The sequence below is a fragment of the Haemaphysalis longicornis genome, unplaced genomic scaffold (assembly GCF_048455015.1).
Source record: "Haemaphysalis longicornis isolate Haplotype H1 unplaced genomic scaffold, Haemaphysalis longicornis Haplotype H1 scaffold_6, whole genome shotgun sequence".
NCBI classification, from domain to species: Eukaryota; Metazoa; Arthropoda; class Arachnida; order Ixodida; family Ixodidae; genus Haemaphysalis; species Haemaphysalis longicornis.
Genome location: NW_027526407.1, coordinates 187884660 through 187956748, shown reverse-complemented (window position 1 = coordinate 187956748; position 72089 = coordinate 187884660).

Here is a 72089-nt window from a genome sequence, read left to right as displayed (position 1 = left end):
TCATCCAAGTTTTGAAGCATGCGCCATGTAATTCCATCTTTACCGGGCGCGCTCCTCACGTTGATCGCCCCCAGAGCTATTGCCATTTCCTGTGGAGTGAACGGCGCATTTTGGGCCACATCATTCTCTGGTGGTTGCCATTGATACGTAGTCGGTGCCGGGGGAACGCTCGGTTGCGGGAAAAATGTGCGAGCGGCCTCCTCCTCAAATTCTGCAGCGGAAAGGCTGGTTGCCAGACAAATATTGCGGCCCGTATGCGCGGCTTTGGCCTTCCCTATCAGGGTACGAAATGTGTGCCATAGCTTGGTACATAGCTTGTTTTTCTGCTTTCTGATAAAAGCAGGAAACCAAAACGCCAGTGTGTCTTGATTTCGGCGCATGTTAAAGGTCCTGTAGTGCCGAAATTCTTCCAGTGGCTTCTACCACGGCATTCCTCGTAGCCCACAGTAGCCCCGGGGCATGGATTACCGGAAGTTTATAGTTTTGATCTTCTGTTGTAACCTGGTTTGGTGCGATGACGTAAGTTAGGGACACTGCTAGAGACTGTGTCGGCCGAACATGCTATCATTGACTGGTCGTAGAACAACCTTCACAGCGCAGGCGCGGCACCTGGTGAAAACGCGTTCTTTCTTTGGTATCCAACATTGTGTCATTGTCCTCCTTTCCAAGCTTCTGTCGCCGTAGCGCCGCATTACAGGTTCACCGGAGCCCTCGAATCTTGCTGCGGCAGTAGTAGCTTCCGGGTGGCAGTGGTGACGTATTTCCATGGACGCCTGATAAGCATGGCTGATATCGGACGGATAGAAGCCATGGGGGAATCGAAAAATGAGCCTAATAATGCTATCGCATTATTACATAAGTACTCTCCATTAGTTAGGGTGGGGGGAGAGAAATCAGTTGCGTCCTGCACGTGTGTCTGGAAGCGGGGCTGATCCCAGAATATGTCCGCAATATAAATTTGCGCACATGAAGTATGTCCCTCTGGGAGAGTGCCTTTATAACAGAGAAGCTCTCGGGCAAACCATGGCTTCCGGTGTCCGAAAACTGCCGACAAATTAAAACTACCAAGCGCACATGAGCGCGTGCTTTGTGGCGACACCACTACCGTTAAAAAAAACAAATATGCCAAGCACTCTCGAGCGCGTTCCTCGCGGCGACCGCCCAGCTTCCCCGGCTCACGCTTATCAAGCCGAGCATTGGCCAAGAATGGCTAAGATTGGCTAAGATTGGCAAAAAACTCCAGTGTTCACCGTAATCGGGGCAACACTTCCAAGAAACTGAAGGAAGCTCACACTTATAGCAACAAGAATGGAGTAAAGGTCGTTGCAGCAGCGAAGGAGAAGCAGATCCGCTGCAATCGTAGACTTCAACCATCCTGATGGTCCTGAAAGTTTCCTTTCACTTATTTATACTGTCAGCCCTTAGGCCGTTACAGGGTGGACGAAGTAGTACATAGTGCATTCTACAGGATGGGTTAAGAAGTTGTTTTTATTTTCACAGTACAACTCACTGGAAACGCATTACATAAAAACAAATAACACATATATCCATGCAAATACAGGCCTATAGTAATGCCAAGAATCCAGATGTGGACACTGTTTCGACACAGGATTGCCAAAATCGACGCAATCGACGCAATCGACACAATCCTGTGCCAATCGACACAGGATTGCCACAGGATTGCCAAGTTTCGCACAGCTGCGCTATCTTTAAATCTTACGCGTTAGTGTGCCCTTCATTGATTTTTTGGTGCATGGATTTCGTTTCTCCGCGACATTGGAAACAAAGCCCTGACTGGAAAGTGCCAGAAAGAATAGGTTACGGTGAAATCGCGTCAACAAGAACCAAGTCAACCCTTGTGGCCCTCAGCGGAGCCCCAGTCAACACGCTGCGCAATATTACCCGAAACATCCGCTTCTGATTTGACGTGTTAACCGAGAGCAATAAACAGCTTCGTTAATTTCACACTCAACTTGTTTACTGCGTCATCTGCACCATTATTTCTTAATTTTTCTGTCATAAAATAAAAACTTGAATAAAAAATAATTTCAATATAACTAATAACGTGTGACGGTAAATTCACACTAACTTCCTACGTCGCACGATATCCATACTCGCCTATACCTTTTTTATAAAGGCGGTCGCCGGCGCAAACAATGTTTTAACTATCGAAAACAAGCTCCTAATGAGAGTTTTCCGTGTGCTGAAAATTCCCGAAACACAAGTATTCCTCGTGCGAAATGCCCTACGAGACGCTGGCATTCCCGACCAGTTTACCTATGACGAGTTGGCCTAGGACGAGTGGGGCAACACCCATGTTCATCGTATATCCGGCATCGTGTGTACACAATAGTAAATTTTCGGACTTTTACTCCTCTATGAACACGCCGCCGTGTCTGGTGTCATCGTGAGGGACGTGGAAAACTGTGATGTACACTTTATGTCCACGAATATATGCAGCATATATACAAGACAATTGAGGCAGCGCGTTGTGGTTCTTAGAATGTGCTTGCCGTGGTCTAACCGAAGCCCCGGGACTGTGCCCGCGACATGTAGCATGTTCGACAGCAAAAACCGTCTGCTCGAAAAGGGCCAAACGTCATGCTTAGCCCATCGAGAGCAAGAGGGAACAGCCCAATTCAACTAGGTCCAACCTAGTATCCGGCACGCTGGGACCCTTTAATGTTTGGCTACATTTTCTATGCGAGGTTGCCTCTAGTATGCTCGCTTGCTTTAACTCGGGGAAAAAAAGCATGGAAAAATTTCGAATACCAAAGAAACCGTGTTCGTCCGGCCAACAATTCATCTCTACCCACGCTTCGCTATCAACATGCCGCGTAACGGCTACTATTTGGCAGTGCTGCGCTACAGCTGCCGTATCATTTGCAGTCGGCTGAGCGGGGCTCGACCATCGCGTTGCTACGAAGTCGGCACTTTTCTTTCTACATTTATGCTTGATAAAAAAACGGTGAAGCTGAAGCCGGCAATTTTAAAAACTGAAGGCAATGCGCCACGTGGTGGCCAAAGCCAGTACTACTGGCCATGAGCCGGAACGCTGGACATAGGCTGTTACCGCTTTTCTGCGTTATTTGTCCATCACACTTGTTTTGTGTGTTTACTTTTACAAGCCGGTTTTTCTGACATAGTCCTATCACTACAGAACCGTTGTGATCTGTGTATCCATCCAAATCATGTATGTCGGCCTCTATATCTCAAACTAATATTATTTCACCAGAATCTTTGAACTCGTTTATATCTGTTCTCAAACACTTCACCATTTTTTTCATTTTCCCCCTAGCTCTGCTTCCGGTCCATAGATCCATGCATTTTCCCCGTTATGGTGTCTCTAAACAATATCTCATCTTTACAGCTATCATGCACTCGCTGCCAGTCAGTCCCTTGTTTAATAACCTTGCCCACGCCTCACCCTCTCTTCATTCCTGTGGTCTTGTTGCATCCTTCCCAGACATAATTGTCTATGACAGGTGGGCCTTCTAGGTCTAGGAGGTGATTCTTGTTTCCCAGCCTGGGGCTGAAGTTAATCTCCTCCCACTGAAAAGATTGCCTATGTCCAGTGGTGCCCACTACCCTGTTCACGTCTATCACTTCACGACCAAGCTCCCTGCTGTGCCTCACGTTGTGGCTTTTAGCAGCGAGTACTGCCCGTTCGGTGTGTACGCCGCCATGCTTTGTCACCTCCGGCACGGTGCAGACTGCAATGAGCACATTTGGGGCCGTCACCTGCAGGTCGTTTACTTCCTTCGCTATCTCCTGGCCAAGTTTTCCCTCCTCCTCCTCCTTTGGAACAGTTAAGCCCCGCGGATATCGCCACAACGTTTCTAAGCTTCACTGGACAAGGCCAGCTGCCCCATCGCTTGTGTCACCACAGTCGGCATCATTTGACCGGAAACACCCCACCTTCACACACTTATCCCTTTCTACCATTTCCATTTTGACACCGCCGCTCCTACGGCGGCTGCTATTACCTCCCTTGCCTTTCCTCCCCACGCACGCACCACGATGGCTGAAGAGACGGCCACAGCTTCCTCCGGCTACGTGGCAATGCTCAAGGACTGACAGCAGGTGTGCCAAACAATTGTGTAGACCACATATCATCTTCAGCGCTCACGATTCGGACCCTAATCAAAGATCCCCCGGCCGTTCTTTGACGACCTTTGCGCACCATCCACCTATCTCCCAGTCCCTTCCCAATAAACTGAAATCTCGCATTGCCAACTCCGATATCAATACCCTTCTCCTCACACATCCCTCAGCTCGCACGTTGTTCGCAATTGCCACCAACTACAGACCAACACACATTCCTACTCCGCAATACTCCAACGCCAGGCCGCCTTAGCTCTACAACTGCACCTCTTGCTGCGTCCCGAATTCCACGTACCACACTGTCCGGTATGTTGTCTGGGAATGCCCCCGCGCACCAAAACCGTTCCCTTCCCATGTGCAGTGGGAGCGCGATCTGGTCGGCTGATGACGCGAGAACCACGGGCTGAATTCTGAATTTTGTCTCTTTCGAACACGCCCGTCTCGCGTGCGTTTAAGTCCTGAAGTAGTTGCGCTTGCGAAGCCTCTAGCCAGTAACGTTCGCAGAAACCGACGAACGCCTTGCTTGCACTGCGCCACACGTCATCGTCTGCTCTCAGCCCCGTCGGGGCTCGCTCGAAATGGACGCTTTGAAACGCACATGAAATGGACAAGACCGGGAATTCTCTCCTGTGAAGGCATCATGGCTCGCACCCAGGTTGCTGTGCTGGCTCGTGGCTTTTTGTGGACTAAATCACTCACATTGACGATAAATAGGCGTTTTTCAATTTATCGATTCGCGCGCAGAATGCAGCTTCTTCCAGCCTCGGGCACCCTCTACCGTATTATGTGGGGCTGTGATAAGAACCCCCAACTACAGCCACTGCCTTTCCTCTGCCGTGAGCACTGGGACAGAGCACTGCCCAGATCGGACCCTGATGACCAGCTTTCGCCGGTGAGGAGAGTCTCGGGTGGTCCTGGAATAAGGACTCTTCCTCACGGATGAATGCTCTACACAGGCAGTGCCTATTCAGTGCACCATACCGCCGGATAAGGTGGAGCTGCGGGCATTGCCTACTGCGTGGACCAGACTACAGGGTCTACTGCTGTATTCTGTGGACTCTTTCAAGATATAGTTGAGCCTCTTCCTTGTAGATGGCCCTAAATGATACCAAACCATCCGTATGTACAAACGTAATGTGTAGAAATAACTTAACAGAACATGTCGCAGTACAAAGTCAATTTTAAAGAGATGTTAGATATACTGGTGCTCGAACCTCGTCGATTAGCTTCAAAATCCGAGAATCTATCCCTGCGCAATGCAGACTGATGGGTTTGGCCCTTTTAAACGTAGCTCAATGCGAACAGTACCTTGCGGTCTGGTGCACAGAATGAAGTTGAACATAATTCTGTAGTCCGGTCCACAGAAGAGGCAGTGCATTTTCTATTTATTTATTTATTTATTTATTTATTCTGTTACCCTTAGAGCCCACAGGTCGTTACAGGGGCGAGCGGGTTACGTGGCCATGTACGAGAAAAATAAAAGGAGCAGCACAAATACAAGGTGAAAATAACAACGTAAACAGTGATGTTCGCCACAATAGCTTTCCTACAGCAGATCGAAAAGCAGTTTCATCCTTAATCAAAGCAACAGGTGGAGGAAGGCGGGTCCAATAAACGCTAGGGCAGCAAGTAATCAACTCTGGAGCAATAACTCCTGAATTTTCCCAATTACTGGCCAGCCGTCCACATGGGTATGTGCCGCGAAGCAAGGCATAACAAAATTAATCATCGATAAAGGCTGTTGGAGAGTCTTCTGTTACGCGTAGGACTGCCATTGTCTCTTCCATTGCTTATGTCTTTTGGGGACACAAAAAAGCTGGTCAACTGCCATTGGGATGTCTTCCACGCCGTCCCCTCATTCGTTGCAGAGAGGGCTCGTATGCCGTGCTAGAACTATTCCAGACAGATTGACTTCTATTTCGTTTTCCCGTTCCTCTTTCTTTATTCTCTCTTTCGAACCCACTGACTAAATCATTCCTTCCGCTTTCCCATTTCGTCTTACCTAATTGGTCTTAACGAAAACATATTTTTTTGGCCACTCCCCCAAATGGGTATGCTCATTTTGTAGGCCACTACTACCACAACCACTGCCAGGAATGACATTGGGCGGTCCAGTAGTGGAGGTTCTGGCGCCCATTTCCCTTATAACTAAGGCTCGCTTTCGTAGGCTGTGCTTACTTCAAAGTATGCTTGATTTGGTTTACGAAGACTTGGAGCTCGAACACCTCCGGTACTCATGGACGTGCAGCATAGGCCAGTCGCGAGCTTGAGAAGTCACCCTCACTAGCTTTCGCTGTCGCGTGCCAAGTTTAAATTATTACTTGCACCGCTCTAATCTGGCCGAGTCGCCGCTATGCGCTTTCTACAAAGAACCAGAAACAATCGACCATTTCTTCTTCTCCTGCCGACGGTTCTCCTCTATTAGACGAAGATACTTAGAAAGCACATGCAGCCGGTTAAGCCTACCGCTGCCTGCTACACTTATTTTTTCATTCGGGGCAAAGGATCTTGGATTCTCCCACGGGGATCTTTGCCGTGCGTTGCACTCATTCATCCTGGAATCACGCCTTATGCCGTGTTAGACATCTTTGGCCCTGCTGGATTTGCCTGTCAAGTATATGCGCGCCTAGCTTACTACTTCGTCTGTACCACATTCTTTCTTCGTGTTTCTTACTTACAATTTCCATTCAATGGTGTTCATTTTTACTTTTTTATTTCTTTACCTTTATTTTTCTAGTCATCAACTGCTAATCCATTGTAATATTTAAATATTTTTCTTTCCCTACAAAAATTACATAATTTCTTTCGGTAAGGCATACATTTCCTGGCCGATCCCCCTGAGTGGGTACGTGCCATTTCACTAGAACCACCACTACTACCAACAGCATTGGAGGCAATGCCGCTTCCACAACCGCCAACAGCAATGGAGGCAGAATCGGGTGTACCACATCCATCAACAGGAACGCAGTCAACGTCTGGGCAAGGTTACTACATCATCGAACACCCGCTCGCTATCCCGCTCCAGAAGTTACCCAGCGAGTCCGAGGACAAAACCGAGGATCAAGGAAGCAGTAATTCGACCATATTCCTCGTAGTGGCCTGCATTGTCCTAGCCGTGCTCGCGGCGGGAGTGGTGGCCGCCCTCTTGCTGAGTGGGGTAGGCGAAGATTCCGCCACCAACGGGACCACCAGCGACGAACTGGCTGGTCCTATTACCATTCCAAGTGACGCAGTCATGGAGAAGAAAAAAATTGACTCACCCAAGAAATGGAACGGTAAGCGAAATTGTTCTTGTTCTCCGCTGTCTTCAGCTCCGTCTGTTTACTCTCAAGAAGTAAGCCCTGTTACATCGTCTTCACCACATCGCTCCAATATGGTCAATTGAAAGACGAAGTGTGCGAATTTGGCGAAGGCCGCAGCCCAACGTACGATTTCATTTTTAAAATGCGCGTGTGCGCAGGGACCACACGCAAGAGGTGAATGACATTTCGCATTGCGCAATGACCCAGTGCAGATGCGTTTTTTCACTTAATTTGAATTCTCGAATAATACAGTGGGCAATTTTGCACACTAGGCCACTTCGATTGGTCATTCTAGAGAATTATGGTGAAGATGCCGTACGGGAATTTCTTAGAGTGTAGAGGCGTCGGGTGTCGCTTTAGCTCAGCGCTGCAGCCGTGGCTACAGTGCCGTCCGACGACATTCGAATATTTAAAACTAGGCTGGAACGGGAAACAGCGTCTGTCGTCGTAGCGAAGAGGTTGATGACTATGAAGTTTAACGCACCGAAGCTGCATTTGGGCCGTGAGATGCCATGCTGGAGGGCTCCGCATCAGTTTTGACCACCTGGGAATCTTTGACGTGCTCCGAAATCTCGAACAAACGTGCGTTTTCGCTTTTAGCCCCCATCTTAAAGACAGCCACCATGGCTGGGATTGAATCTTCTTGCTTGGCTCAGCTGCAGAACGCCTTGGCCACTGAGCTGGCGTGGAGTTAGTGCCTTATTTTCCTTAGGAAGGTCGGCGTGACGACTCCGGCTCTTGCGTTCTTAATTTTTTCCATTTTGTAATTTCTGCGTCCTAATTGGTTTTTGACTTTCTAATAATTGCATCCCGTTTTTTACGCTGTGTTACAATAGAATGCATATACCGCGAAGTCGTCACTTAACCAACCTCCATCATGCAGTGGTTGCGCGGTGGACGAGCTGCTTGCACGAGAGTTGCCTGTGTTCCGAACGACGTATAGCCGAGAGCAAAACATTACTTGTTTAATGCGTAGCGCGAAGGGAGCAGTTATGATACGGGAAGCAGCACGCCGGCGTGCTTACAATATGGCAGGGAGAAACGCTCTCAATAGGAGCCCGGGGCGCACTGCTGGACGCCCATTGAAAGCGCCTATTTATAACCAAAAGTCTCAACGGTGTGCAGTCGTTTCGCGTGTTGCGCACGGCACGAGACAGAACCAACACACAAAAACACCCCCCACGAGTACCGCGATAGAGGACGGTGTACGCTGTGCCGGAGAGAGGGGGAAAAAGAGGAGTTCAACGGGCACCCGTCCTTTGCTGAGACAGGCCTGAACCTGCCACGGCTAGAACCAGTTTGTTCCCAATTGCGAAGCTGCTGCAAACGTGAATCATCGGCAACGAGGTACCGCGCGACAGCTGCACCCTGACTTAACGGAGCTTGTTCGATTTGTGGAGGGAGCTTGCTTCACCGCCACACACAGAACTTACCCGAAGTGGCCAGAACTTGTATCACGCTCGCACAGGGCAACGGCCAAGCACAAAACGCTGATGGTAACAATCAATTGAGAGCATTAGCATTGCGGCTATGCTCGGGAACAAGTTACCAACGGCAATAACTCATGTACGGTATCACTCCGCCTAAACGACGGGCCCGAGTGCCAACAGGTGCACGTGTTTTCAAAGGAGGTTGCTAGGAATGCGTGACAGCGTCTGCCTTTTCTCACGTAGCTTGTTAGTCGTCGCTGTTGTAGTTTATAAGCATATTAAGTCCAAGAAAACAGAACGTGTTTTGTCAATTATATCCCCTGTAACGCACTACTTGTACCGCGCGGAGTAACATCCAGCTGCGGTGATGAGGCACAGCGGCAACTTCCGTTGCTGTTGTAACCGAGTAACCTAGTGGCGGACGCTAGCCACTGTTGGCACGTGAGTCGAGCCTTTTCGCGTTGCTTGCTACACAATATGAAGTTACGTTACGTTCCCGTAGGGAGAGCGAAGTAGTCCCACACGTGGCATTAATTAAACGCTGATGGACGTTGCTCTGGTGGAGTGCAACGTCCTTGCAAAACGCGAGCGCTCGTTGGCATCCGGGTCCTTCGCAAAGGCGGAGTGATACCGTGCATTAGCTATTGTCGTTCTTAAGTTGTCCCCGAGTATAGAGCGTCGCCAGACGGTACTATCCCGACGGTACCATCGACCTTATGCAAAAGTACCGCCATCTACCGGAAGAAAAACGAAACGAGCACGCGACGCCGAGTTGGTGGATGGCGGTAGCGAGGTTGCTTGGCACGGAGCGTGTGACCGGCTTTCTCGGCTTGGCGATCCTTTTATATTCAGATTTAAGCGCAGCAAAATAAGCGACGAGTGATATGTGGACCTTTCTCTGTTGCCCACATTTGCGGGCGACTTCGTAAATGCGCATTATGCTTCGAAAAAGCCGTCAGGGAGGCAGCCGCAGGCAAGCTGTTAGAGGCTGTCGCATTGCTTCTCCTTTTTTCTTTTTTTGGCTTTGAGAAGGCAAACATTGAAAGTACATTCGTGTTGGTCCGCATCCTGCGGGTTTCTCAGGAGGTCATTTCAGAAACGCTTCGAAACTTGCGGGCTGTCCTGAGGTTGAATTGTTGGATGGGGGCACTCCGCGATGTAGATATATACGCTGAGGATAATCTGGGACGCAGAGGAAACCTGCAAAAAAAAAAAACACTAAACAATATAAATTGCATCCATGGCATTTTTCCATGGTGGACGTAATGTGTAGCGCGTAACGTGTGTGGCGTGTAACGCGTTAAGCATAGCAGATAAATTACCAATAAATTGCCAATGAATAATTAAATTACCACTGATTGCCGAGCGCTGCGGAGCACGTGCCTCGCGGCGGCCGCCGATCGTACTTTCCTCGTGCCGTTGACAACAAAACTGGGTGCACACTACCGCTTTGAAAATTCCGCTCGAAAATTATGATTTTGGGAAAATAGGCTACGGTCGAACCGGAGGCGACAAGCGGTAAATGACCGATACACGGAGTTACTACGTACGTTACTTGCGCTACTCATGGCGCTACGTGAAGGTTGCAACTCTCGCGGATTCCTTATTTCCTGTAACGTTTGTAAAACGAAAGAATGCGTCGTACTTCCATAAAAGCCTACCGAACGTCCAGAATGAAAAGAAAACGCGGGCGCGCAAAGCACGAACGGCAGACTTAAAACTCTACCCGCACTAGAAAGTACGAGCTGACCGATGCAGTGCGCCTTAACTCCCAGCAGGCAGGAGTGCTCGGCGGCAAATACAGGACTACAAAATAGCTCACTTTGGCACCCTTTTAGTCCTGCACATATTCTTTGTTTCGTGACTATGCATGCGATCTAGCTATTAATATTACTGTGCGAAGGGAAGTCGACACCCGCAGGCGACTTCACCCAGGGCTCGAGTCATGGTTCCGTTGAGAAATAGAAAAATGTCTACGCTATTTCCGTGGTCGTCCTAAGTATCATCTTTGTGCACAGCCAGTTACGCGGCAGTATTTGGGCACCTTGGATAACGATAAATGCCGACGGTATGGTCACTAACACCGGGCTATAAATTTGTACACAGCAGTATCCGGAGATCCGGGAATCCCCCAACATGGCGGAAGCGCACGTAAGAGGGCGCCAGTTTTTGCATAAGGTCTATAGTACCATCTCACGGTACTCTATAATATGGAACTACTTAGGAACGGCAATAGCTCATGTACGGTAGCATTCCGCCTAAGCGAGGGAGCCGGAAGTCAACGGGCGCGCACGTTTCGAAAGAACATTGCTATGAATGCGTGACATCGTCTGCCTTTTCTCACGTAGTGTGTTGGTGCTCGCTGCAGTCGTTTATAAGCAGATTAGGTCAACAAAATCAAGGAAACGGCTCGTGCAGTGTTCAAAATATTACCAGTAACGCACTACTTGCGCCGCGCGGAGTAACATCCGGCTGCGGAGATGAGGTACAGCGGCAACTTCCGTTGCCGACCTTGCGCGCGGGTATAGACACAGCCTTTCTTTAAATCCCTCAAACTCCTCTACAGGCTCTGTATATTTTCGCCTTTCTCCTCATTTCAGGCCGGCATACAAATTCCCCAATTCCTTCTGCCCCAAGTTCTACTGAGAACGATGGCATCGAGTACCCAGGTCCTTTGGACCCAAGTTCTCCTGAGGACGATGGCATCAAGTCTCCAAGTCCTCCCCCGGTCCCTACTACCGAGTCTTCGACAGTTCCGCCAACATTACCACCCTTACCCCCCGAAGTATACCTGCCCGATGTTACTTTCCCTCGTGCCGCTGTTGCCAGGGAGGCCGACAGCAAGACTGGTGAGTAGAGAGAGGGAAAAGCTTTGCTTCGAACCAATAGCTTTTCAGATCACCCGACTACAGGTCAGCTCCACTGAAGGCTTGCGTCTCCTCTAGTGCATTTTCGATGTACCGCACTAGAACTAGCGGGCTGTCTGTGCTCGGCCGTCAGTCCAAGCACAGACAGCCCAAACGCTGTGTAATCTCAAGCTAGCTTTCGCAAAACACTGAGTGCATACACCTGAAGCATTGTATTTAGGGCTGCTCCACGAAAGACGAGGCGAGAGTCAGCCAGGTTGGGTAAGCGGGATGTGACAGCTTCATTGATGTTCGTAAGTGAGATGCGCTTTGAGAATTGTAAGGACAATCCCATTGGACAGGTTGGTGATTGGGACATCGAACGTGCACAGTTGCTGCAGGCTGGTGGTTTTTCTGCCTTCCTTTGGAGAGAAGAAGGTTTTAAAAGTTTACCAAACTCCGTTTTCTCGACGGACGTTTTACTGAATTCGTTTTATCGAACATGTACTGTTCGGCCTTTTTATTTAAAAATTTGCAGTGCGTAGTTTAGTTTCCTGCATGCTGCGTAATTAGTGAAGCTTGCCTCCAAAGCGGGTCTTTATTATTTACAAAAATTAGCAGTATTGGTACTGTAGTATTTATAGTATATATAATGCACTGCTGTTATTTTTAGTACTATTTTTTGTATGTATAGCAGTTGCCCTTTATTTTCGGCGTGCTTTTTGTTTTTCTGATGCGTAAGGATTGCCTCCACCGATTTCTTGCTCGATTCATTGTGCAGGTGGAACATGCTATAACGAATCTCCCCCTTTCTCTAGTTCTGCAGCTAATCCGCAGCACATCACGGCGTCGCAGCGTATACATAGGCTAGACTATCGTAATATGCTTCGTATCTTTTTATACTTCGTTTTTGTGTCGGAACATAATTGTAATCATTTTGCAGCGAATGCTGTACATAAGTAAGCTACTTCTTTGCGCTTGTGGGTTGATTGTTCGAAATCCAACTGGAAAGCTTGAAAAGGTCTCCTCGGATTTCTGCACTCTTAATTCTTCATCGCCACGGAGTTTAATTGTTAAGACGTTACCAAGCCTTGTCCTACTGTTCTCAACGCCTTGCTTAGAAATAATAAAAAAGTCGGTCACAAAGTTAGTCACTATACTGCAGGTTGCTGCGTTGTCACCCCTCCTTCTCTCTACACCTTAGATTTCACCGTTTTTCTGACCGCAGGATTCCATGTTTTCTTTTAATATTATTTTTATTTGCTAAATACAAATGTTTTTACAACAAAGCTGCATACCCCTACCCACAAATGGTCGCATGGCCGCGTGCAAAATTGACCTCTGAAGGAAAAAATGACAACCAAGGCATAAGGCGCTGAGCGCATGCGTTAGGGTAATCAGGCAAGAGCATGGAGTTCAGAATTCGTTTAAGGAATGAAAAAAAACAAGCACCGAAACCGCATCTTGAATGATATGCGCCTGTGAAGAATGGGACAGCCAAGATGTGTCCCTGGTAAAGATCATGTATGCAGATTATCTTTGAAGGCTATAGTGGGGACTAGTGTCACTGAACAGAGCAGCTCTTGCCAAAGACGCCGAGCGCATGCCTCAATTTAGGCAGGGCCCAGCATTTGTCGCCAGAGAAGCCGAGCGAAGTGTCAGTAGATAAGGTATTAGAGTACGGCCACCGAGGCATGCAAGTCAGCAATGGCGGCCGTTTTATCGTTCATCAGTGTTGAGAGATTGCCTCATCTACTGCCCCGCGGTTAAATTTGACCATTAATTTGTTAACAATACTATCGAAGATACAACAAAAACGCATATTTGGACACACTGCTACTGCTGAAATGGTGTTACACGCGTTATATCTTATTCGCATTCCAAACCACGTCAGTAACGCGCCGCCGCCGAGCAGAGAGGGCAAGTTAAGCCTGCCAGAGTTGACCGATTATTGATTCAGTGTAGGCCTTGGTACGCGATGACGCAACGCAGGCAATGAGGCGCGCCGTAGGAGAGGGCTCAGGATTTCTGTTGACCACCTGGGGATCGTTAACGTGGGCCAAAATCTCGTACACACCGACGTTTTTGCTTTTTGCCTCCATCAGAAAAGCCGCCGCCCCGGCCGGTAATCGAACCCGGGACCTCGGAGTTGACCGACGAAAACGCCTAAACGAAATGGCGGCTCCCATGAACCGCCGCAGTGGGAAAAAGTCACATGATGCGAAGTGACCAAAACTCATGGCGGCGGCACGGAACAATGAGAAAGAAGAGTAGTGACACTTTGCACCCTTCACGCGTCGTTAATTCCCTGTAATGGCGTCGTCTTTCCCATTTCGTGCAAACGTCTGTGAACAGTTTTAAATTTCCAAGACACAAGTCGTTGCAGTGGGTTCTCTACATGCTGCAATGGGAGGAAATATCGACGCTTCTTATAAGAAATGCGCCTAGTGTTAATCGAGCGGTGGGTAATGGCAAGGAACGGCAAAGCGCGATGGACAAACGCCTATCGGTGAGGTGATTTTGATACGCTGTGTTGCATACGATTCAAAAACCATAAAACGAGGCATCGCGGTGTCATGTCTGGCACAGGCCATCAAGAAGTCATGTTGTGACAACGTGCACAAGAGCATCACCCTGCAGAAAAAAAACAGACTGAAGGGCGCAGGGTACCCGGACCAAGTCATTGAATAAGTCGCAGAAAAAGTGTTGAAAATGGCGAGGAGGGGCTGAACGCCGAAAAAGATGGCAAAGAAAAAGAAAAGCAAGAAAAGCCCGTGGTTTTACCATACGTCCATGCTATATCACACAGACTAAAAAAGGTAGCCGGCACACACGACGTGCGCGTTGTCTTTCCAGCACCCAACAAATTAAGAGGCCTTTGTACGAAAGTTAACAGGGAGGGACATGACGACACTACCGAACCGAGCTGTGGTGTTAAGCACCCGCAGAAGTTTGTTAAATGTGAGCAAGGTGTTGTGTACAAAATTCCCCTTCCGGGCGGCAAGTCATACATCGGCCAGACTGATCGCTGCCTCAATGAACGGCTTCGGAAGAACAAGTACGCGTGCTCGTTGATAAATGCGCCGAGCAACTTGGCAAAGCATTGTCCAAGGTCCGGATGCACGCCTGAGTACCATAAAACGTCAGTGCTCCTGAGGTCCAGAAACAAGATGCAGCGCGAGATATGGGAACCATACAGCATGTTGTCCGGAAAAGAAGGGGAATACGTCAGCGCACCATCTATCACATTACCAAAAAGAGAAATAGACTGCTTGTCGCGCTAAGAACTGAGCATGCACTCCTTGTAAGGGCATGTGTAGTTGTAATCTTTTTGTATCTTTTTTGTATCTCTTTTCCATATAAGCACGTGTATATATATGTTCACCCACGTTAATAAATTAATTGTTAGTTTGCGCTTCGTCCTGTGTTGTGTCTTTCTCGTCCTTGTTTACTTGTCAAAGTTGAATCGCTCTCCATTCAAGCAAAGCTAACCTAACCTAGCCTAACCCAACACAAGCGAACCCGACCCAATCCACAAAGGCAGGTCTCGAATGAACAATAGAGACTTACTGCAGCCACAGAACAAAGCGGATCTCTATTACCTAGTACCGAGTTTCTGAACAAAAAAACACCGTGGATATGACGAATAAAAGTACAAGGAGCAAAGGTAATGATTCTATGAATTTATTTAGAGGGAAGAGATCGAATGCCTCGTACAGGGCAAGGGGGCGAACAGCATGGGGATCGACGGATGGGGTTCAATCATTACGCGTGTCCGCCCCATGACACGGGCCACTTGATTTAGGCCATTTTTACAATATCGGTGCACCCGGCATACTTCGACAGGGTCGTTATATTGACTTCACTTCACTAGAAGCCATTATCCATGCTTGAAAGGACGTGAGATGGGGATGTCGACACCTACGAAGTTCCTCTGAATATGCGCCACAGTCCCCGAGAAGGTGTTAATAAAAATAAAAAAGGAAGACTGAAGCAGGCGGGATTGCGAGTGACTGTGCCATCCTCACACGCAAAAGTACCAGTCCCAATGAAGTATGCCTGTACAACTAATCAGGAGACAGTGGTGACAAAGTATCCGTGCCAGCTAAGTTGCCAGCTGCCGGCAATATCATCATCATCATCATCATCAGCCTATCTACTCTCACTGCAGGGAAAAGGCCTCTACCATTATTCTCCAATTACCTCGGTTCTGTGCCAACTGTGACCAATTTATCCCCCGCAAACTTCTTGATTTCATCTGCCCATCTAACTTTCTGCCGCCCCCTGAAACGCTTGCCTTCTCTAGGGATCCACTCTGTTACCCTTAATGACGAGCGGTTATCTTGCCTCGGATTACATGCCCTGCCCACGTCCATTTCTTTTTCTTAATCTCTACTAATATGTCCTTAACACGTATTTGTTCCCTGACCTACTCCGCTCTCTTCTTGTCCCTTAATGTTACACCTATCATTTTCCGGTCCATTGCACGCTAAGCCGTTCTCAATTTAAGCTGCACCCTCTTAGTGAGCCTCCAGGTTTCTGCCCCGTAGGTGAGTACCGGTAAAATGCAGCTGTCATACACTTTCTTCTTCAGCGGCAATGGTAGGCTGCTATTCATTATCTGAGAATGTCTGCCATATGCACCCCACCCCATTCTTATCCTTCTAATTATCTCTGCCTCATGGTTGGGATGTGGGTTCACAACTTGGCCTAAGTAGATATATTCGCTTACCACTTCCACTGCTTCGCCACCTATCTCAAACCGCTGTGCTGTCTCGAGGTTATTGATCATTACTTTAGTTTTCTGCATATTAATTTTCAGGCCCACTGTTCTACTCTGTTCGTCCACTGTGGAAAGCATGCTTTGCAATTCGTCCCCCGATTTACTTAGCATAGCAACGTCATCAGCAAATCTGGGGTTACTGAGGTATTCTCCATTAACCCTTTCTCCCACCTGTTCCCAATCCAACGTTCTGAATACTTCTTGTAAACATGCTGTGAATAACATTGGAGAGATTGTGTCTCCTTGTCTGACATCCTTCCTTATAGGTATTTTACTGCTCTCCTTATGGAGGATGATGGTAGCTGTGGACCCATTGTAGATATCCTCTAGTATTCTTACATAATGCTCATCTACCCCCTGTTTCCGTAATGCCTGAATGACTGCTAGGGTTTCGACCGAGTCAAATGCTTCCTCATAATCTATGAAGGCTATACAGTCAAACCCGTTTATAGCGAACTGCAATATGCACTACGATTAGTTCGATATATCCATAGGTTCGATATAGCTGAACCCACCTATAACGAGCTGATTGTTACGAGTTCGCAATTCACGGGAGCCCTGTCCCCTACCTAACTCCACCATCCCCGCATGTAGAAACGAACACAGTAAAGTAGCCATTTCCACATCCAAAATAATCCATCTATTGCAAGTAATAAAGCTACTTTCTGCCCCAATTGCCTACTTTGCAAAAAAAAAAGCGGTGATTTTTGTTTTCACTTTCGTTTTGGCGGCTTCAACTAGCATAGCATTCTCTACACGAAACATTGTTTGCACCAGTTCGAGTCCGCGTCCTCCAAAATCGAAAAAGCAATGGCGGAGCACATCGACTGCCGGAAGCGCTTCATTACAAGCGTCGGACGGCTTTCACTGGCGACATCATCGGGAACATTGGCGAGCTCTTCCCATAGTTCACCAATGCTGCTGTCTTGGTCCGGACTCGCTGACTGGGCGGGTTCTGTCGTGAGTCCCGCGCGTCGGAAACAGTTACGGAAAGTGTCGGGCGTCACGTCGCTCCGTGCGAGGCGCAATGTCTCAGTCGCGGCTCTTGCTCCGTGGTCGCGGCCAATCCACATCTCAAGCGCCGCTTTGAGACCATGCATTTCGGCAGCCATTTTAGGCGCACAGAGTTCGATATATCCGATGTGAACTTCGTTATAAGGAATATGTTTCCCATGTGTTTCCGTGACTGAAATATTTTTGTTCGATATATAGCATAATTCGCTCTATCCGGGTTCGTTAAAGCCGGGTTTGACTGTATATAGGGTTTCAGTATACTCAGCGCACTTCTCTATCACCTGATTGATCGTGTGAATATGGTCCATTGTTGAATAACCTTTACGGAACCCTGCTTGTTCTTTAGGTTGATTAAAATCTAAGGTTGCAGAAATTCTGCTAGCGATTACCTTGGTAAGTACCTTCTAGATGACTGACAGTAAGCTGATCGGCCTGTAATTTTTCAAGTGCTTCATGTCGCCTTTCTTATGGATTAGGATGATGTTCGCGTTCTTCCAAGATTCCGGTACACTTGCGGTCATTAGGCATTCCGTATACAGGTTTGCGAGTTTTTCAAGTATGATTGAGGTCCGCTGTTATCTGATCCTCACCAGGTGTTTTGCCCCCTTTCATTTCTTTCAAAGCCTTCCTTACTTCTTCGGTCGTTACTGGTGGGATGTCTGTCTCCTCTGAACTACTGTCTCGTTCGGGATTATCCTGGATGTCCCGGCTACTTTACAGATCCCTATAGCACTCCTCAGTCACTGTGACTATTTTATCCCTATTTGGGATGACATTGCCTTGCTTATCTTTAAGTGCATACATCTGATTTTTCCCCGCGCCAAGACGCCTCTTCACTGCTTTCAGGCTACCTCCGTTCTTTACAGCGTATTCGATCCTCTCCATATTATACTTCCGTATGTCACCTGTTTTACGCTTATTGATAAACTTCGAAAGCTCCGCTAGTTGTATTCCGTCAGCTGCGGTCCTTTTAAGTGCAGAGCACTTTGTGGGCTCGCCTCATCGTCTTTGCTCACTAACGATCAATGCGACTGCCGTAATCAGGCGGTGCAGAAAATAGGTGGTTTAAATAGTCATACCCGTTCAAATCTCGTGAACTACTGGCGCTTGTCATACATCTCCCCGTTATTTAGCGCAAACAAAACTGCAGGTAGATTTCAGGCAAAATCTGTGTATACAGCCGGCAGCCCCCGCCTTCATTTAGTTAGGAAAGCTCGTCGGGTTGGTTTTAACGATAGTGGGAGAAAAAAGCGTCAGCGCAAGAAAGAATTGGCGCGTTTGAAATGACGCAGAAAGGCTCCAGTGGCACAAGAACACAATGGCGCGTTCGAAATGCCGTAGAAAGTCTCCAGCTGCGCAAGAAAATAATGGCGCGTTCGAAATAACGCAGAAAGGCTGCAGCCGCGCAGGAAGAAAATGGTGAGTTCGAAAAGACGCAGAAAGGCTCCAGCCGTGGAAGAAAAAGATGGCGCGTTCGAAATGACGCACAAAGGTTCTACCCGCGCAAGAAAAAACTGGCGCGTTCGAAATAACGCAGAAATGCTCTAACCACGCAAAAAAAATTACGCATTCCAAATGACGCGAAACAGCTCCAGCATACGTAATTAATGCAAGCGGAAAATTAACAGAACTCCCGCTGGCGCAGCCTAATGCAGGGGGCGCGCGAGCACTGCGAAGGCGGGAGATTTGAATTGCAGCAGTTAGCTGATAACGGCGCTGCAGCCCCTAATGGCAAATCACTGCTCTGCACTTGCGACAGCTTTCCCATAGAGTGGAACGGCTTTAATTTTGTTCATCTAGCTCATGCTCACTTGCTCTTTTGCAGATGACGACAAGGATGGAGAAAGCAATGATGTCCACCAGAATCTCGGCCGGAAAACTGAACGCACTGCGCGTGGCATCCGGGCAGGCGGCCGTCCGCTTAACAGCAGGGCAGCAGCCGCTGGAAAGCGCAGCAGAAGCCGCACACGGCGAGGCTGAGCCCCGCGGTTACTGCACGCTGGCAGTTGTGCTCGGTGGTAGCCCACGAGTGAACTGTACGCTGCGTACTGCGACGCGGAAGGTGCGCTGTAAGCAGTCGGGACTCCCTTGTGTCACAAGTAAAGAGAAGAATTGGCTTGAGGGGCTTTTCGGGTGTTTCACTTTTAATATACGGAGCTACTGCCCAAGGTACACCAAAACATGGGCTCCGCTTTACATACATGCGTCTCTGTACACACTATTTCCGCTGACAATTCTATTTTCGGAAACCATTCACGTAGTTGAGACCTGAACTTCAGGATTTGCCGACATACATGCTGTGGTTTACACACAAGTTGTCCACTGGAGTTGGGCCTTGTTGCATCATCTCAACGCGTCACGGTCTCCTTGAGTGCTACAGATGTTCGGCTGTGCATTAAATTGTGTACAAGACAGAGCAATTCAGGCAGAGATGCGGCGCAACATAGCGTGAACTTTATAGTGTCTATTTCGACAAGTTATGCGCACCATTTCACTGCGCTTATCAAATAGCCCCCTAGAAAGCTTCCTCTAGCAAGGTCCGATCTCGGCTTTTGACGTCCTTTATGACAGTATTCAAGTGGACACATTGTAAGACAGCGAAGGTCTGCAGCGTTGCACGATGTAGTGGCGCATCGGATTACATTAAAAAATCGTCTATACGCTGCCACTGTCATATCGTAGGCTGTACTTTGGCAAAACGGGTCGCTGTATTAAAGGGGCCAGAAGAGAAAATACAACTTTGTTCAAATCGAAAGAACTAGCTTTCGGTAATTCACTCAGCTCCATCGCAGCCCCAAAAGGCTTTTTTTAACCTAGAAAACACAAGAAAGGCTGAAGAACTTTTAAAATTCGCGTTACAGCAATGCGTTGTTGGCAGGAGTGACGTAATAGAGGTAAGCAATAAAAACATTGTCGTCAGCGTGTTACTGCACATCAGCACGGAGGTGATATACATTGAAATTGCGATAGAGGCCCCACTCCCGTAGACTGGTTATGTTTCTCGGCGGTGGCTTGAGTCGGCTGCCGTCAATCGCACAAACAAGATCCTGTGACGTCATAGATAAGTGGGCAGAAATGGCTGTTGAATCGCCCCTGCTTTATTTTTTTGTTTTTTTATGGATCTATCATTTGTTTGGAGTTCGATCAATTGAATATCATTGTTACTGCGACAATGCAGTCTTACCAATGAACCGAACGTGTATAGTGTCTTCATGATCCGTTTAAAGGAACCCTGCAGCACTTACAATGTACTACTGGGAATATATTTTGGTGTAAAGTCTATTGTCCCAGCGATCTCCTCCGGCAAGGATTACAAAAATCCTTTCACTGTCACCTAAACTACGCGCGATGAGAAATCGCGCATAATTGTTCCCTCTCAACTCGACCGCAAACAAGGTGGCGAAAGCTGTGTTCTCTCTCCCCGAGAGGGGGGCGGCTCGCGGCGTTCTCTTCGGCTGCCTTCGATGCATCACAGGCCGGAGGTCTTCTCCTTTTCTCCGCAAAGTGCGGGGGTCTACTTCCGGTCTGGTGCCACAAAAAAGCAGGCATGGCTGTCTGCTCGCAAGCTGGCGCTCAGACTGGTATGGTACTTTTGAAGCCATGAGCGTTTGTCAATTGCTGTGGTTGAAAGGGGAGTATTGACTTCGTCACTCAAACTCTGCGCGCACTCAAAGCACAAAAGTAACCCCAAAACTGTGCGTACATGTTCAGGCATATAAGAGGTTGGTACACAGCGCCGGCGGATCTCACAGGGAATGCAAGCAATAATCCGCGAAGTTGACTAGCGACAGCCAATAGAACAGCCGTGGCCGCAATGAAGTCGTTTAAGCCACGCCAGGGGTGCATAATGAGGAAAATTGAAGAGAGCGCGGTTGCTTTTTCCCTGTATTTCACCGTTATTTGCTCGCTCCCCGGTTCACGTGCATGCAATATTGGGCTCGGGCATTCCTGGCAGTGTAATCTAAACATCCCGCAGGTTTGCTTGCACTGCTCACACAGTGTTGCAGGGTGCCTTTGACTAAACATGCCAATCGAGTGGAAAGGGCACAGATGAGAACATGACCACTCATTGCCAGGACTGCGAGTATACACACAGCTGTTTGAACAATAAAATGCAGGGTATCGTGACGCTGATCAGTGCACACGGGGAACTGTGTAAGCAGCTGAAATGCAGCGCGAGGGCGACGATTGCGTCAGCATGATCTTAGTATCTTTGACCGCGAAGAGAGAGAGAGAGAGAGTTGGCTCTTTATTGAAAAAGCAGAGAGTTTAGCCGGCGTTTGTGATCACCTACATGCTTCTCTGCTAGGGGTCGGGGATGTAGGGAGAACAGGCCCTAGAGAGAGGTGGGCAGAAAAGAAAAAACAGAGAGAGAAAAGAAAACGAAGAAGCAAACAAAAAAAAACACTGGCGTGGTTTGGCGGGCTTGGCGGACTATTTTTTAGATTTTGTTACAGAATTTACAATTTTGAAATGTGGCCAATGTCCTCCAAATATGAAAACAAACTTTTTATGTCCTGACGCTGCTTCGATGGGCTAGTCCATGGTCCTAAGATGGTCTTCAAAGTTACCGGCCCTTGATCTAGGCGTTCAATATCTTCAAAAAAACGGGATCTTGGTGCCAAGTAGGCCACACATTCTAATAAGATATGTTCGACGGTTTCTACGGAAGAACAGTTATCGCAGTACGGGTTGGTCGTTAGTCCGAGGCGAAAGAGGTAACTGTTGGTGTTGGCCGAGTTCAGTCGTAGGCGATGATATAATGTCTCCAGCCTACGAGGGAGCTCTCTAGGAAGTTTTGATGTCAAATCAGGGTCAATCGCGCGCAAAAATACTTCATTATTGGGTTCGTTGCTGCGCCATAGCCGGTTTCTTTCACTTACTGCAAAGCGATGGGCCATGGTGGAAGCGTCTGTTTTTGTAAAGTACACTTTGCGGTATTTGCGGTGGTTAAGGCCCATACGGGCCGCTTCATCGGCTTTTTGGTTTCCAATAATACCACTGTGGCCAGGTGTCCATTGCCATTTTATAGTGTGTCCAGCAATGCAAGCGAGGTGGTGAAGGTAGGAGATATCGTCGGCTGCGGTATGGTGAGCGGAAGACCTGCTCCTCCTTGACAGAGTTTGCAGAGCTGCCTTGGACTCTGTAAAGATACTCCACTGACGCGGCTGGTGGCGTAAGACGTAAACAATCGCTTCTTTAAGGGCACATAGCTCAGCCGCTGTAAGAGCTGGCCTTCCGGAGAGCGGGCCATGACACAGGGTATCAGGAACGAGTGCGTGCCTGTATCCCGCACAGCTACATTGTTTAACTTTGACCCACATGTTCACAAATCCATAGAAATACAATGGTCTAGTTTGCTTTTTTTATAAATATTCCACTTCTTTAAATCAATAAAAAATAAACAAGAAACACATTCTGCTTTCTCTAGTTTTCACTAGATGCAGCAAGTGAGAGTTTTGTAAATTAAGTTCAGTACAAAAGTCACATATTTCAGAAATAAGGAAACTAGGCCATTTTGACCATTTGTATGTAGTTGTAAAACTTTTCGTATTCGTGCAAGATGGTTTTCTAAGCCCCTGGGTCAAGAAGTAGTAAGTGCTTAGGAATGTTAGGAGGTGAGTCCCGCTTAAGACGATCTCCGCATAACTACAAAGATGTTCATCAGCTATTCTGCTAGCGCTTTTTTAATCGCAGCATTTATTGCGCATTACTTCGAAAGAGTAGGAACACTATTTTAGCAAAGGTGCAGACAACTCTTGAGGGCTCTCGCCAAGCCAGTGCTGTTAACCTCTTAAACTGCCACCATAGCGCTAAGTTTTTCCAAAGCGACCAGTTTATTCACTGCAACGCATCTAGGACTGCGTGGTGCGAGGTCACAGGGACTTGCCAGGTATGCGACAGTAAATGTTTCGATTTATTGCACAGCATTTATTTTTCTTGTTGCAAAATATTTCCTGGGGACGTGATTGGAAAGATTTGCAATACCGTGCGGGGCTTTTGTGAAGCGAAGGTGCGCGAAATGCCCAGCCAATGTTCGTTTCCACGTGGACGCCCAATTAGGTAACTAAACGAATTCCCATTCAAGCCTCAGTCAACATAGATTGCGTGAAAGGACATCATGGCATCAGTGTTAAAGAGCGAGCAAACGTGCTAAACCTGCAACTGCAACACGCACAGGGAACTTCCACGAAGGAGCCAGAAGACCACGACCTCAGACTCGCCCGGGTAACGAGAGCAGTGCACTAGAACCACAAACAGGCCTGCAACAAAAACTTGTAACAGCCGCCCGACATGAACACGGTCATACAGTGTTCATGTGTTCCTGGCAGTGCAGCGTAGTCTATGTCATCCCATTGGTTTGTGGCAAGAGCTATATTGGCCAGACTGGGTGTTGCCTCAGATCGATTGCGTGAGCATGCCAACAACGTCCGTAATGGCACAACTGGCCATTTGGCCACCCGCTGTCGTGACCATGGTTGTACGCCTTTGTTTAAAAAGAGCAGCCTTATCGCCAAACACAGGAGTCAACGAACTCGCGATAATACTGAGACACATGATATCACACGCCCCGGTGATAATTGTAAGAGTGTGCCCCCCTCACACTCACCGAGAAAGAAGTGTACTTTTTAAGACTAGGTGATGCTTTAGAATGATTGAACAGTCTGAACACGTTTCCCAGCAGTGTCGTGTGGAAGATTGTGTAAGGTGACGTGATTATTTAGTGTTTGTATAACCGCGTTTCTTCCTAATAAACTTAGTTCCAAGTTTGCACATTGTCTCGTCCTCTTTCTTCGTTTTCGTCTAGTTTGCGCATTAAACGTTGAAGTGACACACATGTTTCAGAAACATTTAGCCACGGTAACCGGCCGGCATAGAAAAACCACTTCCATGCGACCCATACGTGTCCCACACAATGCAACATCGGGCAGATTCAGAGGTCGAGTCTACGGAGAACATCGCACTGCCAAACACACAAACTTGGAACGCCACAGAGCCAAAAGCTTCTAATTAATAAAACTTCGAAATAGTGGACTAAGACGCATAGAGCTTCTCACTGGCTTAGCTATAGAATGGAACCTCGCGCTAGTGCTACGTGATTCTGTGAAAGGGCCAATTGTCTCCATGGGTGCCGCCATACCCGGTAGTTCGGCCGGAAGGCCGGCCATGACTTTGAGGCTACGGAAATCAAGTTTTTTCTAACAAAATGCTGCCAAAAGTGCCATGATCAAGTTTACTTTGTCGAGAATTGCCGTGTTAAAGTGCTTAGCTTGAGAAATAATACTCGGGGTAAAAAGAAAAAAATAAGTCTTGCATTTTGCTCCCACCGCCAGATGCAGGGGGCAATCCTGTATATATTTATAAAGTATTGCATATTCCAAACCAGATGTTGTATTCGTTTTTTTTGTATTTAGCTGAAAATTATTTATTTAGATTGTCTTAAAGGGGGCCTGAGAATGATTTCAAAGTGTTTATGTTTGTGTCAGAAATCTACTCTATAGTTCTTGTAGAAACAAGTCCAAAAATACTGAGCATATTCGCTCACGCTAACAAAAGTTATTACCCCGAAGAGACAGAACTATTTGTTGGCTCGGCGGCTTGCGACGACGACATAGTCCGACCTCGTCCGAGGTGAAGCACTCATTTCATGGTTGGCCGCCGGAATGTCCGCGATTTTTGACGGCGGCGGTTTGGTTTAGAGCGTCGTCGTTACCATGGTTACTTCAGCGAGTGGGTCGCACATGAGACGACGACGTCCTTTTTTTTTTTATTAAGTGCGAATGCACTTTATAAGCGACCCCAAACCATCCACCGCCGGCGGCGGCGGCGGCGTCCGCAGTGCTCCTCTATATTTAAAAAAGAAACAGCATCCGGCGCCAGGTTTCGATCCGAGGACTTTGCGGCCGCAGCGCGACGCTCTACCGACCAAGCCACGGACGCGACGGTGATATCAGTGTTAGTGACGCGCCTTATATCTTTAACGCATTCAAACTACGTCGTCAGCGGCGTGCGTTGGCGACTCAGCGGCGTTATAGCGGCTTGATAACTGCGTGGTGTACACGTGATACTACAAACCCGATGGAAGAGATGGAAGAGAAGGCGGCGAGGCGGTGGGCTGCGGGGGCCGAGCGCAAGCGCCGCAAGCGGGCCGACAACCGTGCATTCGCACTTTCACATTCTCCCCCTCGGGGAAATGCGGGGGAATTTTTGAGCTACGTTTTCAGTCTTTACGGACTTTGAGCAGGAGATACTGGTGATTGCGGAAGTCTACCTTGCATGCGCGAGAGTTTCCGTGAACGGTAACTTATTTTTACCGTCGCTACATAGCGATACAGAGGCTAGAATTTCTACCGACTGTAGTAGCGAGCCCCCTGCGCCGGCGAAATGTACGCTCGCGTTTTGATTAGATTACCGGAAAGTTCCGAGTGAACGCCCTCCCCCGAAACATCGCCGACCCCCTTTTACGGGTGAAATATTCAATTTACTGAAAGACACGCGCCCACCCCGTAAAATCCATGGCTTTAGCGCCGATGAGTGAACAAAACAAACCCGAATCATCTCTTCATGTGTAGATGCGGTCACTTATTCGTCCTTTCCGCGCTTGACCCGAAATTTCGCCCATCTCGTATTTTTCACTTGATATCACTATACTTAAATTTGGGTGGGCGTTCTTCCGGAACTTTAGGGCACAGCAAATGCGCTGTGCTCTGCGCTTCATGCAAGCAATCTTAGTTGATGTTGTTTACTACATTCTTGCTAAATGATGATCAGGAGCACGAAGAGCGAGCAAAATTTCCGCCCCTACTCCAGCTTCCCACGCTTACAATGGTTCAGATGCCTTTATGAACTAGCATAGCTCCTTTATGCTTTCAAAATCGTCTTAGGCTAGGTAATATAGGTAACTGCGGAATCATTACAATATATCTTACTCATTTTATATCTAAATATTTAGCGGTGGCGTGAATTCTGGTTAATGCAATACTTGGTCCTAATTCTTCCCACTAGATGGCGGCGTCAACGTCATGTTTTCGATTTTTTAAGCTCTACACTAGAAGTATACGGCTCTTTTAAAAAAAATTATTGTATTGTGAGAGTTCAATCTAAGACGTCTAAGATTCAAGCCATTTCAAGCGTAAGCGAACAGTTCTGGGCAACAAACGTTTGTGTCATTTGCTTTGCGACAAATTCGCCAGATGTCGCTACTCGGCAGAGCCGGTAAGCCGGAATGCAGAAACCGCAGAGTGCAATCCTTTCGTTTTCAGCGGCGAACGGCTACTCTTGCTTCATTTAACACGGTAAACGGTAAAGCGCGCTAAGGACACTAGGCAACAGGTTCATTCAGAAGGCCGGTGCAGCAAACCACACTTTCCTGCGATCATGACTTAATGGGAAGCAATGAAATGAAACTCTTTGGCAGTTGTCGTTACGGGATGAGCATGCTCTTGCCCTTGTCGCGACCGCCGCAGAGAATCAGCTGCGACAGCGTTTGGGCTTGAACTGATTTATTCAGCCCGCGTGAGCGCACTTGAGTGTGCGCCTCGTGATCACGAGCAGTGCCCGGCGTCGTCCAAGCGCTGCGTGCGGAGCTCCTCCTTCGTCGTCGGCGCGGCGCTCCCTTGGCGCGCCGTTCGTTACCACCTCTGAAACAACGTCGAGGCTACGCTCGAAACACAGATGGTGCAAAGAATCCTTTCGGGTACAGCGTCCAAGAAAGCAAATGCAAAGAAAACTGATGATACTCTAACACCAGACACATGCTGGCTGCAAGCGTCGTTGCTCCTGCGCTCACTGTATCCTTCCGCCGAGAACGGAGGAGCGTCAAGCCCGGTTTGGCCCGGTGTGTAAGTGCTTTACACTCCGGTATAAAACAAATATGTGTGACTGTGTTAAAGCACCCACACACAAAAGATGTTTTTTGCAGCTTTCTGATGTTTTTACGCTCGTAAAAAATTGATTAAATTAAGAGCGCACAAACACGTCACGATTAGTTCAAGAAATAGCCGTTGCGCTCCGATACCATCGACCCCCCAAAAACCCCCATCTCAGGGGCCCTTTAAACTGAGCTCATGCTTCCTCTGAATACGGTATTTTTATACTGCGCTTCGCTTTTGCCAGGAGAAGCAGATGCTACAGTTAGAGATGCAAAGATGATGTCGCGTTGTATTTATTTGCTTTACCCAACCAGATATAAATAGAGCTCTACGCGAAGCCTATTACCGCAAGTAAGTCTTCAAGCACGCGCGCAAAGCATTATGAAATTACAATTATGCTTCAAATGGCAAATAAAAACCGGCTTACCGAGTCGCCGTGTACGTTGCCTCACTGGGCCTGTCAGTGCACTCTTCAAGGGGTAACCACACGCAGCGGCGGCGACGAGCGAAGCAAAAATTGTAACACAATAGGTACAGTGAACGGATAGGGTGGGCGACAGAGGCAGGCCGCATACGCAGGCCGCCGTGACCCTCGCTCGCTTTTTGCCTGGCCAGAAGCAGCCCACAAGCGGGCGGTAACGACGATGCAGTGGACGTAGCGACGAGCGATGACGGCGGATGTGGACTTTGCGTTCTCTGCGTCGCTTGTCGCCGTCGCTGCATGAGGTCACCCTTTCATCTTGAGACCTTCCCCGCGAACGCCAGCACATGCGCTAAGTGCTAATCACGTTGTTATTCGACATACCTATGATAGCCATTGAATGCCAGAAAGTGGCATGCCAAAAACGAAAAAAACATGCAGAAAACAGAACTAAAACAAACAATTCAGAAACGACAAGTTCAATCCGCAGCCCTTTGAACTAGCCACTTGCTGCCAATCCGACTCTCCGGGTACCGACAATTCGCACGGCAACGTGAGATTGAAGCGACAGTTATCACGCTAGGTAATAATGAGAAAGTCTATGCACTAAAAGTAAATGGTTTCTCTCTCCTTTCAACTAATTAGCGGGCTCCAGACGCATTGCACGTTAACAGGAGATGAACATTTTCATAGGGCGAAATTGCCATTGTTAAATCGCAGGGGGACGTACGAGGCTTCGTTTATTCAATGCTTTTGACATTTTGTGACCACGAATGCAGAACAATTAAATGACTAACTCAGCAGAAGTGCTGCCGTCCGGCGTCTGAATAGCAGCGAAACGGCACACAGGGTTGCCGTACGCGACAATATTCAAAGCAAGGCTGCAGATGTACGTACGACCTCGTGCAATCCTACCTGCATGCCTATACACAACACGCCATCGTTTCCCGAAATATAAACGTAGTTTTTATGCGCGCTCCTGAGGTACCTCCCCAGCACAATCTCTCAAAAATACCGCAATTAAGAGTCGTCAATTATTTGCTTGCTTGAAAAATCAAGTTGCCACAGTGCACACCAGTGCTTTATGTGACGTGTGCAGAAAGCCGCCTAGAAACGTACCGTTCCTCTCTAGCTTAAAAAATAGGGCCGATCAATGCAACAATTTGATTGCTTGCTCCAGAAAAATGTAGCCACAGTAAAGAAAGATAAAAATTCTGAAAAAGATTGTTGTAAAAAACAATCACTAAACCTGGAAGAGTAGTGGATTCAAAGTCATACTCGGCATTGTAGACTTCCACCAGCTCAAATGGCGATACTTGCATTAAGAAGCTGCAGGAGTTTTAGATGCAAAGCATCTCTTGCTCTCGGCTCCGTCGTCCGTCGTCCATCCATCCGCCGGCCCAGAAAGACACATGCAACACTGCCGCTCCAGGAGACCTCTAAGGGGAAGCGTGCTCGTCTCCTGCCGGCCCAGGAAGACACCGGCAACACTGTCGCTCCAGCACCTCATGGTCGGGGCTATGTCCCTCCCTTGTTGTGGCTCCGTCCACACCCCCACTGAGCATGCTCGGCTCATCTCGGGCCGGTCCAGGAAGACACCGGTAACACGGTCGCTCCAGGAGCCATTAAAGGGTAAGACACCACCGGGCGTTCAGCAAGCCGATCAAGCGCAGTGGGGGTGTGGACGGCGCGTCAACGACAAGGGAGGGACATAGCCCTGTCGCATCTAATAAAATTACACCATCTTCCCGTAGGGGAAGCCTGAGTAGTATGCGAAACAGCCATGGGCTCAACGCAATTTCCCATTTCGTAGTTCTGGTGAGTGAAAAGTGGGGTAGTTACCATGGAAACCAAACTGTAAATATAACGGTAGCAAGGTACCTCAACCTAACGGAAATGACGAACTGAAAACTAATGGGCACTTGATACGACCCCATGGCTGCTTTGCATACTACTCAGGGTTCCCCTACGGGAAGATGGTGTAATTTTTTCTAGCTCAGTAGGTCTTAGTATGCGTCTTCCCTCATGATGTTGAGAGCATTCCGGGATATTGGACGGACAAGAATTGTGGTCCTTAGTTCAGGCGGGATGTCCACTGCGTTTTCCGTTATGTGCGGCGCCGTGTTACCAAGCGTAGCTAACGTTTCCCTACCCGTTCAGCTTGCTCCGAGTCTTAGTTTCTGCGCCATTAGGTGGGTCTCTATGAGCTCTTCGATGGTGTTGTGCAGTCCAAAGCCGTTAGTCGTACCATAGAAGTACTCGCAGGAAGTTCCGGGACTTGTTTGTATGACTTTCTCGGAAGAACGTCTAGTTTTGCGCGCTCCGATGCCCCCAAAACCACATAAGGAGCCACGTAAACGATTCTGCAGGCGACGAAGGCCTACACAAGACGGACCATGTCGTTTACTTTTAGACCATGGCTCCTGCTCGCTACCCTATGCAGCAGCCGAACAATTTGAGCCTTGGTTTCCTGAAGCGTGGTGAGAAGAAGGGTGTTTTTTGCAGTTTTCCTGATATGGTTTTATTTATTATTAGCATTCTCACTTTCTTACGTACAGCAAACTAAAATATCTTGATTGAAGATTTCGATTTGATGAGTATGCCGTCGAGCCAAATTTTGATGCTGTCTGAAGGTTCCCGGCGGCATTTTTGTACTACTGTAAGTTCTGACTTCTGCGGGGCACAAATTAAACCACATCGGCTGGCGTAGGTGCGGACGACGTCCGCTGCCCTTTGTAGGCTGTCTTTCATAACGCCGGGAGAACCTTTGGCAATCCACATCGTTATATCATCCGCATACAGGGCATGCTTAATGTTGGGTATTTTCTCTAATTGTCGAGGAAGGCCTATCATGGCTCTGTTGAAAAGTAGAGGCGATAAAACTGCCCCTTGTGGTGTACCACGACTGCCGCAATTTATGGGGGAAGACTGGATGTCGCCAATTTAAATTATCGCAGTTCTATCGAACAGAAAATTCTTGATGAAGGAGTAGGTTTTTTCCCCGCAACCCACGTTGTAAATATTTGTGAGGATTGCTTCGTGTGTTACATTGCCAAAAGCACCCTTCAAGTCTAAAGCCAGGATCTCTTTTGGTGTGGTGCGCCTGGCTGCCTCAAATATGTACTTCTTCAGCTGCAGCAGTAAGTCCTGATCTGAGAGGTGCCGGCGGAACCCGAGCATCGAGTGAGGCATTTAGGCCGTCGTTTCAAGAAACCATTGTACACGGTTAAGAACGACGTGTTCCATAAGCTTTATGATGCACGAAGTGAGCGAGATGGGGTAAAGGTTATCCGTGCAAGGTGTTTCGACTGGTTTTGGAAGGAGACGAATGTCTGCTTCTTTCCAGGCCGGTGGCACAAGCCCCTTCTCCCAACACTCGTTCATGTAGGTTGTCAAAGCTTCCACGGAGCCGTCGTCCGGGATTGTTAGGGCGTTGTTCGACACGTGGTCCATGCCAGGGGACGTGTTCCGGTGGATCATAAGCAAAGCCGCTCTGACTTCTGCTGATGTTATTGGGCTATCCAGGTCTGCATTGGGACGTTCCCCGTGCTCTGGCAACTGCAACCTGGGTGTAGGCGGAAAATATCTTGCCGGTAGCTCCCGTAAGATGTCTTCTTGCGAGCCAGGAAATTGGGGAATGATGGATTGCGTCGTCTTGTTTTACTCCGACTTTTAGTACGGTCTATTAGGTAGCGGAGGATGTTCCACATCTTGGATGTACCTAGTCTTCCTTGAAGAGCATCGCACATCTGAAGGCTGTTTTGCCTACAGAGTTCGGCCGCTTACGCTGACGCCTCTTTGTTGAGCAAAGCTATTCGTTTTCAGAGTCTTTTGTTGTGCATTTGCCCCTTCCATCTGCAAAGAAGGCTGCGCATTGCCTCCCATAAATGAAGCATGTGTGGGTCGACCACTGGAATGTCATCGGAGAGGCTGAGTTTCGTCGTGTAGTGCGTGATTTCTTCCATGAGTGTCTTCGCCCAGTGACTGATGCATTCTATCTTTTCTTCTGTTTTACCTCTTCTACGGGAACTTAGTGCTTGCCAATCGTTTCCCTACCCCGATGACCCTACGGAACTGAGGCCCTGGGATTTTCGTCCGTAGTATCATATGATCACTCCCGAGGTTGTCCCCCGTATTCCTCCGGGTGGCATTAGGGGCGTGTGCAACGAGCGTAAGGTCAGGGCTAGTATCCCGGACTATACTCGTGCCTATACGAAATGGAGGACCTGTTCCGTGATGACAGTGAAGTTTTCCTCATCTATTATTTTCGACAGTTGTTTCCTCCTTTGGTGACGTACGTGCATCCCAGTTGAGATTGAGCAGCGTTAAAGGCATCCACAACAATGAATGGGTTGGAACCTCCCAGGCGCTTTGCTTCTCGGATCATGTCTGCCCATCCGAGCGCTTTGTTTTTGGGGCGACAGTAAATCTTCGGGATGCACAGACTGCTCGTACATTTGAGTTTTTGCGAAACCAGCTCTGTACGGACGCAATCAGATAGCAGGTGGTGGATGGCAGTAATGTTATCCTTAATAAAGTGCACACGTCTCTGCCTTCTTGCTTTGTTTGTGCAATATAGCCCGGGATTTTGGCAACCACCGTTGATTCTTGAATTTCTATTACGCTCGGGGGTTCTTGTTGATGAGAAATATGCTGTTGAAGGTCACCTATGTTATTTTTGAATCCCCTGCAATTCCACTGCCAAAGGACAGTGGGACAGCACGTATTATAGTTTCGACTAGTGGTCTTATGGTTTATGGGGAGGTCGGTAGTCGTGGCAGAGATCCTAGAGCAAATATTGACTAAGCACAACCCAAGGGTGGTGGGGGCCAGCGTATCGGCACGACGATGACGGTCATCATCACCTTCGAAAGCCAAATCGTACCAAGGTACGTGAGGTAGCGGTCAACGCTTACCAGTGTAGCCTGTACAGGAAACAAATCGAGGTGTGCAGACGCTGCTGAGAGGTCGGCCATCGCAGTGACGTATGTCCAACGCCGAACACAGGAGTCTGCCTAGCGTGCGGGGCATGTAACCCAAGAGATGACCGCAAATCCGTCTCCAAGCTCAAGGTATGCTGTGAGGGCCACCCCGCGGGAGACAAGACCTGTAGAGCGACATTCAAGATCCCGTTTGTGGTTCCAAGACGAAGATGGGAGAGAAGAAACGCTGAGGAACAAGGGAGGCTGCGCGTGCTTTCGCCATTCCCCCAGTTGGGCGACGTGACATCACGTGGAACTGGCGGATCACGCCACGCGTCGCGGAGTGCATCCCGCCGCCGTGCGTCACGAAATGCGTCATTACAACCGACGTTACAGCCAAGTTCCTCCTCCCGCAGGTCCTCGAACGGCGGTCAACAACCGCGAGGAGGGGTGAGCTGGGCTGACGCCACGATGGGAGAGAACAAAATGAGGACGAACGGGTACAAGTATGGCGGCTACCAATGCTGCGAGCACCTGGGAATGGCTTGCAGAAATAGAAACAAGGCTGTGGATCCAACAAACGCAGTTACGGAAGTAACAGCAGAGGCAACACTGTTGTATCCGCCGCCCACCGAGTCACCATACGTGGCAAAGAGATGCAGACGCTAACTCCTGCCCACGAAAAAGACAGTCTTTATTCTTGTTACATGCTATTTATAACCGGGCTACGGTTACTGATGATCATAGTGGCAATTGGCCATCTTAGTACCGTGCGCCACCTGGTGGCATGAACAGAACTACATTACACAACACAACATCCCCTCCTCCCAAAAAGGGCAGCACACCATCACACAACACATCCCCTCTTCCCAAAACCGTCACACAACACTACATTCCCTCCTCCCGAAAAGGGGCACGCACAGTCACTGCAATGTCTCATAAGTCATATTGGGCAAGCCACACAGGCTTGTGTCGGTCTCTGGTGGGTCGCCGTGGAGCTTCACTTTCAGCACTTGTCTCAGTACCACCCAACACGTTCATTGGTACACTCATGTCCATGACATCAACACTCGGCACACCAGGACTTTCAGGTGAAGTTGCAACTGCCGTTCTGTCGGTGCTAGCAGGGGTAGTAAGTGGCTGGAACATCTGGGCACATGGGGACTGTGCTGCTGTGGAGCCGGGAATCCCAGGGGAAACGCAGGTTGCATCTGTCGCAGGATTCCAGGCTGCAGTGTATGGAATCTGCCGCTCCCGAATGCAAACACGACCATCGCTTAGCTCGCACGTGTCCTCATGTTGGCGCTGAACCACGGTGAAAGGAGGTGAATATTATGGGGAACCCTTGGCCCGGTAGCTTAATCCGAACTGATTGTCCTGCGCTCAATGACGAATGTTTGGCTGCACGACGTCGATCCGTATAGTCCTTGCTTGCAAGCTGTTTCCGAGTTACCCTTCTCTTGACGGCTTGAAGCTCCACGCCTTCAACCTCGGGAATACGTCCAGTCGGTCCTGCAGAGAGATCGAGTCCGGTCGTTGGGTGACGGCCGTGTAGGAGAAAAGAAGGTTTCTGACCCGTAGTTGGAAGCCGGGTGCAGCGGTAGATCCCAAGGTACTCTGTGACAGCCTCTTTTAGTGGGCGGTGTTCCTCCAGACACACCTGAACGTAGTCCTTTTACACACCATTAAACCGTTCCACTTGTCCATTTGATTCTGGATGATAGACTGCAGAGAATTTGTGGTGGATCCCTCTGATGCGCAAGAATTCTTCAAACTCGACGGATGTAAATTGTGGCCCATGGTCGCTCACTATCTCCTTCGGATAGCCTTCACGGCTTACTATACTCCGAAAAAAGGACATGGCCGTCGCTGAAGTGACGTTAGAGTTGAACCCTACTTCTGGCCACTTACTGAAGTAGTTTACTAAAGTAATGGCGAAACGACAGTCCTGAGGAGCCCTTGCGAAAGGACCAACGATGTCGATGCCTATCTTCTCTCACGGTGCTGAAGGAAATGGTACCGGCTGCATAAGCGGCACAACTCGCTTTGCTGACTGGCCAACAGACCGACAAACAGCACAAGACTTGATCAACTGTTCGAAGTGCTTGCTAATGCCAGGCCACCAGTATTTTTCTCGGAGCCGTTGCTTTGTACGCGTGATGGCTGGGTGTGATTCATGGGCGATATCGAGAAGTCTGCTCACCAACGAAGAAGGTACCACGAACTGTCCCCTCGGAGCAGCAGGTCATTCATCACTCACCTCATTCATCACTCACCCGAACTCTGCAGAAAGGCACTGCTTCTTGAGCCAGGGTCTTGACTGATAGCCATCTGGACGTTGTCCACTGCATCACTTGGCAAAGTACAGAATCCTGCGCAGTTGCGGTTACCAATTCTTCGTGAGTTAAGCATGAAGAAACAAAGCAAACAGCATCTTCTGGCTCTGGACAGGCTCCATACTTTTCCTGCGGTAACCGGGAAAGGCCATCTGCAACAGTGTTTTCAGTGCCCTTTTGGTATTCTATTGTGTAGTTGTATGCCAGCAGTCTGGCAATCCTGAAAGGATGACGGCCGGCTCCATTTGCACCGAGCAGCGTCACCAGTGTCTGATGGTCTGTACGTAATGTGAAGTGCCTGCCCCAAAGGTACCTTTTCCGATGCTCACATGCAGGTTAGTGTTTCCAGTTCGCCTACCGAATACTTGCCTTCAGCCGGAGTTAGGCGCCTTGATGCAAAAGCGATGGTGTGCAAGTCGTCACGCTTCTGTTGCTGGAGTGCAGCTCCTATGCCAATGCCAGAAGCATCTGTTGTAACCACTGTTTCCAGAACAGGGTCAAAAAGCTGTAAGCAGCTGCTTGCCAACAAGAGCTTAAGTTGGTTAAAACAGGCTTGCCTTTCCGGCGTCCAAGTGAAACCTACTCCCTCCGTGAGAGCTGTCGTAGAGGCTCAAGGACTTCAGCATAGTGCGGTATAAATTTTGCATAATACCCAACCATGCCAAGGAAAGAGCGCAACGTTGCTACATTTGTGGGGGCTGGAACTGTCTGGATGGCCTCTACATTGCTCACAAGTGGGCGAACCCCTTCTTCAGTCACTCTGTGACCCAAAATGTCAAGCTCCTTCACTCCAAAAATGCACTTGTCATTCCGTTTTAGCCTAGCATGGGCAATGCACTTCAAAACCTGCCGAACGCAAGCGTCATGCTCTTCTTTTGTGCACCCAAACACAACAATATCGTCAATGTAGCAGAGAGTATTTCTGCAGTCTTGCACGATTGTAGTCATCATTCTCTGGAAAGCAACTGGTGCCGAAGCGACCCTAAAACAGACACGCTTGTACCTGTACAGCCCATGCTCTGTGATGAAAGCAGGCAGGTCCCTGCTGACTGGGCTAAGAGTCAATTGATGATAGGCCGAGGCCAAATCCAGTCTTTGAAAAGAACTTTGCACCAGCAGCTTGTGTAGCAACTTTTCAGTGCGTGGAAGGGGAAAGGAGCCCACAATGACTGCTTTGCTAGGCTCTCGCAGGTCTACACATATCCTAATTTTCCCGTTCTTTTTCTCCGTTACAACTATTGGGGAGACCCAAGGGGAACTGTCAATTTTGTCAATCACACCTGCCTCTTCTAGCCGATTCAGTTCAGCTTTCACAGATTTATTCACCGCAAACGGCAAGCGTCGTAGTTTAGTGCTTACAGGAAAAACATCCTTGCGTATCTTGACTTTATGCACGAAGCCCTTTGCAAGACCCAAATTCCCGTCAAACACACGAGAGAACTAGGAGAGCACATCATGACAGAGCCCTTCCGGTTTACAAGAAGTGTGGAAGCAGCTCAGTGACGTACCATTTATGTGTAGTTGCAGTGTGCTGATAGTTTCGATGCCCAGGAGATTTGTGCCTTGGGGTACCATGTATAAAAGGAGTTGCGCATTGCAGTTCCGATACTGGACTGGAGTGGCGAAGCATCCTTGAATATAGAAAAACAGCGCTAAAACGGGACAAAAGAACGTGACAAGACTGGGCGCTGACTAACAACAACGAGTTTTATTTCGCCGTGGCGGAATATATACCCTCGGAAACCACGACAAGAAAGAAAGGGAGACAAACATTCAACGAATACACAAGGCGCATGTGCGAAAATAACATTCAGTGATCAAGATAACTAAGTTCTTTTTCCAACAATTCAATGGATGCCTTACTGACAGATGAAACCCCCTGCTTGTGGATGACATGTGCTTCGTAGATTTCTCTAGCACTTTTTCCTTTATACTTTTTTAGCACACATGTCTGCTCGAGAAGAGGGGTACATTTACGAACCGCACATTCCGCACAGTGAAGAGCCAAATTACTGCCAGTTTTATTTTTCACTGTGTTTGCGTATTCTCGCAGCCTATCGTTCAGACACCGCCCTGTTTGACCCGTGTATGATTTACCACAGGACAACGGAATGTCATAGACTACACCGGACGAGCATTCACGAAACGCTGGGCGTGGTTCTTCAAGCAGATCTTGGTGCCAGTTCCTTCCCCGTTAACTCTGGCGCACAACCCACTTAGTTTGTTCGGTGCACTAAACACAACGGTCACTCCGGCTCGTGCTGCAGCCTTTTTTAGCCGGTGGGAAACACCATGAACGTAGGGGATCACTGTCAACTTCTTCCGGTCGATCACTTGGCGTTCTTTTGTAGGGTTTTGGCTGCGCATTTCCTTCAGGAGTCTCACACATATTGATCAACAAATGTTCAGGGAAACCACCCTTATCAACCTCTCAGCTTGCGCGGCAAAGCTGACCCCCATTTGATGAGAGCACGACCTAGTGAGGGCGTTCCTGAGTGCCAAGGTGGCAACACACTTTTTCATCCTTGAATGTTAATTTTTCTGCGTGAAAAATCGAGCAATGTAGCCGATGTTGGCTGGAGTGTTGGTGGAAGCCTCCGTTTGCTGCACGTGTCAGCAGCAAGAATTGAAACTGCAGAACCCGTGTCCAACAGGAAATCGACGGGAGATTCTTGAACCTGTACTTGTATGCGCACTCCGGTGCTCTGTTCCCCGTTAAGTTGCAGTATGCTTCGAGCTGTTGGATGGCGGTGCTGGACTTCTTGAACAGCGAGTGACTTCTTGCTAAGCTTCTCGCTACGACAGACTCTCTCGAAATGGCCTACCTTGCCACAGTTGTTGCAGGTCTTGTTCCTTGCTTTGCAAGTACTAGAATTGGCTACGTGTTTCGCAGAGCCGAAGCGAAAGCAAGTCCTACTATTTTGTCCCGACGAGGCACGTTCGGCTCGCCCTGGCGCCAAACGCTTATCCACTTTTTGCAAGTATCCTGCCGGGCTAGCTGATGACAACTCCTTGGAATATTTTGCGGCTTCTTCGATACTTCGAGCAATTGTGAGGACCCTGTCCAACGTCAATGAGGAGCCTTCAAAAGTAGCCGCTCCCGAAGTACGGGGTTGCTTCTCTTGGCGACGAGTTGGTCGCGTATGGACTCATCGGCCCTGTCATTAAATTCGCAGGAAAGTGAAAGTTCTCGCAGCGACGAAACGAACATATCCGCGGTCTCACCCGAAAACTGAACGCGTTGACCAAACCGCTGGCATTCAATGATAACGTTAGTGCTTGCTGCGTGGTAGGCCTCGAGTATCTGTACAGCAGTCTTGAATTCGTCGTCGTCCTCCGTAGGTTGCTTCTCTGGTAGCGTGTAGTAGATTCGTTGTCACAGGCGGATGCGATGTAGAAAGAGCGCCTTGCGGCGTGCTGGCACGTACGCGTCGCTTGCCGACGCTACGAGGTAGTTCTCGAACATCCGACGCCATTGCGTCCATGGTATGGCGGGCTTTCCTGGTGTCGGTAGAAATGGCGGCGGCGGCGTCAGTGTCATTGAAGAAGATTGCAGTAAGCCGTACTTGAGTACTTATGTGGCGTTCCGCCCGCAGCCGAAAAGGGTTATCTCGTCACCATCACGTTGTATCCGCTGCCCACCGAGTCACCATACGTGGCAGAGAGATGCCGACGCTACCTCGTACCCACGAAAAAAAGATCCTCTATTCTTGTTACATGCTATTTATGACTGGGCTGCGGTTATTGATGCTTATACTAGAAATGGGGCACCTTAGTACTGTTCGCCACCTGGTGGCATGAACAGAACTACATTACACAACACAACAAACAACAGCAGAATAATCAAATGGTTTCAACGTCCGTGACGGTAGAAACCACTTCGGCAGTGAAGCAGCCACCGACGCAGCAGCAGCAACTAAGTGAGAAGCAGCAACAGCAGCAATAACAAGTAGAGCAGCAACCAAAGAAAGAAGCAACGGCAATGGAGATCGCAAGAGAGGAAGAAGAAGATGCAGAAACACCAAAGAAGCGAGTATGACAATCAACGAAGAAAAACTGCGACGCCCAAATTGAGAAGCTCACAGCCATGATCAACAACCCCTCGGCCACGGTCAGCAACCTAACGGTCACAGTAAACAACCTAGGGTCGGCAACAGAGGAACGGTTCGCAAGACTAGACGAGATTATCTCCACGTTGGTGGTGTCCCATAGCAACCTGAGTGAGCCTTTCCAGCTCGTAGAGCACACGCAGAAAATCATGGTTCGCAGTCCGATATTCGCGGCACAGTTCTCCAGCCATCCGTACCTCCAAGAACAAGCGGAACAACCAGAAGCACAACAACCATGCCTGGGCAGACTCATCGTGCAATAAGGTCAGGAGCGGAGTCGCTCCCGATGGAGTCAATAGAGCAACAAATTAACAACGGAAAGAAGACTCAATACGAACACGTCGGCGTCCAGATCGCACCGGGCAAGAACTGAAAGCAGGGGTTGTACAGGCGGGGACTTAATTTTGCAGACCATGCGAGCGCGTGGCAAAAGCCACCGATGCGCGCTCTGGAGGCCCGGCGCCTGTTGTCGAGACCGGCGCGGCGCGCATGCGCGTCCTGTTTTACTAGCAGGCACGCCTATTTCCTCGCTCCCTGCAGCGGTGCTGAGATGGTCACCGAAGCACCGCCGAGCGACGCCTTTGTAGCATTCCTTTCATCCCGATGGCACATTTCGGGCCTAATGTGACGATTGCGCGGGCTTTGGCGCAAGTGCTCCTCGCGCCCTGATAAACACTTGCGGGTATTTTTATTTGTTTGTTCTGATCTTTATCTTTTATGGACGATGAGGCTCGCGGCTTGCGAACGGCGTCCCCGAATGAAGCGTGTACGAAGCACAATCACACGGGGCCGCGCTACGTACGATGGAATGCCAGCGATATGAATAGCGAACCCTTATTAATGTTTTTTTTATTTTGGAAACTATTTGCCCACTGGACTTATCGTTCACCTCGCTCTCCGCTGCCGATAAAGTAGGCGATTTGCACGTTTCATAAGAGAAATCCTCTGTTTTATTTTTAATGTCTACTTCCTTACTTAAAAATGGTTGAAAGACATACCCATATACATTGTCTGTTCGTTATACGCGTCGGCATCATTCAAAACGGCACCTCGGGCTCCCATCGAAGAACGCCATAACATTATTCGATACTTTTCTCCTTCAAGACGACTGCGTCGTCCTTGGCTTCGTGGCAATTTTAATCGCGACTTCGGGCCTTCCGAATGTTTTTGTCACTAATGAACGGGTGCTCAACGAATGAGAAACAATCAGCTTGTCCTCCTGTTTTGTTGTTGACCTTGTCCTTCCGCTCCGTTGGGCATATGCAAGGTGGCCCATTTCTGATGGCGGCGAAAAGCGAAAATGCTGAAGCGTGTTCGGGATTTCGGCGTATGCTAAACATCCCCAGTTAATCAAAATTGATCCGGAGCTTTCAACTACGGCGCGCTTAATTGCCTGTGTAGTGTCGGTGCGTTAAAACCTCATAATCAATCAATGCAAGACGATTTTGAAGAATTGTTCCGGCCTTGGAGCACTTCATCCCCGTAGGCAAGAATTTTTCGGCTAACAGCATCTAGTGGCCTATTAGTAAGCTGGCAAATATCCCTTTGAAAAAACGGGTTCTCAAAAGTAGCCAATAATTTTACGGTGTTCAATGGGAACCCGAAGTGCCATTTTTACGAATGCGACGGACACAGCGAACAGACAATTTATGTGAGTACGTATTTCGATCGTTTTTAAGCAAGGAAGTAGGCAGCAAAAACGCCGAAATAATTTCTTGTATAAAACTTGCAAATCGCCTACTTTATGGGCAGCGGAGAGCGAGCTGAAATATATGTTCAGTAGCCAAATAAAAAAAAATAAACAAGGTGAATAAAGGTTAGCTATTCATATCGCTGGCATTCCGTCGTACGTAGCGCGGCCCCGTGTGATTGTGCTTCGTACACGCTTCATTCGGGGACGCCGTTCGCAAGCCGCGAGCCTCATCGTCCATAAAAGATAAAGATCAGAATAAACAAATAAAAAATGCCACGCAAGTGTTTATCATGGCGCGAGGAGCACTTGCGCCAAAGCCCGCGCAATCGTCACATTAGGCCCGAAATGTGCCATCGGGATGAAAGGAATGCTACAAAGGCGTCGCTCGGCGGTGCTTCGGTGACCATCTCAGCACCGCTGCAGGGAGCGAGGAAATTGGCCTGCCTGCTAGTAAAACAGGGCGCGCATGCGCGCCACACCGGTCTCGACAACAGGCGCCGGGCCTCCAGAGCGCGCATCGGTGGCTTTTGCCACGCGCTCGCATGGTCTGCAAAATTAAGTCCCCGCCTGTACGTGGTGAACCTCTACAGCAACCCGAAAGACTAGAGCGAGAAATTCAAGACTTTACTGAGGCCAGCGAGTACACGGGCAAGAGAACCACGCTGGTGGTGGGGGGTGACTTCCACGTACTGAACCACTTGTGGGGTACAAGACCGTACGACAGAGACACCGCCAAGGGTAAACACCTGATGTACGAAGCAATGGAACAAGGATAAACCCTGATCACGAACTCCAAGCAGCCTACGCGAACGGGCTTCACGTCGACTCAACGGGACACCACGCCGGACCTAACCTTCATCAAGAACGGAGGAAAGGTTACGTGCCGCAACACTGGAGAAGATCTGGGGAGCGATCATTACATACTAGAGATCGAATTGGCAGGCACAGGCGGATGCAACAGTGAGCACAAATGGACTGACTAGGACGCCTTCTGCCAGCAAAGGAGAGGCGACCCTGGAGTGCTCCATATCGAAGACATTGAAGCGCTGACGATGAAGTTGAAGGAGAAATTCCAAGAAACGACCAAGAAGTTCGAGACCAGCGACAACATTACATGCATAGACAGCCTACTGGCGCACCTGGTCCAAGTGAAGGGGTCCATGAAGGAGCGCTGGAAGAAACAGCGATGGAACAGGCAGCTACTAAAGAAGGTTGCGGAGCTAAATCAAGCGATCCAGAAACACAGCGCGTTCCCCAGCAGACAGCTGTGGGACGAGGTGAGCAACCGCACCGATGGCAGCCTCCAACAGGGCAAGGTCTGGTCTCTGATCAGGCACTTGCTCGATGTGACCAAAACCAAGTCATTCCAGCAGAACCGCATGGCGCAGGTCATGCGCGATGCCGAGAAGTTCCTAGGCAGAGCACCGCTGGTCAAGAAGCTGAGCGCCAGGTACCTGCTACAGACGACGCGCGCACAAAACTCAGGATACACAGGGACACCCAACGGCAGGCTTAACCAGGACATCTCGACGGCCGAGATTTCAAAGGCACAGCGGAAGCTGAACACCAGATCGTGAGCGGGACCCTGAGACCCTGAGAAACCTCGACGACTCGTCGATCGAAGTGCTGACAGGATATTGCCACATATGCTGGCGATGCGGCCGACTACTGAAACAGCGGAAGACAGCTCAAATGGTTCTCATTTCAAAACGGGCAAACCACTGAGCATCGAGAACCTGCGGCCCATCTCGCTAGCATCGTGCGTGGGGAAGGTCCTCGACCACGTGCTGGCGAACAGGTGGGAGGACTACCTCAAAGAAGAGGGGCTGGATCCGGACGGAAGTATCGGGTTCAGGAGAGGCTTGAGCACCCAAGACGCGATGCCACAGCTGAAGAAAGAAATCATCGAGGACGATACAAGGGACTCTGGGAAGGCACAAGGGAAGGCACTCTGCAGGTCTAGGCCCAGTAGGGCCTAGACCTGCAGAGTGCCTTCAACTGAGGGAGACACTCGACATGCTGGCACAAGTGTCAAGGCTCAACACGGGAGAGCGGAGTTACCAGTACATCTAGGACTTCTGTCGGGCCGCAGGCCGCAAGATCTAGCTATACGCAGAAGAGATCAATTTACCAGAACAAGACGTAGGCAGCGTGGGCACGCCTCAAAGGTCGGTTATCTAGCCGCTGCTGTTAACATTGTCATGATACGAGTCGCCGCAGCGGTGTCGAGTGTCGAAGGCATTTGACACGCCATTTATGCAGACATCACCCTATGCACGGCCAGCCGCACAGACGCGGGCTTCGTGAGAAGGTTGCAGAAGGCTATCTCGGGCATCGAAGATCGGTTGGACGGAACGCGTCTGCATAGCTCGCCGTTCGAGTCAGAGCTCCTGGTAACTCGCCTCGCAAGCTGGGTCGGCAGCCGCTGCCCCCGAGGGGGTCGGCAGCCGCTGCCCCCGAGGGAGCTGATCACAAAGACGGGGCAGTGAATACCCGAAGTGCCGGAGATCAGGGTGCTGGGCATGCTGATCAACGGAAACGGTAACAAGGAGAACCTGACGAAGAAACTGGTGACCAAAACGGCTAGTACACTACGGGTGCTCTAGCGCGTATCGACCAAAAAAGACTGGCATGCGCGAATAGGGGTTCGCGAGAGTGGTGCAGCCTTTCGCAATCAGCTACGTGCCATACAAGGCCACGTGCCAAAAGTGGATGTAGACCGCCAAGCCCAAAATCGACATCATGGTCCGAAGAATGCATAAACAGGAACTAGGGCAGAACGAATCGACGAACACGGAACGATGTCTGCAACTGGGCGTCCACAACACGCCAGATGAGCTCGTGGAGGCCCGGCTAGACGCACCACAACAACTACTGGCTGCGACCACAACGCGTAGAGCCATCCTCGAGACCCTGGGCTGCGGCTACCAGATCACGGGAAGACAACTCCGAGACCTAGACGAGAAGGTGCGGAAGAACGTGCGGGTGAGTCCCATCCCGAAGAGCATGCACGCAGAACGACGTCAAGAACGAAGACGCGCAAGGGCCAAATACATACATCATCCAGCAGCACAGTAACGTACCCGTGAACACTGTACGTCGATGCGGCAGACTGTGGCCAAGGCCGGTATGTCATGGTAGCCATAAACGCAGGAAAGGGAAGGGTGGCCAAGTCAGCGAGAGCGAAGTGTAAGAACACCACCGAGACAGAAGAGAATGCCATAGCCCCGGCGATGTCCGAAGCTCGTTGCGACACGATCCTGAGCGACTCGCAAGGGGCCGTCCGCAACCTGGCGAACGGCCGAGTGAGCGGCAAGGCAGCCAGTATCATCGAGAAAACGGATGTCGAGAAAAAAGAAGCGTAGATATTAAATTCATCCCGGCGCACGTGGGCGAATGCTCCCCGTACGCACCGAACCACCGAGAGACGGCCCACAGGGAGGGGGGCGCAGTAACACCCCGCGCCACCAGTGTGGGGAGTCGTCTCGAGTGGCCATGGTGGGCGAAGACCAAAGGAAGAACGAGGGGTTATTGCGAAGCACTGAAGAACATGCGGCTGACGACAAGAGCGTATTTGCCGCCCCACCGGGCACTGGGCTGCGAAGACGCAGCGTATCACAGAAGACTACAGAAGGCGTCGGTCACGTCACCGTCAGCTCTACACCCCATGTGCTGCGCCGAATATCTATGCTGCGTATGTAAGAAAGGGCCGGCCAGACTGTGGCCCTTCATGTGGGACTGTGGACCCAGACGGCTCAAGTTTCGAAGAAGACCCGGCGGAACTCCAAAGAGCCATCGAGTCAACTAACAAGACGGATCAAGCATGGGTCGTACAGCGGGTCTTTATTGTGTTCGAAAGTCACGGACTCCACTAAGGATTTAGTGCTTAGTAGGGCCGCACAGAAGATACGACGGCGTATCATGTCGGGGCGGGGTCGTAACAGACTCCAGCCCACTGCAGGTTTTATTTCCAGTCCTGGCCTAGCCCGAGCTGAAACCGAAGGCAACTAGTTGCGCAAACTCGGCGTCTGTGCTCTCCTCTTAAGGAGAGAACGCACGTGAACTGGCGAGTAGAGCACGTGAGACATCACGTCCTCAACTCTGGACAGAAAGTTCTCGAAGGGGGAGCTGGCCGACGCGGGGCGCGCCTCACGAGGCGCACGCGCACTCGGCTGATGTATGTATGTATGTATTTTTCTTGTAACGCTCAATGACGGAACTAAAAGCTTGAACAGCTGTACTGTTAAAAATCACTGACGGGTACAATACCCCCTACTGAAACGCTTGCGCGCTTCTGCGAACGTGTTAGGACTCGGTGCTATACATACACAGGCAAATCAATCGAGAGGGACATGCATGTATGGGCAGTTGCAGATTCCTCTATTGCTCACGCATATCATTCAAGCAATACTAACCTCCCAGTACTTAAATTTCGCCATGAAAGTGCGTTGGTAGGACCGAGGGAGAGATGCATGTTCTACTTTAGGTGCCTTTTAAAGACGATAGTCTTTCTTGGGGTACTTTCTGTCTGTCTGTCTGTCTGTCTGTCTGTCTGTCTGTCTGTCTGTCTGTCTGTCTGTCTGTCTGTGACTCGATTCAGCCACCCGCAAAAGTGAAACGAAGCTGCGCAAGAGTCTTATACGGGATCATCATCACCAGCCTATCTGCGCCCACTGCGGGCAAAGGCCTCTCCCATTGATCTCCAATAACCCCGGCCCTGTGCTAACTGCGACCAATTTATCCCCGCAAACTTCTTGATCTCATCTGCCCATCTAACTTACTGCCGCCCTCTGCCACGCTGGCCTTCTCTAGGGATCCACTCTGTTACCCTGAATAACCAACGGTTATCTTGCCTTCGCATACACTTACAGTCTTCGCATGCAGTCTTATACACTCACAGCCAAATCTAAACGTCTACTTAAGGTGTCAGTGTTCGGATTTGTCAACACTGCTGAACAAGGAGGACAGATTACGTAAATATAAGGGAGCATATCAATACATGAGTGATATGTGCAGTGCTCCTGTATTAAGAAATTAATGGATGCTTGGTGTTTGCGGTAGTAAATGAAATACCACATCAACGGCAGGAAACCGTCACCTGCTGTTGCCAGCGACACGTCCTGGCGGCATTTAAGATTTCAAACGTCAATAGCCACAAAACGTTCCACTAGATGGGATCCATGTTCCGCTCGGAACGCTCGTGCAGTAGGGCATCGTGATTCTATAAATGTTGTATAGTGCCTCAACTCACGCGCGTCGCCGCCGTACGGCAGTGCTGGCGTCGAGAACCCCGACTTGGAGCAGTGGAACGCGATCAATTTAAATTGACTTGAGCAAACCTCTAGCGTGTTATCTTCAGAGGAACGAGACTTAAGAGGAACAGTATGAGAGGTGAGCGGGAAATAGAAGGGAGGCATTACTTGGCAGGGGCGCCAGTCGAATATCTTCTTTCGGCGAGATTTGCTACGAAAGGAGCATATACGCGGCCATATTTTGTTCTGTGCTGCACGAACCATATAGTTTCATACTAATATATACTAGAGGGAAATCTGGCGCCACTGTCTAGGGGAGCCGTGCTTCGGCGAGTGTTCTGTCAAGTACCGGGCAGACCCGTTCCACTTGTCCTCGGAACGGTTCAAGAACAGTCTGAAAAATTGGTTCTTGCTGCAAAAAAGCAACAATATTACTGCAGAAGGTTCATCAAATTTGTTTTGTTATAAAATAGAACCTCCAAAAATATTAATTTGTCAGTGATTATGTAGAAGATTCAGCCACAATGAGCAAGAAAAAATGTTACCCTTTTTTGTTGATTTTGGCTTCGACACAAATAAGAAGCCAAATGGCTAGCTAAGCCAATTAAGTGAGGAATATGGCTAGCGGCAATGACGCCGCCCACGGTGGCCTGCGACTGCAGCGACAGATTTCCCTTTAGTATATATTAGCATGAAACTCTATGGCAGGAACTAGGGGTCCCACATCATGATGCATTTAATTCCCGGACCTGTTTGCATGCTGACAAAAACTATTTCTGCAGTTTCTGTATATAGTCGCCTTCTAAACATGACCGCTCTTATTCCCAGCATTAAATTTTCATCGCAGACTTTCGATGGAAGTTTTACAAGCACGCAACCCCAGTTCGTAAATCTAGAATATGACGTGTTCGCCACTTGTGCTACTACAGCTCTTCTGGACAAGAGCGGCCAATCCCCTGACTAAGCACGTGCAATTCGCCAAGAAACAGCCTCTTCATCATCTTCATCATCGCCATCAAGAAGAAGGCGATTCCTGTACGAAGTGCTTCCCAGATGCTGTCAGGGGAGAACATCACCCGTCGCCGAGATGCAGCAGAGCGCCGAGAAAAACGATGGCGAAGCTTCAAGGAGCGGCAGCCCGATGAGCAGCAAGGAAAAAGCGCCAGGCCAGGGAAGTGCTGCCGACAACCAGGGAGAGGCTGCCCAACCCTGAGGCCCGAAAAAGGCTTCGACCACCGACAACCCTCCCAGTGAGTAAATGCGCACGTCGCAGGAGCGAACTGTGGGAGGGAGTGCCCTTGCAACACTCCTGAACAACACTTGCAGTCTTTCCGACGTGCCTGGAAGTACTGCTAAAGTTATGCTTATCGCTTGCACAGAGAGGGACTGCGTGGTTTGGTCGTCGCAGCAGATAACCTACAGTTTCGCCTTGCTCTTGTGTCGATTTTTCCTAAATGGCTGTCGAATGTGTCAAGTGTTTCAACCGAAAGGAGGCAGGCAAGCGGCCGCGATATGCTGCCAGTGAGCTGAGTCACTGGCACTCTGGCACACCAAGAATAGCCAGTTCGATATCAGTACGGGCTCCAATCTAGCGAGAAAATCGGGAAAGAAAGTATTTCATCCTTCTCTAACTTTTCAGAGGTGTGAATTTTTTTAAAAACCGGGACATACTATGCCTGATAAAAATGTAATCTCGAAACATAAAGCCTCTAGTCCCAGCACTTTGGCTGGGGGCTGATATTACGCCCAGCCAAATCATTAGGCATTTTTATTCCGTAGGGGTGTCATTCGAAAGAATGCCTCTTGCTTTGAAGCGTCGAATTTAACGCGAAATTCTTATAATAGCTGTGTATTTGAATGAGTAATATTTATCTGTAGAACAAACATTAAGAAGCTGTGAGAACAGGAATACATACCGAAATGCATACTCACCCAGTCGGGGAAAAAATCCTTGAAGCTTCATTTCAAAACTTTTTCCGTGGTACCCGCATCAGTCCAAACCAGCTCAATATCTAAGCGGACAAGTGAGATCAGAACAGATTTGAGAGAAAAGAATTGTTTTCATTTTTCTCATCACGGGTACCATTTCCTGAATTCCAGCCTTAGTTTGGCCATACGCCATGATAGAAATGTGGTAAAAACCGTTCACAACAAGAAACAAGCGGATGCTAGTCTACGTACGTGCACCGACCGCGGCAGGTTACGATTGCCACGGGCGCATCTTAGGCAACTGATAACTTCCAGGGCATGCGTACAACCGCCCTCACAACCCAGCGCGCTATGCGAGTTGCCACTCAGTGCATAGACCGATAGCACGATCTTTGCTGTTTGTAAACCTTTAGAGGGCTATACTTCTGACATTTCAAGTCTGTAGGTTCAGAAGTGCGCGCTGGGCTATGATTGGTCGGTGCATTGGTCAGTTGGTCACTTCTGTTCGTAAATATGGACTGCCGGCACAGACTGGGGCACCGGCAGGCGAACCGGGCCCGCTGCTACGCTTTACCAGTGATGCAAGCTTAGAGGAAAAGCCATCGGAAAATATGGGCGTGGAGCGAAAGTGGGGTTGCGCGTCTTCTCTAATAACAAAGATAGAATAACATGAGGTCGGCTCCGCACGCTTGACGGAGCATGAATTGGCCCACCATTAGATCAAGCTGAGACGGAAGGGAGTTGCATCACGAATCTCTCCAGCAGGCTGCTGGAACGTAGCGTTTTTTTTTTATGAAGTGTTCAAGTGTCCTGCATTGGTCAAAAATACATCGTACCTTCTGCGCTCTTGCACCCCTTTGACAGTTTATAGGTTTGAACTTTAGAATATTTGAAGGAATTTGCTCGCTAGAAAGCTACATATTTTGTCAACGAACTAACGGAACATGAAAGTAGCGTAAACGAGTACTGCTCTGTAAAGCCATGCTGAAAGAGTGTTACTTTGGCACCCCAATGGTCTGGGAGGGGTCCTGCAGCGTCGGCTCGTTTGCTTCAACTCCGGTTAGCAGTCCCTTAACGGTTGCTGCAGTACCGCCTAAGCAAACCCGAAGTGTCAAGGCTCACAGCAAACTTTTCTTCATTTTGTGGAGAGTCTTAGAGTGTGTTAGCTGGCACAATGCTGAAGCATACCTGACGAGGAATGAGGAGTAAAAGCTACTGACAGTTCCTGGAATTGTAAGATACAGTTCGGTGGGTGACATCGTGTGAGACCCTAAATGTTCGATCCACGCCCCCAATGTCTTTTCTCATTGGCAGATGGCCAACGAGGACGCCTGCTTTGCATTAATGTAAATTTCTCCGTACAATTACAAATCGGGTGATCCATTCACTATGACTGCTTTCTGGCCCCAGTCTCGACACCGTCGAGGCAGTCATCACCCAAGAAGGACGAGCAGGGCCAGCCAGAGTCCCCTTCGAAGGATGACGACATAATCCGGGAACCACCTCCTGCAGCGCCGGCAGACCTCGAAGTGGTTCAGCCTGCCCGCCGCTCTTCCTCGACCACCAGCTCAAAGGCGAGGCAGGAGGAACAGCAGCAGCCGGCCGAGGTAACTCATATCATGACATATGCAATGCTTCAATTGGCCTGAGACTGCGGGTAACAGGTTTTTCGGATGGTATTTCCAGAGATGGTCCCTCCTTCGCTCAACCTCCCGTTTGCTCTTTCAGGTAGCCAACCGTATGGCTGAGTTTTAGTCATGCTGCTATGGCCCACCATAATTAATTAATTGACATGAAATTGGAGACTTCACGACTTCTGTAGAATTAGGGTCTGTGTAGGCAGCAGCGCACTCGGTAGTGTACCGCGTGAGATATGGAAACAAGGCTGGTTACTTTGTCTGAAAACATCGGCCATCAAAAGAACTTTGGCTATCAACAATAGACAAAAACTACGCAATACATGTGCTTGTATTCTTTCCTCGTCATGTCATATGGCGTGACTAAATCAGTTGCGCTGAAAATCTGGCCCACACGTATACGTTTATAATAACAGTACGGTGCACACAGAACGGACAACCAAAAACGACCGGACATGCGCTGTCCGGGCGATCGTCCAGCCAGTTTTCCAATTTATGTCCAGCCTGGGCTGGACGCAAAATAAAAAAATGGCCGAAAAATGGCTGGTCGTCGGGACGTGAATAATGTTGTAATGGCCGATGGAACTGCTACCCAATGCTGGTGATAGTAGCGGAAGCTGCAACAATCCACCTCTTCTCCGTCTGTAATATTATGTAATATTTTCAACATTCTCTCGCCCACGCGAAAAATGGAGGAAGTGGCTGAAGGTAACGTAAAGAGTTAAGCGTTTTCAGTGGTTATCCAGTGCCCTGAGTTCGTCGTAACCTCCTGGAAAACACTTTTATTCGAGGAAGTGTGAGCTGTCCTTTCTATCCATGACCGATTCCTTGTCGGTGCTACCCGTGCCAGAGTAGTCGATACTACTTCTTCGATGCTTCTGGTGTTTGAACATGTGGTTTTTAGAATGGCACCAGGGTAACCGGCTCGTCCTGACCAACGCCTGGGCCATCGTTAGCACAATCTTATTTCTTGAACCAGGACATCTCAGTATTCGGGTCGCTTGCCGTTACTTGAATGGTTCTTGCGTTTACTGATCCTTGTACACGTGAGGCTGTCCCTTGCTTGATCGATTTTTTCGATCAGTCGGCCTTTGTTCATGCTTTTTGGTGTAGTCTGGTTTACAATACTTGTCACAGCGTGCCACTGGGCCGTACGACATCACGTTTTTCAACGTCTTCGTTTTCGCGTCGGGGTTATAAAATCTTCATGCTTTACGCTACGCAATTCAATCCACCCGAAGTCGTGCTCACGCGATGGTGAGGTCTATCTGAAGGCTCCGTGGGTGAGGTATTGTCGGTTAAGGAGTCGAAGTACCCCGAAGTACGCTGAATCTTCTCCCTGATATTCTGGATCTCATACGATGTCGTAGCTGAAAAAAAGTACCTGAAATTATGAAAGAAAAATTGTTGAGGCAAATAAAAATTACCGGTGACAACAGCGGTTAGCGCTCTGATTTTTGTCACTGTCCAGTGCCAGCGAGGTCTGTGCATTGAGATTTTTTGTTTCTTGTTTTGTTTGTATCGATATCAGATGTGTGTTCATATTTTGTTTTGGTATGATTACACCAGTGTGCACCTTTTGCTTTGGCAAAGGTATGTAACTCGCTTTTTGCATTTTTTTCTTTTTTTGTTTATTTTGTTATTTTCTTTTTCTAGTTGTTCATCCTTGTGATCGCGCTGCTGCCCTGATGGTTACGGGTGGCAGGGCCCGTCAGGCAGTTTTGCTTGCCTTTAGCCATGCCATCCAAGGCAGTTTGTAAATTGTCTAAAATAAACGGATACAACAAAAACAACACGTTTCTGCAGTCGTGCTTGTAGTCCTTTATGAACTCGTTCCGTGCACATTGAGCTCTTTTAGTGTCATCAAAATCATGCGAACCGGACGTCCCTTTAGGTACCTTTAATGTGTTGTGGTCGCTCTGATGACTCGTCATATCTGTTGGGCGCAATCGATTCACTTCATTGTTTCGAGCGTTTGAGCTTTTCCGAATTCGTTGTCTGAGCACAGAGCAAGCAGTTGCCTCCTCCGCGTTTTTTATTGGATTCAATTTTTGTTTAAAGAAAGCAGCTCGTTGAGTGACCTGTGGTTTTGACGATCATGGGAAGGTGCCAACAGATCACTGTTTCCGTTGTGAGGGTCACTGCTATGCACTGCCGAGTCATTGTTATTTACGATACCATCCCGATTTTTCGGGCCTATTATTACACTGTCGTTGAAAGAATGCTTTTAGAAATCCGAAAAAATCGGTCTATTCTAAATTTCGTCAAAACAATAAACCTTTGGAACTCATATGCGGCTTGACATTCTTCGTTATATAATCCAGGGAAACAGGCTCTTCAATTTAACTGTCCAGCTGCTTCATAACTTACTTTATTAACAGGCTCATGAACTGAAACCCTTCCCGTTCCACCGAGGTATAACGGGTAAATTAAATACTTCGTAAATAGATGTTTGGATTTAAAATAAAAAATGTGAAAAGGTAATTAAACAAGATAATTACGCAGAAAATGACTCACTACGGAACAATGATAAATACAAAGATCTAAAAGCTATTATCGCGTTATTTGCCGCTGACTTTGTTTCTGCATATGTGTGAAATTGTGCCAAATATTTGAGGGGTTAGTATTGTTGAATATTAGCGTTAATTATTATTGTCATTTCTTCTCAACTTTTTAATGTTTTTGTGTGTTTTATTAGCTCTGGTTTCTTTCTTACGAGATAATTTCTATGGATATTAAGAAGTTGTTCTCTGTGTTTGTTTTTGGACAGTCCTGTAAATAGTGGTCAGAACTGTCTGATGGCAGGTTACATTTACATATGTTATTATTTGTAAAGGCGAACCTATGAAAATAAAACGGAAATCAACCGTGTCCACTGATAAACTGTGACGTGTAATAGTTGGTGGGAAAGTGGTCCGGAATTTTGTGAATATTTTTTATCAATTGGAATGTGTAGCTTTCATTTCCTTCTTGTTGCCACTCAACATTCTAATGTTTTCATAGGTTAATATTGAGCTGTTTTTTGATTAGTTGTAGTGAAATAGGCCAGTCAATTTTTTCGCCATATTTCACTGCTTTTTTAGCCATTTCGTCCGCTATTTCGTTACCGACATTGCCACTGTGACCTTTATTGTAAGTTATCGTTATTTTGACCTGTTCTGCTATTTTGTTTAGCATTTTTTTTAATTCTAAATATATTTGGTTTCCGATTCTTTGGATTGCTAATTGCTTTTAGGGTTGATAGGCTATCAGTATACAACTGTACGTTACCTTCTTTGAAGCTAGTTTGGAGGTATTCAAGTGCTTTTAAAATTGCGATTCCTTCTGCCTCAAAGTTATTGCTGTACTCTGAAAGTTTGTATTGTTCGGTTTCTACTATTTTACCGGATTTGCCTAGAATTATACAAGGTGCTCCTATGTCGGTTTTATCTTGCGAGCCCTCTGTAAATACTACAAAATCTGTCTGCGAAATTGGTTGGGTAAGATAGGTAAAAGATATCTTATCTGCTGGATGAAGCTGCCATATATATACTTTGTTACTTATTTGGTCTACCGTAAAAGCGCGGTTTTTAAAGGTGAAAATTTTTGTGGCGAAAAGTAGGTTAAATGTTTCGATTTCTTTTTCGATCGTCAGATGAATTGGTGGGAAATTAGCTATGATGTTTAAGGCCGGAATGGAAACCGTTTTAAATGCTTGGGTAACTTTTATGAGGCTTGTTCTTTGAATACTTCTTAGTTTTTTTCTCATTTGTACCTGTTTGCATTTTTTCCCAGTAGAATTTCATTTTTAGAAAAATTGGCTCGTCGATTGATGGTGTCTCGGCATTCATCCGTGATTTTGTGTCGCCGATCAGTGCGGTGACGTCCTTTCGGATAAGGCTTCGTCTTGGGCAAAGAGCTTTCACGCCCATGCTCGACGTCGTTAATGCCATCAAGACGTGGTCATCAAGAAGGATCACGGTTGCTGGAATGTCGAAACCGTTGTCGTTGTCTTTCACTAGTTTCCGCGAGGTGTACACTAGGAATCGGTAAAGCCGCTGAATGCGTGGGATCAGGTACACGTTAATCCAGTCCTCTATTTCGTCTTGTGTTTTCTTCGCGGTTGCCTGCTGTCAATGGACAGTGCCAGAAGTTCTATTGAACCGTTGCAGTCACTGACGTCATCGTTTGTGGCGGTCTGAACACATTTATTTAACTGTGTAGTCATTAATCCTGGTCACGGCACCATTTTGTTGAAGAAACAGAGGCGCAGGGCAGCAGGACGTGAGGGATTCTTTAATTGCCGATGGAACTGCTATACAAGAATGCAAAAAGTAGAGGAAGCTGCTAGCAGCTACCTCTTCTTCGTCGGTAACACTGTCAACAGTACGAGTGGCTTACATACATACATGCACCCGCACGCACGCACGTATACACTCACACGCCCAATCATACACCTACACACAAACGCGCATACACCGTACGTGTTCATGCCCGCACGGTACTAATATTTTGTGTAATTTATCGTCTGAATATTATTCACGCACTCGCAACGAACAGTCAAATACGCACATGCACCTCAGTAGCACTCGAACATAGCGTGCCCCTTGCCAGCGCAGCAGAGAAGTCGGATGGGACATCTTCTTCATGTGTCGGCAACACAATCGCAGTGTGGGTCTTTGCGGACAACACCACCAGTGTAATCGCCTCCTGAGAACTACAGCCTTGTGGGTTCCTTATTGTTGTGTTTAGTGTCCCCTATGAAGCGAGCAATGCAAACTGTTACGATGTATCCTAGAAAAAATGGATCCCGTGATGCAATCTAAGGGGATATAACAAGTCATGCAACCAGCAACGTACTCGGAGCGTACCTCTTGTGGAATGTGCGCGCTTCCTCTCCCGGCCTCTCATCCGAATTTCAATGGAATCCATTGACAACACTCCACTTGGTGTGGCAGTGCCCTACTATCCCTTCACCCCCACCTACCCAACCTACGAGCAGTGGGAGTGCGTGCTGCGCACCGGCCAGCTCAAGGACCAGGCTGCACTGGTCGAACGGGCTAGGTCAGCGGCCGTGGCACGTGGCCTACCGGACTACGATGGCCGCCCTTGCCCGTCTTCTTTTAACCCCCTTTTTACTCTCACCCAATTTTCAGAAAATAAATGTTTACTCTCTGTCTCCCGCTGCAGCCAGAGTCGCCTGCCGCTGGTTCCCCGGAGGAGCAGAAAAGGCGGTCCCTGCACGTCCTTTCTTTCGAGGTGAAGGCTGGTCGGGACAGGACGCCGCCACCGATGCCCGAGCCACTGGCCCGCAAGATTGCCCTGTGGCTGCTGCTGGGCACGGCAGCCGTGGTCTTGGCGGCGTTCATCTACGTCAGCTTCATCCACTCGCCGCCGCAGCCGCTCAGGGCGCTCACAGAGCCGCCCGGGGGCAACCCCGTCTACTTCCTGCCGGCAGTGCCCGAGAACTACAGCTTGGTCGGCTAGCCGTCGACACCGGGCACCCGATAACAGCGAGACTCCACAATGACGCGATGAGGCCGCTAGAAGTGGTGGCCACGCTGTGCAGATGCATTTTGAGCATATCTGTCTCTTCTAAAATTTATAGCAACCCTCAACTCGCGCAAGCTCTGCACTATCCAAAATGTAGCTTCTCCAATAAATTTATTTTTATTTATTTATTTATTTATTTATTTATTTATTTATTTATTTATTTATTTATTTATTTATTTATTTATTTATTTATTTGTTTGTTTGTTTGTTTGTTTGTTTGTTTGTTTGTTTGTTTGTTTGTTTAGGTACCCTCAGGGCCAGAGGCATAATAGAGGGCAGTGGGTTACAAAATTTGCAAACATTACAAAATAGCACAAAAATTAAAAACAGAACAAAACGAGGAAAGTACAATATAATACAATGTATACAATGTTTCTGATTATACAATGCTAGCTACGGCAGTTTTAAAAAGTTGGTGGTCAGAAATTGATGCTATCAGTGCCGCTGGGCGGTTTCAGTCTTCTTATGTACGCGGTATCAATGAATGAGAAAATGTGTGAGTTCTTCAGGGCGGCAAGCCGACTTTATGGACATGGCTAATGCGAGCTGAAGTGTACTGATGAGGCAAAATGAGTTCACCACGTAGCTGGATGTGATAGAAATGCCTATGAAACAGACAAAGGCAAAGGAATTTCTACGAGGTGCTAAGGAAGGTAAGCCGAGGCTGAATTTTATAGCACTTAAAGGAACACTGACCAATCAAGTCCATATAGCTGCCATTGAAGCAGCTTATACGCCTGCGAAGATTGGGTTGGGCTGTATTTGTGATTTTTGTGTAATATTTAAGCGGGAAATTGGCAAAGCTGTTTAAGCGCTAGAAGGATTCAGGGAACCCTTTCACGAATTCTTCTTGCAATGTGATTGACGCATCTCCGTAGATATGATGGTATGATTGCGTGTGTGCTAGGATGTATTTGACGTGTTTAGGCGACCGAAGAAAATCTCAAATCGGCCCCAACAGAAGCTTCCGACCGCATATAACATGAGTTAAACTGCTGAATGGTTTAGAAGCAAGGAACAGCCGAGGATACGGGTCCACGTCCCTGTGTCTTTCTTGTCTGGGTATCCGGCGCATATATTGTGAGAAATAACCACTAGCGACACGTGTAAGTTACACATTGGAAGTGTGGAAGCCGTGGTGCAGGTGTTCGTTATTAAACAACTCAATTTTTCCTCCAATTGCAGCCATATTGCAATATTTATTGGCCATATTTACACTCCAGAGTTCGGCTTAGGCCTATTTCCTTCCGTTCCGAAAAGAAACGCGAACTTCATAGGCTGACAAAGAGCGGCAATGAAAGTGTGCCGTGTATAAGGGGGCCAGGACTGTTTGGTATAATTGTTAACTGCACTCAAAACTGAACTCAACTTATCATGCAAGCCAATGAGGGTAAAGGTACTGGCGCGTCCAGGCGCGCTTGTCAGCTTTGTTTATAGATTCAGCGTTTGTCAGCACAATCATATATCGATTTCAATCTGTTTTGGACACCATCGGCGTCTAATGTGTGCTAACACATGTGTGTGAACTCGGCGATTTATCTAGTTCAATTTCCCACTGCAGGATGCAGCGAATATAAACTACCCGTGATTTGTACACAATGACATTTGCCCACATAAGTTTGGAACACCCTTAGCGTGTGATGTTGCTGCCTTATGTAGTACCCCCTACATGGGCGTCTTTAGGGTATTAAAGTGAATAAAGTGACATGTTTGCTGTGAATAACAGATCTTTACTAGAGTCGGTAGAAACTCTGATCTAAACAAGAAAAGGATACGTTGGGAAGGGTGCCACAGGGTTCTGGTTTACATTTAGGGGTCAACGTTTGTGGAGTGTGCAAAATCCTATGGAGCGAGCAGTGTCTGTCATGTATGGGCTGACTCAATCGGTGAGTCTGAAGTGGTCCCCCCTCTGCTGAATGACTTCCGAAGTGATCCCTCTTCAAGACGACAACCACAAAAACTGAGCTGCGTACCCTCCACCTCTCGCTGGTCACTGGTTTTATTTTCCAACAGAGCTACCAACAATAACTACACTCGCACAATTAACTTTGTAGACTAGCTGCGCTCGTCAGGTAAACTGGCATAAAATATATCATATCATCCTTCCTAAAACTAAGGCATGGGATTGACCCGGAAGACAATTTTGGAGTAAAAAAAATTCCCTCGCACTTCCCCGAGGGGGAGAGTGTGTAAGTGCGAATGCACGGTTGTTGACTGCGCGATTACGGTGGATATCGTGATCTTAATGAGTAGTCGAGAGATTACACACACGCACACAACTACAAAGAAAGATATTTCACTCGTTATTGCTGGTACTGTTGCCCGGTCCGCCATCATCGTTATCGAGATGCAGGACCAGCGACCGCTCTCGACGACGGCGCGCGCTCGACTAATACCCTCCCGCGCCACGCGGCCGCTACACGAGCGCCCTCACGCGTCGGAATGCGGAGCGCCCGCTACGCGAGCGAGAGCTCTCCCGCCCGAAGTGGAGAGGAGGCGCCCAACACCCGCAGTCACTGAGCGGAGAGAGGAGGAGGAGAGTAGCGCGCGCCCATCTCCCCCCGTTGCTAGGGAAGACGAGGAGCGCGCGCACCCGCAGCTGTTGCTATGTGGACGGCGGCGGCGGACGATTCAGGCTTGCTTAAGAAGTGCATTCGCACTTAAAAAAGCTGGTACTAGAACCCAATAGGCTCGCGTTATACCTGTGGCATTCCCCTTCTCCGATGAGGCCGAATCGCGCATCCGAATTAGCAGTTGCACATGGGAACCACAGGGGGGCTCGAAGGGGGCTAGTCGGCGTCGCTAGCGCGTACGTCTTGCGAGACGATGCCGGACGAGTCCGGAGGGTAGAGAGTAGGCAGTGTAGAAAAGAAAACAAAATCTTATTCCACTGAAGTAACCCTGTCACTCCTGAAACTTTGCAGTGGTCACCCCCCACGCACACACACACACGCACACACACACACGCACGCACGCACACGCACGCACACATATGCACACACACATATGCACACACACGCACACACACACGCACACACACACGCACACGCACACAAACGCGCATGCACACACACGCACACACACACGCGCACGCACGCACACGCACGCACACACGCACACGCACGTACGCACACACACACGCACACGCACACACACACGCACATATACGCACGCACACACACGCACACAAGCACATGCACACACACGCACACACACACATGCACACACACGCACACACGCACACACACACACGCACACACACACGCACGCACACGCACACACACACACGCACACACACGCACATACACGCACGCACACACACGCACACACGCACACACGCACGTGCACACACACACGCACACGCACACGCACACACACACGCACACGCACACACGCACACACAAACCGACAATAGGTTTGGAAGGAAGAGTTTGGGAGGAAGTGACTGTTTAGTGTACATTTGCATGTCTCGGAGTACAACCACTCACCTCTACTACACTGCATGCTTGCCGGTCTGTTCGAAACAATAATTAAGTGTGACTTTTTCATTCTCCTCGCCATCAACTCTCGCGGTTTTTGCGTAGAATGGTTGTCTTTTAACAGCTATTCGCCGTGCCTTCGCGCACGTACGCTGGCCATCGTAACCCTGAGCTGCACAAATCTGTAACGACACAGGAGGACTGGCAGGCAATTCAAGCACTGACCCGCAACACCACTCCGGGCAAAGAAAGGTCACAAACAGCTGTTCCGGATCCTCGATAACATCGACGATACTAACTGTAGAAAGCTGATGTTCAAATATATCCAGACATTCTTCACGGATCTCACGGCAACTGTAGGCATCGCACGGCTACAAACTTCCCTTCAAACTATACCGAACAAAGGAACGCCACAAGCAGCGCTGCTTTTGGCAACATTATCCAGTTTAGCTATTATGAACCTCCCGCATTAACTTAACATCATCCCGGGGATCAAACATGTGCTCTGCGTAGGTGATATCACGATTTGGAGTACTGATGGGTCAGAAGGCGACATGCAGGATGCGCTCCAGCAAGCTGCTGATGCAGTTTAACAGTGCGCTAGTATGCTCGGTCTTCAATGCTCCTCGGAGAAGTCCAAGCTCATCATTCTGATAGGCAAGCCGAGTGGTCAGCCACTAGAACCCTCCACAATACAAAAATGTGGCTGTTCCCCCTTCCATAGGAACCGGTACAACACGAAAGTGAAATGTGCCTTCATAGGAGCAGTGAATGTTTATTGTACATCGATATGAACTTGCACGTCGCCCTTTATATTTCGTCGGTATGGCACCGTTAGACGCATCAACGTTATCCACTGGATTGCACGCGTCGGAGCATTACGTAAATCTCGCTCAAACCACATGCGCTCGAAAACCGTCCGTGGGAATGAAACCAAACGGGTTGTCAGCGAATCGTTTGGTGAACACACGGCCCGCTGCAGCAAAAGGAGCACCGGACCGTGTTACAAGCGACATCCGCAAGTGGGCTTCTCCGCAGCTTACGATTCGCGTCCGCTGGCATCGAGGCGCCAACTGTCGGCGCTTATTAGCGTCATGATGCGCTACTTGCTTCGCCTCTTCTACATGGCAGCACCATCTGAAGGGAAGGATATAAGGAGCGTTTGTCGTCCTATTCACGCGTCTGTACATAGCGCAGTCAGGCACGCGTTTCGTGGCTCCCACTGCGGTGAAAGCGTTCGCGGCTCGAATCCCGGCGCCGTTGTGTCAAGCGAAGTTTTTCAGGCGATGTCATTTCCGCGACGGATATGACGACAGTGAGATCTTGGGGGACCCCGGCATAAAACACTTTCGTGTTACTAAAGCTCCAGGGTAGCGACATCCCCATAATCCCGACCATGTGAATGGTTCGGCATGGGAAAGCAGCAGTGACAATGGTCGCTCAAAACCCGTTCTGTCATTTCACCCCTGTTGGCCCTCGTCATCGTAACGTGCTTTCCTGACTGCGTAGTTTCTACTACGCATATCTCGCAGACCAACACGTGCCGCCTCCTTGGATGCATTCTGATGTGTCGGTGCTGATTTCCTGAGGCCCCTCTCACTTAGTGCGTGATCCGACACCGGAGAATCTGAGGACGGCCACAACGACATCGAGAGCAACAACCGCGGAATGCATAAACTTGCCGCCAATGCATCACCCATTCAGTGGACATTGGAAGGCAGCAGCGACAATGGTCGCTCAAAACCCGTTCTGTCTTTTCACCCAGGTTAGTACATACTGTCTTCATTCTGGACTGTCAAACAATGTATGCTTGCTGCTATTCCCATGCCCACATGTTTTGATGTCTACTGCTTGTGAATGCGTTCATGTCGCGAAACTGCTCTTCTTAAGAGGTGACGTTGAACTGAATCCTGGTCCCCCCAAACTTGATCCCAGTTTACAGCACAACGAAGTCATGTGCGCTATAAAGAACCTGACACAGCACCTTGATGAGCGGCATGATAACCTTCTGGAAGCTATCGAAGAGGTAAAAAATAATCAGAAAATCTTGTATTGCGAGGTGTCGGATTTAACAACGCGACTAGCAAATCGTGAAGAAAAGGTCAACGCTTTTGATAACGTAGCCGATGAATCGCGCGTAGAATGCGTGGTTTCTTCGGCAGTCCGTAGTGAAAATGCTGCCCTACGGGCACGACCGGACAACTACGAAGATCGGTCGCGAAGAGACCACCTAATTTTCTACGGGATTTTTGATACTGCAGCCGAAACGGGGTCGGAGACAGAGCAGAGGGTTAGGGCAGTTCTTTCAAGTTCTTTTAACATACAGGTATCTGAGGAAGCAATATCGCCAGCCCATAGGCTAGGATCATTTGTGACGGGCAAGTGTCGCCCAGGTGTCGTACGTTTTGCATCATTCAAAATTAAAAACGCAATTTTTTCCCAAAAAGCGAAGCGGCGTGGTACTAATGTTAATATTAGCGAAGACTTCTGTAAAGCTACGCTAGCTGTGAGCAGTTTTTATTGAAATACAACAAGGTCGTTATAAACAAAAAAAAACTACGTGGACTGCTCCGTCTCCGACCGCGTGCTGCTGATTGATCAAATCGGCAATAAAAACGCAAGTGAATCTAACCCGCACCCTACCGGATCGTCGGCTCAGGCAAGCTCACAGCAAAAAACAAAACCACGGCATTCTGTGAAGCATAATTGCTCCTTTCTTCTTTGTAATGTAAGAAGTGTGATGGCAAGCCAGACGCGCCCTCCTCGCTTATTTATACGTGTGCCGCAGGCGTGGTCGTTTTAGCAGAGACGTGGCTTTCCGCAGAAGTGGACAGCAGTGAAATTGTGACTCGCGAAAAAAAATATAACTTCTATAGCCGCGAACGTGGATCGCGTTCCGGAGGCGGTGTCCTTATAGCCGTCGCAACCGAACTAGTTTCCGCACACATAGCCCTCGCTTGCCCTTTGGAGTCACTTTGGGTTAGAATTCATTCATAAAATATGGATGTCATCGTTTGTGCGTGCTACCGAGCCCCTGGTGTTCCTGTTTGTTTCTCATCATACTTGTATGGTGTTCTTAACACGCTGCATGTTAGGTTCCCTGCCTCGCATACCATTATTTTAGGTGACTTTTATTTCCCCAACATCAAATAAAATTTCCCTTTTACATTACCTAGACCCAGTACTTCTGAAACAGCCTCCTTTGTTAACACTTGCTTAGAGTTTATACCACCCAGATGGTAAATAGCGCACCCCGTGCCACGGCTACTAGTTTCACCATATTAGATTTATGTTTTCAACTAACCCTGAACTAATACAGTCCCTGTCAGTTGTACCAGGTCTCAGCGACCACTCCGCCGTTCACTTCATAGTACTGAACACAGCGTCCAAAACCAGCAAGACTACATAACTAATCAGGGACTATGGAAGGGGTGACTGCGAGTCAATTATTACCACACTTAATTCTTTTTCACGGGACTTTCTTTCTAGCTTTCACGAACGCTCAGTAGACGAAAATTGGATACGTTTCAAAACTCAAATAGCAGAACTTACTGACCGCTTCATACCACTTCGTAAAATAAACGATAATACCCAGTCTGCGTGGTTCACACCTACTTTAATACGGCTGCGCAAAAAGAACAAACGAATCTTTCGAAAGGCGAAACTGTCGCCTAACACCGAAAGATGGGAAGCATATCGCCGTGTTGCAGAGGCGTACGCAAGCGCAGTCTCTCTCGCCAAGCAGTCATACTTTCAGCAGACGCTGCCTTCTCTGTTATTAAGTAATCCCCGTATATTCTGGCAGGTAATGAGTGGAGACAACAAAAAACGTATTGATCTAACCTCTCAAAGTGATTCCCTTATTCCAAGTGAAAACTGATGTTTGGCTCTTAGCACTGTGTTTTCATTATCATTTGTTGACGTGGCCCCTAATTCAGTTCCTGACTTGCCTGTTTACAACTACGATACGATTGAACCTGTGTACATTGATTGGGTGGGAATAAGAAAATTACTTCAAAACCTTAAAACTTCCTCTTCGTCCGGTGACGATGAAATCCACCCCAAGTTTCTAAAAAACACTCAATCTCTAGTGACCCGCACAATTATGGGCCCATTTCACTAACAAGTGTGCCACGTAAACTATTAGAACACGTCATTTGCTGCAGCACAGTCACTTTTCTTGAAAACAATCCTTTTTTTACCAGCCTCCAACATGGTTTTAGAAAAGATCATTCTTGTGATACCCAGCTGTTGTGTTTTACTAATGATTTGTTCTCTGCTGTTGATCGCGGTTCGTTTATTGATTGTGTATTTATAGACTTCTCTAAAGCGTTTGATACTGTATGTCATACATTGCTACTCCTAAAGTTGAGTATACTAAACCTTGACCCTAACGTCCTGAAGTGGATCGAATGTTCTTTATGTAACCGTGAACAATTTGTAACTGCCAACGAATGTGACCCTCCTCCGACTCCTGTTACTTCCGGTGTCCCGCAGGGATCCGTTTTGGGCCCCTTTCTTTTCCTAATATATATTAATGACTTACCTGATAACATATGCTCTTCTATTTTATCGTGAAATTTATCGTGAAATTTTATGGCCTGATAACCATGATGTCCTACAAACTGACCTGAATAACATTTATCTGTGGTGCAATACTTGGCTGATGAAGCTTAACGTATCTAAGTGCAAATCGATGAGTATCACTAGTAACCCATCAAAAGCTACAACCCCCTCGTGCCTACTTAACAACTTCCCGCTAAACAACGTTTCTTCTTACAAGTACCTCGGTGTTGTCTCTAATGACCTTTCTTGGCCGGCTCACATTGACTACGTAACATGCATAGCTAACCGCACTGTTGGCTGTTTACGTCGAAATTTCTCTCTTGCTCCGCTAAACCTAAAATTTCTTCTTTACAAAACATTATTGCGGCCAAAACTTGAATATGCGTCCTCTATTTGGTATCCTCCCACTAACAGTCTCATAGACAGTATCGAACCCATTCAAAATCGCTCTGCACGTTTTATTATGTGTACCTATTGCCGGACTGCAAGTGTCACGTCAATGAAATCAAATCTCAACCTGCCTGACCTTTCACTATGGCGCAAAACATCTATCTTCCATAAGATCTATCATACTAACAGATCCCTCTCCGATTCACTGTTTCCGCCCCCAGCCTACATATCGTCACGCAGTGATCCCCAATACAAAGGTGGCACCCCTTTCAGTCCCATGAACCAATATTTCAACTCCTTTGTCACCAAAACATCCGGCGACTGGAACCACCTTCCAGAATTCATTTCGAACGCTGGATTGAAATTGATTGTAATACTGCCTTTTTAATGTATGTTTTTCTTATTTGTTGCCTACTCCTTTCTGTAATGTCCTGTGCCTTGAGAGTAAATAAATGAAATAAAATGAAATCCGTATACTGGGACTTTACGTCCAGCAAGACGGAGGAGGAATGCTAACCATCCAGCGCCTCAACTACACCGCTTCACAAGTCATGTGTATGGTGAGTCGCGTCACAAACCGGCACCGGGGTACGAAGGAGGATGGTGGCATAAAGTTGGTGCAAGTCATGGTTGTCAGCCGCGTGGTGTACTCTGCCCTTTACCTCCCGCTGTAACCAAGGGAAATGGACCAATTTGACACACTCCTGCAAAAGGCGTCCAAACAAGTGCTATGCCACCCTCCTCACACCGCTACTAGCAAGCTGGAAGCGCTAGGAGTGCACATCTAGGTGCGGGAGATCCCTGACGCCCACCTCGCCAGCCAACTAGAGCGGCTCAGGCAAACTTCAACGGCCGAACGGTGGTGAGCCAGCTAGGCTACCAAATAGCGGACGCAAACCACCTCCGACCGGAAACCGTGCCTCAGGACATCCGTACGCTCATCAAAGTTGCTCCTACAAGGGAATTACTCTGACCACTTCCATGTGCGATTCACGGACGCGGCCTACTATGCATCTCACTCGGCCAGGTCACAGCAGTAAGCGTCATCGACGGCTCAGGCAATGTCGTTCGCACTGTGACCGTAAAAACCAGAAACATTGTTGACGCCGAAGAAACGGCCATTGCACTGGCGATGATGTCTCCAACTTTTAATAAACCACTTCAAATACTAACAGACTGCCCACAGGCATGCAGAAACTACGGCAACTGCCGCATCTCGATATCCGCCCTCCGACTATTAAAAAAGCAGAACGATACCCTAAACCCTATTGTACTAATATGGACTCGAGGTAACACAGGGCTCGACGGAAACTAACAAGGACACGTTACAGTTCGGGAATGCACCCTCCGGGCACCGCACCAGTCGCTCCGTCCCCAGAGTCTACTCAGCTGCAGTACCGTGCACTTGTTCAACACCACCGCCTCGCCAGATGGGCCTACTCACCACCGCGACAGAAGCTCACCCGAGAGGAGGCTGTAGCCTGGCGGACACTACAGACCAACACACACCTCCGCCTTAGGTTTCTGCATACCATACACCCCGCAGTATACCCACCAACATGCCCACACTTGAACGAACATCCAACACTGCACCACACCACGTGGCTTTGCCAAAGCACGCCAGCAACCCCCATTATTCGCACTCCCACCCTCGAGCAGTGGGAGGCAGAGATGTGCAGTTTGGACCCTGAGGACGAGCGAGAGTTGGTGGACCGGGCACGCAGGACCACAGCCGCCGCACGGGCCCTGGACTGTGGGCTTCTTGCGCTTTCTAGCGCGAACATCATTTACTTGATATAAATGTTTTACCACCACCCCCACCAACACCACCACAATTGTACCGTGTCAGCGAATACATTATACAAAAAAAAGTTATAACTACGGCAATAAACCCGATATTTTTCATTATTTGATAAGTGACCGAATGATTCCGTGTCGAGGATATACGGTTACCGGTTAGCTAAAATCCTTTCTGCTGCTGACGCTCCGGTTGTGCTGAGCGGGCCGTCGATAGCGGAGCGGATCTTCAAAAATCGTCCACTAAAACTATCTAATCTCACCTTCCAGTAATGCATAAAGCTTTTACCGTAATAACTATTTCCTGCACACGGTTTGTTTGCTTCGCTGAGAGTTCCATTCGTGGATGTGCACCTTGGAAGGCACAGGCACAGCCACAGAACTTGAGCCTGTGCACACTCTAGCACTTTAGAAGGTACTTTTGAATTGCAAGAAGAGCTTTCTGCAGTTTGTATCGTATACTTCTCCGTTTTTTTTTCAGAAGCCAAGACACAAGTGTCATCAGCATGGAGAGATATGTTGACACCTTGGGGTAGCACTTTCGCGGTGCGGATAAGGCAGATGCTAAACATCATGGCACTTAGAACTCCGCCTTTAGGGACGCCCTGCGTAATCTCATGCCACCTTGCGCCGCCTTCATTGGTGGTCATATAGACATACCAATTCGGCAAGCAGTCAAGGAGCCAAGTGTGCATCCTCCTCGTAGCCCTACAAACGTCATTTCCCTTCGAATAGCTTCATGAAAAACTCTGTCGAAAGCTGCCTTAATGTCTAGGAACACAGCTACTGTGATCTTTTTAGCAGTATGTTGCTGATGAATGCCCCTCACTAAAGCAATAACGTTGTGGATGCTACTTATTCCTCCTCTGAACCCTGGCATCTCTGGGGGATGCACTTCTGTCCTCAAGATCCCAGTCGAGTCGCTGCAGCCCAATTTTCTTCATTACCTTCCTCATGCAGCTCAGTAAAGAGAGCGCTAAGAGTTGATGTCGGTTGGCGGTTTTCCTGGTTTGAGGACCGCTACTAGGCCACCAACGTTTCAGCTTGCTTCCACGCGGCCTGTCTGCCACGACTTGTTGTAGAAGGTAAGCAGTTGCCGGAGGGCGTAACCGCCAAGATGTCGCTGAGTATGTTACGCCAACGGCGCCTTCGAAGAAGGCAGGTTAACAGACGCTAACGCTTTAGCTCGTTTACAATGAATGAGCGTAGCATTCTTAGTGGAGAGCCAATCAGTCAGGACCTTCGAAATCACTGCAGAGCTCCGGTGAGGTGTAACCTTGGTGCAAAATTCGTCAGCTCCGTCCACTTCACTGACGCCATGCTGGAAAGCTATTGATGAGAACGGATGAGCTTGACTCGGTGTTGCTCTCAGGCTGCGGAAAACTTGCCAAATGTGCGTCAGCAGTTTGCGGGGATCAATCTTGGAACAACATTCTTTCCAACGCTGTCTTGAGAGCTTAAGTGCTTTTGAATGCGCTTCTTGACATGCCCTGAACCCCGAATGTCATCTCGTGACAGCGGTTTTCTCGCACGGTGCTCTGCTCTCCTGCGAATCGCGCTAAGGAGTTCATACTTTCCATCTACTTAAGCCCACGCCTTTGGCACCAAGCTCCGCCGTGTTGGCTGTGACTGGGCCCTGGCAATAGCTTCCGCTAGCTCTTCGTCCGTAGACAATGCATCAGCATTACCCTCCAGTATGTCTCGGAAGGTCGTCCAGTTTCAAGTTGTCAGTGGCCGCTTGATGCTACCACCGCGAACTCCATCAATCATGGTGTACGTTGGGATGTGGTCGCTGCCAAAGCGTTGAATGTCTGGATACCAGGATGCGATAGGTGGCAAATAAGTGGACACCATAGTCACATCTAATACGCTTGAAGCCTGCCCCGAAAGAACGGGGGACAACCACTGTTGAGCACTGCTAGTCCCGCTTGGCTGGCCCCATAGGGCAGATGGTTCCCCCTTGGTGTCGTCTTAACACTGCCCCAATCTGGATGGTGCGCGTTAAAATCCACCGTCAACAAATGCGGTGGTGGTGTAGTGTGGAAGAGGGCTTGCAGGCTCTTGACGTTTAACTTTGCCTTAGGTGCAATGTATCCAGTGAAAGCCACCTAATCGTACTTCCCCGTTGCCATGACATACTCATTCGAGTCATCTGGCTCCACATTATGCCTGAGAAAAGTTAAGTCATTAGGAATTGCAAGGACCACTCTGCTGCTTTCTGAGCTCGTCAGACAGATACAGAGAGTATTCCAAAAGAGGGACATCCTGACGCAGTCTGGATTCTGAAATGGCGACGACTGGAAACCTGTGCTTATACATGAGTTGCCTAACGTCAGGCAACTATGATGATAGTCCGCAGGAATTCCAATGGCACACTGTGGCCTGTTTCAGGAAAGTTTGCATCGGCACCATGATAGCACTCCCAGTGGAATTTACAGCCAGTTTCGAAGGAAGGGGGAAGGGAGTAATGGTGTCTAATAAAGGAAGAAGAGCACTGGTCACAGGAGACGAGAAATTGCTAGAACTGACCGTACGGTGCTAGTGGGGCAGCGTATTGATGATCCAGAGTTCGTAGATGGTTTCACGCTCTACCGCCTCATGAGTGGTCACAGTGAGTGGTCAACGAATGAGGGGTCACGGTGAGGCCGTAACTGGAAGAAATACGCACATGCCCAGTTTGGTCCTGGTACCTGTTTCTGGTACCGTAGCGTACTCCAGCCGCTATACTAGAACTCTCTAATAGCTGTTACCGCGCCTATAGGATGCGGGAGTGAGTAAGAAATTTCGACAATGCATGGCAAATTAAAAAATGCATTCGGTATAATATTTTATCCAGAAAAGTTGTGGTTGATTCTTCTGTCATAGGAATACATAAAACACAAAAGTGAAATGTGTAAATCTGCAGCTAAGCATGATTTCCGGGTCGGCAACTGTCTTGTGGGCGTGCTTCGCGAGCGACGTCCTGCTGGCAGGTCGCTCCGGCAAAGGTGTACTGGCGTCACGTCCGGGACTGCTATGACATAAGTGAAATAATCTTGGTGCATCCCGGCATAAAACACTGTCGTGTTAAAATATAAAACACGAAAATGAACAACCGTGCGAATAGCGTACTCTTTATACTAAAGGTTGCTTCCCCGCAAGAAGGCCTGTGTGCAGGGGTGCACCCTTTACAGACCGCTTGCTACGTTTTGCTGACGTCATTTATGTGACGGACATGACGTCAGGGAAATATTCGTCTATCCTGGAATAAAGCACCTTCCTGTTAAAATACAAAGAACGCTTGCCCTCAAGTCGACACCCCTAGCCCAACCGAAACAAAGGGCCCAGAAGATAGAGCGCCAGCAGAGTGAACGTGGGGAAATTGAATTGCATTCAACCAAGCTCTAGTGCGTGTGTCTAAGGATGAGCGAGGCGAAAAGGAAAGCGCGTGAGAAGAAGAAGAAAACTTTATTTTTGCAAGGATCCCCTAGTCCGGAGCCCCCGGGATAGCCGACAGGGCCTTCTCTGCGCGTCCAATGAGTGTCCTTTGCACTTCCGCGCTAGAGTCGGCCAGCCTTCTTTCCCATGAAGTGGGAGGTGGAAGAGATGACAGGCAGTTACGTAGGAGGGGAGGCGGCAGAGACCACTGTCTTTCGATGCCATTCACAGTGAAGCACAGCCATAAGCGGCGTTTCTTTCTTTTAACTAGCTGCAACAGGCTTCTTATACAGAAAGGCGAAAATAAACTATATGTTCTTCCCCACTCAAACATAATTTAATGCGTATGCGAAAAAACACTCGGGGCAGATGATTCGGAAGCTTCTCGAACGCTGGTGATTATGATAACTTTCTGGTTCTAGAAACCGGAATACTTTTTCCGGCCTTCAAAATTAAGTCTTTTTTATTCACAGGGGTAGGCTATGGATTTTGCAACTCTATATAGACTCAAATGCGACTTTTTGGTAACAATTCATTATTACTTCAAACACCCTACGTAATTCATTATTTCAGGTTATTGTTCGTGCGCTTAGGGAAGAGCAGTCGTATCCTCCGCGTGGCCCTAAAATGCACTTGCAAGCGGCTTCAGGCGTGATACAAGCAACATCGAGAATAATTACTAATTTACTTCTCCTTATAGGAACGGCAAACTCCAATGATAAACATCTGTCGTTAGCAAGTTGCAAAGTGGAGAAATAAGGCGCTTGGGAGCTCGATTAGCGATTAGTCTTGGCAGACGGACAGGTGTTGTGGAAAAATTGCTCACTCCTATTGAGCCCTACGCTTCGGACCACTTGGGTCAGTTTGCTTTTTATCTTTCTTGGGCTTCCACAAAACAAAATTTGTTTTTCCCTCGAAGCAGCCGCCTGGCCAAAGTTGCAAGAACTCTTCTTGAATGAGAGGTTTATGTAGGCCAAATCAAGATATACGCTGATTCTAGATATACGCTGCTTATTTGTCAACATTGTTCATCAAGAAGGTATCACTAGGCTTACTTGAGAACGAACGTCAATACCAGAGTTGCCAGTTCCGCTTTATATAAGCGGATTTGGGCTTCTTTTTCACGGAGGTGCTTGTAAATTTTTTTTGTCGCTTTTCGTGTTTTTTCGGCTTACTAGCGTGTTTTTGGAAAATTTTATTGCAGCGTCCGGCACGCCTATTTGTAATAAATACACGGCTTGCATGGCCACAGTTCATCATCATCATTATCATAGGATGGCTTGTGGGTTGTGGCTGCATTTGTGCCTCGTTGCCGTTGCCTGCCTTCTCTTTCTCAGTGTTTTGCGAACAGTCATCGCCGCCGTAGCACGTCACCGTGGCTTCAAACAGGCCAAAATATGAAAAGAAGTATTGCAAACAGTGGGAAAAGGAAACGCAGCTCAAGGAATGGTTACGTACAGACACTGGAGACGATGAAAAAGTGGCATGCAAGTATTGCAAGCGTGAAATCCGAGCTCATCATGCCGACCTCACTCAGAACATGACTACGAAAAAACACGTGGGAAACACTCGGCCACTTTCTAGTGCACGTTTGACTACCAAGGGCTTCAACAAATCGTCGCCTCCAAAGACGACAGAAGAATTGGAGCTCAAGCTTGCTTGTTATTCAGCGTGTCATTCCATTACAAAGTCCGTTCATCATCTCGGCGAACTGGTACATTCGTACACAGCATGGGACGTAAAGGTTCACCGAACAAAATGCGAAGCACTAATAAAAAAGTCCCTGCCCCCTCCCTGTCTGCTCGAGGACCTTGTGAAGGATATAGGTGCTTTGCAGTATTCTCTATTGATTTATGAGAGCGCTGACGTAGCAAACGAACAGCTGTTGGCGGTCGTGGTTCGCGATTTCAACACATCATTAAATAAATTGGTGACCACATTCCTGGGACTGTTCACCCTCGAGGGTTTAGGCGCCAAGCAGATTTCACTAGGCTTTCTCGATTTGTTGACCAAGATTGGTCTGGATTTCACAAGGTGTCTTGGAATCAAAACTGACGATTGCAACGTTATGGTTTGGAAGAAAATTCTGTGCACACACACTTGCGTCAAAAGTATGAGAACCTTGTTCTGGTCAAGTGCGTGTGTTACTCCATTCGACTATGCCTAAGCCATGCAGTGGAAGTGCTTCCACGAAGTTTGGAATTCTTAGCTGGGTGCTCGTACACTTGATTTTCCCACAGTTTTCTCCGACTTCATGAGCACAGCAGGATATATCAACTGATAAGCAACGGCAAAAAACCTTCAAAGTTGATTTAGCTGTCCAGAACGCGATGGTTCACCATCTCGATCTGCTTCGAACGTATCCTATGTAAACGCAGAGAGAGAGAGAGAGAGAGAGAGAGAGAGAGAGAGAGAGAGAGAGAGAGAGAGAGAGAGAGAGGGAGAGAAGCTCTTGAAAGTGAACTGATGAGGTCAGCCCCGCTAGTGACAAGGCTTGCTACGCCAGTTGGGGTATGACTACTGTGATGAGTGGTGCATGACGGACATTACGAGTACAGCAGCTAGAAAGCAAACAAGAAACGTTAAAAACGATATTGATTAAAGTGGAAAACTGGGCGTGTTGTTACATAATCTAGGCAAAGCAGCGCATACAAAAGACGAAGACAGAGAGAGAGATACTCGTAAGGGACTTCACTTCGCTGAACTATCAAGTGGTTTTATTTTGAAAGAGAGACATTATATATAGCCATCCAACCTACGTTTTATGTGCGCATGGATGCACAATTTAGTTCTTTTTTTAAACAGGGTGATACAGGCCATGCTGATGCAAGTCCCACCAAGCGTTAGGATCCGTTCTGATTCGTTAATTTCACGTGAGAGGCGTGATTTGCACCGTCTAATGATGGAAGTGCGTTGTAATTCTGGCAAACAGTCCTTGCAATTCGAACCATGGCTTGCCAGAAAGCCCTCCCCATCTTCCTCTCCCATTGCATTCTTTATATTGTTCGCGTGCTCTCTTAGCCTATCACTCCCGCATCTCCCAGTCTGGCCAACGTACACTTTTCCGCACGTTAGGGAATTTTGTTAGACTACCCCTTTTTCACATTCGAGAGAAGGTCGCCGATGTTTTGTGCCGCAGCCACTTGGCTGGGTTGCCTCCAGGTCAGTCATTTTGCAGAGCTTAGAAAGCTTGTGAGGGGTAGAGAAGACAAGATCCACGTCATACCTCTTAGCCACTTTTTCAGAATATTTGAGATC